The sequence below is a fragment of the Lathyrus oleraceus genome, chromosome 2, assembly GCF_024323335.1.
Source record: "Lathyrus oleraceus cultivar Zhongwan6 chromosome 2, CAAS_Psat_ZW6_1.0, whole genome shotgun sequence".
Lineage (NCBI taxonomy): Eukaryota > Viridiplantae > Streptophyta > Magnoliopsida > Fabales > Fabaceae > Lathyrus > Lathyrus oleraceus.
In genome coordinates, this window is record NC_066580.1 from 13,365,212 (window position 1) to 13,437,300 (window position 72,089).

The following is a 72,089-nucleotide window of genomic DNA, read 5'->3' on the forward strand; positions in this document are numbered from 1 at the left end:
ATTGAGAGTTGTTTGGCCCGTAAACCAAACATTTAATTCATTCTTTTTCGGCTAAGACGCCACTTTGCTCTTCGATTAAGAGTTTACTCCTTATCTTGGATCCAAGCTACTATCCTTATTTGATCTCGAATTGTCAATTCCCCAACAAGTGATACGATTCCTTATACTATCCAGTACTACAACCCTTCCTTGAAGAAGTGTTTGTCTTGTGAGTCCCTATTGCTTAGACAAATATCTCTTCTCTTTCTATTCTCGTAGTTCTGAACTACGATTGCTCTAACTTTCTCATTGCACAACGAGAATAAGTAGGCACGCGAATGTGAATTCTTGGTGATCATACTTCTAATTATTCCTCCGCCACCTTAGGGCACCATCCAGATCTTTCACTATTCATTATCTACCTTCGATCATAAATCGTTCATCCAGTGACATATTATTCCTTTGACATCGAAATACGGTTTCTTTGGAATTCCATATGCACCCTTGTAGGACGCCTAACAAATAGTCCGCATTTCTACCAAGAGTTGTTTGGCCCTTAACCCAAACATTTAATTCCTTCTTTTTAGCTAACACCCTGTAGCGGTTAAAAGTTGTTTCCCTCTATGGTAGAAATCTCATTTCTCTTATGGATTCCAATACAATTTCACATTTCGATTTCAAACAATACTTATTCAGTCACTTGTTACCAAGTTCTCCTATTCTGTGACTTTGGTCACTTCATTCCATTCATCCCATGATACATTCATATACTATCTTCGTTCACTCCATGTGATATACCTCATTCTTTGAGCCAAATACACTATCTCTTTGTGCTCCATCTTGTACCTCCTTTTGAACCAAGAGCTGTTTGGCCCTTAACCCAAACACCTAATTCCTCTCTTTTTCAGTTGTTCCAATACAATGATACAATGTTGTAGGCCCTCACTTGTTAGTTCATACCTGTTTACTCTTGGGTTCATGTTTTCACCCTGGTTGGAGTTTAAACAACATTATCCTTTGGTTTAGACCATATTCGATCACAACTTCTTTCCACCTCCCGCCTCTAGTTCCTTGAACTACGAAGCTCTGAATTCCTCATTGCACTATGAGGATACATAGGCATGAGGGCCCTAATCCTCACCGAGCACTCTATCTATTTCTTTCCTTTTCCCATTCTTTTGCGAGTAATCTTAGATATCACACCTATTCGAGCGAGAATAATTGAAACGGTTCCCATGGAGTACCATGGATGTTTGGGGTGCTAATACCTTCCCCTTGCATAACCGACTTCCTTACCCAGTATATCTCTTTCCCCTAGGTTTTATCGATATTTTCCTTTTCCTTTTGGAATAAATAAAGTTTGATGACGACTCTGTTGTATGTTCGAGCGTGTAATACGTTCAGGTATATTTCTGCTAGCTTCAGCTGGCGACTCTGCTGGGGAGTTTGCTTGTAGTTGGGGGTCTCTTCTTGATCATCCTTGGCTTCAGCTGGTGACTCTGCTGGGACACTTCGCTACTTGGAGTACTTTCTAGTCGCTAAAAGGAGTCGAGCCTAGTTTAGGTTGCTCTCTCGCTAGTTTTAGGTGCTTACCTTTATAGATTTACTCGCTTTTATTTATCGCGTTTCTTACCCGCTTTATATTATGGATATATCTGTTATATTATTGTTGGGATGAGTTAGACTACATGAGAAGAAAGCTCTGTAACCGAGCTTAGTATACACATAGGTTAGACTCGTGGATAGTCGTGTACGCCTGCATTGGGTTGTCACGAGAGCCACACCCAGACTAGATTCACTTGGAACTACTTTTGTCCTGTGAGTATTCACTACGGTAGGGTATTTCCATTTTGATTCGATGACTCTTGGAGACCTTCTAGGGACCACCTTGGAGCATAGTCCACACCTGTGAGGGGGATATGGGTTTTTATTGCAGGAAACCATAAACTCTACCTACCTTGATACTCATGTCACGTCGAACCTTTGAACTTACAACATGTGGCACATACAGATTGCTCAAAACATACCAGGGCTTTGAATCCATGTGACTTATATCATCTCATCATTACATTATCATTCACCATGACCAAATTTTTGCATATGCATGTCTTTTCTAGGAATCCAAGAGTCCAGTTTGTTTACCAAGTGTCCAAAGCGAAGCATGAATCCCGAGAGGAAGAACATCCATAATTACAAGTTCGTGGAACATCAGTTGGCCGTCTTGAGAGGACTTAGGGAACATTTAGATCTGGGACTCAAAGATGATTTCAAGGAGTCTTATGGTAACCTTTTGGGAATTCTGAACACCGAAGTCAACATCACTGATGTGAACACTCTGGTGCAATTCTACGACCCCCCACTGAGATGCTTTACTTTCCAAGATTACCAGTTAGCGCCTACATTGGAAGAGTATTCACATATTTTGGGTATTAATATCAAGAACCAAGTGCCTTACGTTCGCACTAAGGAACTTCACAAATATCAAGATCTTGCTGAAGCTCTACATATAGGAAAGAAGGAAGTAGAACTAAAATTGAAACCTAAGGGTGGAATTCATGGCTTTGCCTCCAAGTTTCTAGTGGACAAAGTTATTGCCTTCACCGAAGCTGGGAGTTGGACGGCCTTCAACGCCAATCTAGCTCTATTTATCTATCGGATCATATTGTTTCTGAATATGGAGGAATTCATAGACCTAGTTGCTATTCATATCTTCCTGACTCAGAATCCTATTCCTACTCTTCTTGTTGATACTTACTACTCCATCCATGTAAGGACTCAGAAGAAGAAAGGACTATCGTCTGTTGTACCCCTTTGCTGTATAGATGGTTTATTTCACATCTACCCAGCAAAGGCCCTTTTGTTGAGAATAAAGACAACTTGAAGTGGTCCCAGCAGATCATGTCCTTAAATGCCGAAGACATTTCTTGGTATTCTCGAGTTTACGAAGGTGTCAAGCTTATCCTCAACTATGGGGATTTTCCTAATGTACCTCTTCTTGGTACAAAAGGAGGAATCAACTACAACCTGAGGTTAGCACTACGACAACTGGGATACCCTATGGTGGACAAGCCTGATCTCAAGAGTATAAAAGGCTTTGTCTTATATGAAGGGTTCGAAGAGCCAGAACTAACCAAGAAGATTGTCAAGGCTTGGGGAGCAATTTGTCCTCAAGGAAGAGCAGAGATGGGTAAGAAGAATTGCATCGCCAAGGAAGCTTACACCAGTTGGGTCAAAGACAGAGTCAGTGAGATTTTGTTGCCGTTTCCGCCTGAACCGTCCATGAACGTTAAGCCTTTTGAGCCAGTGAACCATCAAAATTATGAAGTAGATGAATTGAAGAAGGTTATCAAGACCCTAGAGAAAGAGAACGCGGATCTCAAATCTAGACTTGGTAAGATCTCTTTGGAAAAAGAAACTTTGAAGTTCAATCTGAATTAGAAGAGAGATAGAGTTCGTCAAGCAGATGATGAGGTGCAAACAAAGGTATTCAAGAGACTCAGAGTGGGTGACACACTCAAAGGGACCTATGCCAGTTTGACATCCAAAAAGAAGCAGTTAGCCGAAACTCAATACCGAGCTAGCAAAGCGGAACTTGAACACATGGAACAAACCAAGAAACTCCAAAGTCTGCTAGAAGCTTGCAAGAAAGAGATGAAGGATGAGAAAAGCCGCACCAAGCAGCTAGAAGTCACCCTTCGTCAGAATCAGTACAAGCTGAACCAAAGACTAGAAGAGATTCGCGAGCTAAAAGGGAAATCACATAAGAACCTGGAAGACACCAACACACAAGTGAATAGGCGTCCTGAAGATCTCCTCAACCGAGAGAAGACAGTTGTGAGCAGCGTTCAAGCGAGCTAGATTACGACTTACCACCTGAAGGGAGTGTGATATTAGGAAAATGGGGCACATGCTTATCCCCAAAGTCTCAGGCTTATTACAAAGAGTTGTTATCAAGATGTTTCTAGTTTCTACTCTTTAAGTTTGACTTGTAATTCACTAGGTTGAGGTTTGATAGGACCAATGTTGATACTCTTGTAGCCCAGGGGGAAGTTTCTTGATATGACTTATATTCCGACAATTTTCTCGGCTATTGGCTTCATAAACTGTCTCTCTTTATGCTTTGTATTTGCTTGTGTTAAATAAACGAACTCACAAATTCCTTGGAATTGTTTTCCTTTACAAAAAAAAAGAATGAAAAATAAATGTATACATCAATCTTTTCGCATACATACATGCATCCACGCATTTATTTGTCAAAAGCCACCAGAAAATAAAATGCTTACTCTCGCCGTTTTCCCACAGCAACAACGAAGACTCGTCATCAATACTACACTCGCTCCAACAAGTCAAAGATCATGGCCGAATACGAAGCCGACAATGCTGCTGTCAGCGAGTCCCTTGCCCAGGTTCAAGGCGAAATGAACCTCTTCAGGGGAAACATGGAGACTATCCTAGAGATTCTCCAATCTCAGAGGACCCCTGCCTCTACTGCTGTCAATGTCACCCATGCTGTTGGGGAGATCAATCCAACTACTACTGCTGGCACTACCGTCGAGACTCCGGCAGAAATATGGTGCCGAACACTGAGAACCGTCAGATGGACCCTGCTGACTCTACTAGGCTTGTTGTTGCTTACCCGTGGGGAATGCCCCCACACTTTGCTACTCATCTCGCCAATGGGGGGGGGCTTTCTTCCCTCATCCGTCTCTCTCTGTTGCTGCTGCTGGAAACACTGGTTTCCCGTGGGGAGTCCCCACTGTCCAAACTACTCTGGTCAATGCTGCTAATCCGGAGAACAACCAAGGTCAGGTTCCTGACGACACCCTGTAACACCTCAAAATTTGCCCTCCTCCTCTTGGGACTAGCTTAACATATTGCATTTCATATTTAGGGCATTAGTCATTGCATATTGCATATCATGTGATGAAGCAAGTCATCCTCTAAAGGTCTTGTCAGAGATGGAGAAGTTGTGTGGTTCAAGTCTGAGGGTCTCATAAATTGATCACTAGCCATCTGAGGGTTTATGCTCCAATTAGGGTTTTATTGGTTCCTCGAGGAGGTGGAGTATTATCTTGATTGCAAGGATATATCACCATCATCATGGTTTTGTCATCCTCAAGGTTTCAGGATTCATGCTCATGTTCCTTGGGATTAGGGTTTTGACCTCTGGTCAACCCTAATCAGTTGCATCCTTCCAATCAGTGATTTTCAAAGAGATGAGGTATTCTATGGAGAGGGGGATCACATGATCATCCTATTGAGCTTATATGAGCCAAGGTTCATTTTGAAGCAAATTCCTCAAGTGTTAGAGGCTCAAAGCTGATCAGAGCATTGCCATGTCATCAGGGGCCCGTAAAGGTCAACAGAAAGTCAACTGAGGGCTAGGAGGTGGAGAAATGAGTTTCAACATCTCATTCATGTTCAAGAGAGGTTCATTTGTCATTACAAACACATATCTTGAAGAATTTGAGGTATGTGCAAAAGTTTCCAAAAATGGAAAGTGACCTGTAATCGAAAGTTTCCAAAAATGGAAAGATTTTGGTCCAAATTCAACTTGATCTTACATCATCAAAGAAGCTTCTAATGAAATTTTGTCCAACATGAAAGTTGAAGATCTCTCTCTCCCATTTCCAAAAAGTCCAAGATCATGAGCATCTAATGAATGGTTGAGGAGATATGATCAAATCATTGCCAAGTGTGCTTGAACCTTTAAAAGGCCATAACTTTTGAACCAAAACTCCAAATTGAGTGCCTCTTTTTGCACTTTGCTCCTCATGGCATGTACTTTCCAAATCATTCATGGCATGGCATGAAATTTCATCACATAATCATTTGCTTATTCATGACCATTTTGGAGGGAAATTCACAAATTTGAATTTGGTGCATCATGGGAACAAAATACCGTTGCCAACATGTGCATGCAGTGTTTTTAAGTGGATTTGATCATTGATATGTTACTGTTCACGTGTGCATTTGCATGGCACCACCAATTTTCCAAAATTTGTCATACACCTTATTTTTGCCTAATCCTAATTAATTCAAGGCTACTTGTAATTAGGATGTGATTAGTAGAGCATATATAAGGTAAATCATAACAAAATTGTTCATTATTCATATTTCTAGATCAAGTTCCCTCCAAATTTTTCTCTCCATTGAAATTTGAAATTCTTCCACATAACACCTTAATTTTCTTCCATATTCTTGTTCTCTGATAGTGATTTAGTGTAGATCAAGCATTGGATCATTGAATTCGAGCAGAAATCAAGCATACCAAGCTCATGAAGGTGTGGAAACTGTTATTTGAGCAAGATCTGAGCCTCTCCAAGCTTCAATTTCTTCACAAAGCTCCATAACAAGTACTCAGGAGTAGATCCACACACGTGCCAAGCCTTGAATCACCAGAATCCAGAAACTGCTCTTCAAGAGGTCATATTTTCGAGTAGCATAATTCTCTGTTTTATGTGTATAATCGTGTAGATCATTGCTTGCTGATTAATCTGATGGAAATTTCATGTGATTTGGTGGATTATTGGCTGAGTTATGCTTGATTGAAGTTTTGAATCCAATAATGTTTTGATTCGATTTACACTTATCATGATGAATTGATGTGAATTAATAGTGGATTCGTGACCTACGTAGCATAAGCTTTCGATTGATATCATTTTTACTGGATTCTGGAAAATTTTTCATGTGTGTGTACTGTTCACCACCGTCTTCATGAGGAAGACGGTGGTTTCCGCCCTGCCAGCCACCGTGCGCTACAGTGTTAGGGTTTTCTGGTTTGGCTCTGGTTCGTTCATGGAAATAGCACTGTAGAAGAGCCTTTCATCCAGGCAACGCGCGCTCGATCCTTCAACTTTGCATCTTTTATTTTAATTCATTTGCTGACTAGCGCTCACATGGCATATGCTGGCATTTCCATTGGTCCACATCCCTTGACCTTGTACACGTATGCCATGACCACTGATGTGGCTAGCCATATCAGATTAATGAAACGGAGCGTTTTGAGGCGCACGGTTCGATCCTGTATGGAAGCATTTGCCATTTTCATCAATTCATTTCATCTCTTTTCATGTGCTTGCAATGTTTATTTCATTTTATACATGATCTTTGAAAAATCACTAAAAATAGAATAATGATCCAATTAATTCCAGATTTTTTTCTACATGATCCTTGAGATGTCTTCTATTTTTTGATGTGGATTTCTGAAATTGTGCATGGCTGGAATTTTAATTGTGCTAGACTAATTGAACATGTGTGCATTTGTGACATGTTTCATTCAACCTATTGTGAAATGCTCAATAATGATCCAATTGCCATGAAATTTTGTGTGCTAATTCTCAACATGTTATGTGATATTTGAGGCTTGGTTGTGCATTTTTATCATTTTTCATTTTTGTTTTAGGCATGTGCCAATGTGGTGTGACAATGTGTGTCACACAATTTGATGACATACTTGTGCATTTTCATTTCTAGGTCAATTGGATTCTGTTGATTCTGATTTTTGGCATGATGATTATATTTGACATGTTGTATGCTCCTGAAAATTTCCAGAATTGTTTGAGTCATTTCTGTTTTAATATGGAATTTTGATTCTTGATGACCAATTGTATGCATCTTTTGCTTGCCTTGCCTTCTCTTGGTTGAATGATGACCTTGCTGAATGCTTTTGATTTGGTCATTTTTAGGACATCTTCTTACTTGTTTACACATGCTTCATGTTGAGTGTTAGTTTCTGTTTTGACTTTTTACTCCACCTTTGACCCTAGGCTTTGCCCTAGGGGTTTGAACTCACATTTGAGCTGTGTATTTCAGGATCAAGCATCTAATCTCCATGGTTGATGTTGCCTCATCACTTGAGCTTTGATATTTTCTTTGCTTGCTAACATTTTCTTGTGTTGTAGGTCCTTGGGTGGACTCACTTGATTTGCATTTGACTTGTTTGTTGTGTATATTGGAAGTCACTATTGTTTGTCTGCTGACTGTTTGTCTGAATACTATACTGATTGTTTGGTTGTTTACACAGGTACTTTAGCCGCTTTAACTCATTGTTTGAGTTGCTTTGCTTGTGGTTGGAATACCACCTAGGTAACTTCCTATTCTCCATGTAGTCTGGAAGACCTGTCATGTTCTTTTGGCAGGCACCTGTCTGAAGTCCTCCTTAAGAGGCAATGTTTGTGCTTGTTTAGCTTTGTGCCTTGTACATGTAAAGACCTCCTAAGTGAAGAGGCATTGGCAGATAGAAGGGATGTGCAATCCATCCCCTGCTATTCAGTTGAGTCTTTCATCTTGCTCGCACTACATGCTGATGCATTTGAATAAACACCCAAGATCTTTGTATATAGGGTCAGTCCAGTGGAGTAGAGTCCCACATTCTGGACTCCCACACTTTCATTGATTGAAGCTCACCCAGGCCCAGGTTAAGAGCTATGAGGTCTTACCCTCATTACCTTTTCATCTGCTTCACCCTAACTCTCAATGTTAGGGTTAAGAGCTCAAAACACCCATAACAGAACCGGCTTGTTTGTCGAGGTTGATATGACCCCTCGACTAAAGCCCATCCTTGTATGAGCCGCTTGTTTGCATATAGTGTGTGTGCTTGCTCTCTTGTGCTTGTGTTTGATTACTTGATGTTTAGGCTAGCTTGCTCCCTGTGCAAGTTAGGTGTTGATTAGAGACCTCAACATAGGGATCGTATGCATGACAACTTCTAGGCTCGAGTCGTAGTCTCCCTTTTAGTTGTTATTTCCCTAGTCTCTGGTTAGGATAGAAGTTTCTTCCCTGTTAAGGGGAACTACGTCGCCCTGATCCTCATACCAGATGAGGTACGTAGGCAGGAGATCGTGCGAGATCTCTCCGGGCAACCTTTAACCTTTTTGTGTGTCTTTGGAGTCTGATGTAAGTCCAGCGATTGGCATTCGGTTTCCTGTGTGCGTCTGTTTGGTGTGTTTGGAGGCTGATGTAAGTCCAGCGATTGGCATTCGGTTTCCTGTGTGCGTTTGTTTGTTTTGTGGAGTCTGATGTAAGCCCATCGATTGGCATTCGGTTTCCAGTTTGTTGTTTGTTTGCGGAGTAGGACGTAAGGCCAGCCATTGGCAGTCTGTTTCCATTTGTGTGTTTGCTCTGATGTCTCAGCGTCTTTGTGTGTTGTTTTGTTTCGGGGTGAGTTAGCTGAACTACGGTAGCTCTGATTATCATTCCAGATGAGATACGTAGGCATAGGATGCGATATCCTAGCGAGCCCGTTCCCCTCTTCTTCCATCTGTGTTTCATTCCAGTGTGTGTGCATTCTTTGAGCAATTATTCAGCAACCTTATTCTATTCTTTTGAGCGTGGATCCCGTCGAGTACGGCGGACGTGAGGGGTGCTAATACCTTCCCCTTGCGTAACCGACTCCCGATCCTTGCAATCTCTGGTCGTAAGACCATTTCCTTTCTTGGTTTACTTCGAGCGTTTCCTTTCTCTCCTTTGGGATAAATAATGCACGGTGGCGGCTCTGTTTGTTTATCTTTTCCCGCCGGTTGTTTTTCGCGATGCGACAGTTGGCGACTCTGCTGGGGACTAAGAAGTTGACCTCTTGCTGATCCATCTTCCCTAAGCGAGTCAATCCTAGCGCTCTCTAGGATAGTTTTGGTTGCTTGTGCTGCTTTATTTATTGCATTTATGATTATTATACTGTGATCGTATATATTTGCATATGTGTTTGCATGCATCATGTTATCATTATGCTGGATTCTGTACAGGTTGGTTCCTCTGATTTGGGGTGGGTGTTCTGAGTGGGGCTAAAACCCAGGCCCGAGTATACACCTAGGATTAGCGTGGTCTCACGTTCCTCACATGTTGGTTGGGCATGTTGTTGCGATGTGACATACCACAAGCCGGACGAGGTTCTTCTGAGATAGCTCTTCCATTATGGAGTATTCCACTTTGGTTGGGTTATCTCTTTTGAGCTATTGACTTCGGTGACCGTTCTTTCCCGGATCTTTGGTTTAGACGATCTTATGAGAGCTGCGGCGGCACACCCGAAAGGGCAAACCCGTTGAGTATCTTGTCCGATTGTCGAGACCATTATCCGCCTTAGGATGACCTTGTCAAAATTCACCTGTGAGGGGAGGGTTGATCTTACAGATGCATGTTCTGATGGTGACTTTGATGGTGACTAATGGTTCAGTTATTGATCAGGGTCCTATTTTTGAGTTGGATTTATGGATTTATTTCTGAGACGCCGGAGTTCTGTCCACGATATTTATCAGTGGGGATCCGTTTATTTCAGGATTCCCTGGGTTGATTCAGAGGATTTTGTTGTTATCAGATCAGTGGTTCTCCGGAGATGATGGTGGTATATCATCAGGTTCCGTTTATTTCGGAACTCCCAAGTCGGATTTGTGATTACTCAATACCTCAAATGGTTGTGATCCGTTCAGAGACCGCGGCCTCAGTGCAGTGGATGTTCAGACGACTTGGAGGATGGCACAGTGCATTGCATTCATGCATCAACATCATTCTCATTTCGTATTTATCCGCATCTAACTCATGTTTATCCATATGCAGGGGACATTCTTGATTGAGATCCTGGTTGAGAGACTTCTCTACTCAAATATGAGGCCTGGTTTGAAGGATGATGTTGTCTACAGTTTCTTTGATCTAGAGATCAGTGTGCTGAAAGAGATGATAACATTGATTACGCCTGACCATGTGGGGATGTTCTGTGAGACTTATGGTGGTATTCTGAAGATGGTTTTCAGTGATGGAGAATTGCCATCCAAGGCGCAGCGGAATTTAAAAATTTCTCCATTTAGTGATCCTTACGAATGGGCATGATCAGTGATAGAATCGTTACCTCTTGTGGCAATTTAAACCTTTGGTGCAGATCTCTGATAATGATCAAAACCTTTGATACAGATCCACGGGGCGATCACGAACGTTGAACGATGACAACGTCTCTACTCAGTCCACACGAACGGATTCCTTCAATCGCAGTGCTAGCTGTTATGAATGAAGGCTTTGAGTGAGAGAAAGAGGGAAACAAAATTCCAAGTCTCTACTTGAATTTCTGTCTGAGTGAATTGGAGTGACAATGCTTCTACCCAAGGGGTTCTATTTATAGAACCACTTGTGTGGGCTTCAAGCCAAAAAGCCCACTTAAGTGCATTTTGGCCCATATCTCATAATATGCCAAAATCACTTAAGTATTTGGTACCTTACCATATTTCGTCTCCCACTTAAGTGCACCGTACCTTACGGTGTTTCTTTATTCTATCTTTCATCAATCCGTCCTTTGTGTGTGACCCTATAGGTTTTCGCGACGTTGGCAATTATATTAAATCACGCATTTAACATAATAAACAGTGAGCGGTATCTAGCAACACATCACTGCTACCCAAGTCACGAAAATGTCATGTGATCTGACAAAACCTCCTGTGATAATAATTATGTGTATAATTACCCCTTTGCCCTTATGTCTATATTGAACACAAGGTATAGACCGTGTCACCCTTGTCCAGTTCAATATTGGGCCCATAGACATTTATCCTGTTACGCAGGATTGGCAAATTCCATCTAGGACACTCATGTCCCTCAGCATGCTTCGTGGAGTACCCATCAACTGTCTTTATGGTTATCCAGTTACGGACAACGTTGGATCAGCAATAAAGCACTCGACTCTACATCTAGGATCCATAGTGGTTTCAGGTTGAAGAGTGGTATACACTATTATCACCATGAGAATAACTTATGACACTTTGCATAACTTTCTATATAGTATTCTCATAGCGGGTCAATCCGGTATAAATATTACTCCTAATATTCATACCTATGTTTAAGACTTGATAACTCTTTATCCATGATCCATGAGATGTGATCATCCGTCTACAAACATAATAGTCTTAATGCTTTAATGTTATCCCACTTCACATTAAAGCTCGACTATGGATACTTTAAGAACAGTGCCCTTCTGTTTAATGTGTTCTCATGATTAAGTCACACTTAATACATTAAACGGACTATCTATTCTAGGGACTTTATTAATCAACCATAATAAAGAAAATGCCTTTTATTATTAATAAATAATTCGATACAAGTACCAAAAGTATTGGCCTCTAGGGCTTACACCAACATTCAGGATCACTGACAGGGATATGAGTGCCATCCATACTTTTCTCCAGTCTTATGATCCTGGTTTGAGATGCTTTGTTTTCCCGGATTACTTGTTGGGGCCTTTGATGGAGGACTATGCTGGTATCTTGGGTATTCAGATCAGAAATCAGGTTCCTTTTTATGCTACTAAGGAAGAACCTGATGTTTGTGGGATCTCCCGTGCTCTTTATTTGAGCCCCGAAGTGACTATAGGAGTTCTGAAGGAGAAGGGAAAGTTGCCTGGTTTTCATCTGAGTTTCCTGGAGGCTAAAGCCAAGGAGCATGCTGTTTTGGGTGATTGGCAGACTGCCTGTGCTTTGATTGCTGTGAGCATTTATGGAATCATCTTGTTCCCTAATCAGAAGAACTTTGTGGATATTAATGCCATTCGGGTGTTCGTTCAGAAGAATCTTATTCCTACCTTGGTTGGGGATGTCTATTACTCGGTCCATAATCGGAACGAGAAGCGGCGTGGGGGATTGATTAGGTGTTGTGCTCAGCTACTATACAAGTGGTTCATGGGATATCTGCCTTCCAGGGGTGCTTTTGTTCTTCTTGACCATTCTGTAAATTGGGCAACCAAGTTGATGGGTTTGCGAGCCAAAGACAGAGCTTGGACTCATAGTAGTGGGGCTGGACAGGATTTCATTTGTAGTTGTGGGAGTTTTCCCAATGTGCCTCTTATAGGAGTTCAGGGTTGCATTAATTATAACTCGACGCTTCTTAAGAGACAAATGGGATTCGCTATGGAGGTTCCTCCTCTCAAGAGTGAGATTCAGGAAACTTTCTACTTCCCGGTTGAGGGTAACCAGTCATTGTTGAGGCAAGTGTCTGATGCATGGCGCCGCATTCAAAGGAAAGACAAGTTTTCTTGGGGTAGAGCTAATAACAGGTCTTTTCCTCCGTTTGATGATTGGCTCAACAAGAGAGTGGAGCTCACGCATCTACCATTTCCTGTGGGTGATCCTTGGTATCCGTTGATTGAGGAATCCCATTCTTCTGTCAATATGGAAGAGTTCCTGGAGATGAAGAGGGAGAGAGATCAACTTCATGCAGAGAAGACTGAATTGGAGATGAGTGTTGCTAGAATCCAAAGGGCTAATCAGGAAATCAAAGGGAAAATAGAAGACCAGGATAAGAGACATGCTCTTGTGGTGAAGCGCTTTGAGATAGACACCGCTTATTATGGCAAGGTCAGCCAAGCTTTGGAGTCATCTACAAAGGAGCACGACATCACCAAGGAGAGGTTGGCTAGAGCTTCGAAGGTCATCGAAGATGAGAAGAGGAGACAAATCCTTGTGAGGGATCAGAGGGAAGACATAGTCAAAGTTCTTATCACAGAATGGGAAGCAAGGCTGAAGATTAAGGAAGCAGAGAACGTGAAGATCATTACTGAGAGAGATCATTATATTACCGAGAGAGATAATTATCTTGCTGAGAGGGATCATTACTTCTGACAGATGAAGATTCACCAGAAGGAGGTGGGGAGATTGCAGCAAGAGAACACCGAGCTCAGGTTTTCCGTGAAGTTTACCAAGATGGTTGATGATGTAGGGCCTTCTGTGGGACCTTTGTCAGTTTAGACCTTTCATATTTGTGTTGGATTACCGTCAGGCATGTTGACGGAATTCACTTGCTTGTATTTTCTTTCTGATTCTGGAGAATTGTATTTGATCTGTATCAGACTTGATGTATGACTTTCGCACGTATTGTGCACTCTTGATATACAATGGTTATTATCATTCAGTGATTGATCTTCAAGCTTTATTTACTTTCCTGTATGCACTCACACAGCACACACATGGTTGGGTGATATCTTTGCTAAATCATAATTCTCTGCTCTGTATGGCAAAATCAAATGATTGATATCAGAATATTGCTGCCGGATTATTATCTGTCTCGATGAAGCTAGGATCAAAAGACAGAGTGTTCCTCATATGGACAGTGCATTGCATTCATGCATGAATCATAATAACTTGTCTTCTATTTTGCAGGTGTCAGTTTCTAACGTGCTTGATTGTTTCAGGAATCATTGCTCGCGCACGTAGAATCATTCCCTTGCACGTAGCACGTCCACACAGATACCCTACCAGGCGCAACAAATCTAAGCTGATGGATCTACCCAACGCAGATATTCTCGAGTTGAAGGAGAAAATGGGTGAGCTGATAAACATCATGCAAGGGTTGGCATTGGGACAAAAAGCACTTGCTGATAAGGTGGAAAAGCTCGAGCGGGCTTCGGCTGCCAACAGTGGTAATAATCAGGAGGGTGTTTCCAACAATGGTCTCGGTGGATCAAGGGATGGAGGAGATCTCAGAAAGAAGACTATTGCTGGGGTGGTGATCAATAATGGTGGTGGTTTTGGTGCTGCTACAGGCGGTGGACCAAGTCCTGTAGTCAATAATCTGAAGGATAGTCTGTTTCCTCCTTTCTTTGGGGCTGAGGAGGATAGAGAGGAAGACAAAGAAGCGAATCAGTTCTCCATGCTGAATGAGCAATTCGGTCAATATGGTGTTCAACCACCAAACAAAGAAATTCAGGTGCTGGCGGAGAAAATCAGGGCTCTAGAAAGCTATGCTACTCCGGGGGTTGTCAACATGTCGAACATGGGGCTGGTAGAGGGGATTGTGATCCCGTAGAAGTTTAAAGCACCTGCGTTTGACAAGTATAATGGGAGTTCTTTCCCGGAAACTCATCTCCAGGCTTTCGTCCGAAAGATTTCTGCTTATACAATGGACCAGAAGCTTTGGATGTACTTCTTCCAGGACAGTCTGTCTGGTGGGTCTTTGGAATGGTACATTAAGTTGAGGTCATCTGATGTCAAGAGCTGGCAGGATCTCGGAGATGCGTTCTTTAAACAATATCAATTTAATGCTGACATGGCTCCTAGCCGTACCCAATTGCAGGGTATGTCTCAGAATCCAAATGAAGGGTTTAAAGAATACGCACAGAGGTGGAGGGAGTTGGCTGCCCGAGTCCAACCTCCGTTGGTAGATAGAGAGATGTCTGATCTGTTTATGGGTACCCTTCAGGGGACCTTTGCTGAAAGAATGGTAGGATGCCCAGTTACCAACTTTGCTGATATTGTAGTGGCTGGGGAAAAAATTGAGAGCTGGTTGAAGCTGGGAAAGATACAGGGTAACGCTTCGTCGTCTGGGACGAAGAAGCCCTTTGGTAATGGCCAGAGAAAGAAGGAGGGTGATACAAGTGCTGTGTATACCCAAAGAGGACAAGGTAGGGATCGTTACTACCAGCACACTGCTGCGGTAACAATTCCTGCTGATAATTCACCCGTACAACAACAACAACAACAACCGCAACAGCAACGACAATCATTTCAACAAAGACCGCAGAGGGCCGGGTATCAGGTAAGAGGACGAATGAATGATCGTCAATTTGATAGACCACCTGTGACATACTCATTCTTGTTGAAGAAGTTGAAAGACTTGGGGTTGGTTCAGCTGAGGACTTTGGCACCGTTGAGACCTGACCAGAGGCCGGCCAGTTTTGATGAGAATGCCAAATGTGAATTCCACTCTGGTGCCCCTGGACACAATGTGGAGAATTATAAAGCTTTTAAGCATGTTGTCCAGGACTTGGTGGATTCTAAAGCCATCAATTTTGCTCCATCTCCAAATGTGAATGCTAATCCCATGCCCGCGCATGGTCAAATGGGGGTGAATGCAATTTCTGAGGCTGAGGGCCGAATCTGGGTGACGGATGTGAACCGGTTAAAGACTCCATTGGCTGAGGTCAAGAGACAATTGTTGAGGAATGGGGTCTTCCCGAGGTGTGATGGTTGTTGCGCTGCGTGCACCGTGGCTCCTAATGGGTGTGCCTTGTTGAGGGAGGCTGTCCAAAGGATGATGGATGAGGGAAGCCTCAGATTTGAGAAAGTTGATTTGGGGAAAGAGGATGTCTCCATCATAACCATTTACTTTGATCCGGTCGATTTGTCCACACTGGTAGATGCGGCTCCAGTTACCATCACGGTACCTGGGCCTTTTCCTTATGACAATGATGAAGCGGTGCCGTGACACTACGGTGGGGAGGTTTACTATAATGGGGAGAAGCAAGAAGATCAGGCTGCAGGTGAAACCACCGTTTCAAAGGTGGATAATGCCGGACCCAGTGGTTTCACTCGCAGTGGAAGGTTGTTTGCACCAGACACTTTAAGGAGTGGGGAGGGAGAAAAAGAAAAGAAAGATAAGGCCGAGGCTTTAGCCAGGGCGAGAGGGAAGTAGGTGGCGAACGAGGGTACTCCAGTGGTGACACCGGCGCCTGGTGGGTCGGAGAAAGAACTTGATGATGAAGTCAGAGTACAAGCTTGTTGACCATCTGCAGCAAACGCCGTCTAAGATTTCAATACTGTCATTGTTGTTAAGCTCCGAGGGGCATAGAGAGGCTTTGTTGAAAATACTGAAAAGAGCCTATGTCCCGCAGGAGATAACAATTAATCAGTTGGAGACAGTGGTGTCCAATGTCAATGCCAGCCATGGGCTGGGTTTCACTGATCTTGATCTGACTGTGGATGGGCGGAATCACAATAGGGCATTACACATTACGATGGAGTGTAAAGGAGCAGTGCTTTCGCACGTGTTGGTGGATACCGGCTCATCACTCAATGTGTTGCCTAAGAAGGCCCTGGCGAAGCTGGACTGTGAAGGGTTGATCTTGAGGCCCACGGACCTGATAGTTAGAGCCTTTGATGGTTCGAAAAGGGCTGTGTTTGGGGAAGTGGAGCTCCCTGTAAAGATCAGGCCCGAGGTGTTTAAGTCCGTATTTCATGTCATGGATATTCAGTCGGCATACAGTTGCCTGTTGGGTCGACCATGGATACATGCTGCTGGGGCAGTGACTTCGACTTTGCACCAGAAACTGAAGTACATCTGGGACGGGCAGGTCGTCACGGTTTGTGGAGAGGAGGACATCTTCGTCAGCCACCTATCATCGTTCAAGTATGTTGAAATGGACTGTGAAATATGGGAAACGCCAAGTCAGGCATTTGAAACCGTCAAGGTGGAGAATGCCATTTTTGTTAAGGAGGAGAAAAAGTCGTCCATTTCTTCTTACAAACAGGCTGCCGAGGTGGTGAAGAAGGGAGAAGCTCCAGGTTGGGGAAGGATGATGGATATCACCACCAAGAAAGACAGATTTGGGGTTGGTTATCAGTCAGACCGAGGCTCGTTTGGACAGGGCAAAGGACGTCGTCAACCATTCACGTTCACCAGTGCTGGAATGTTAGATCCAGATCGCATCTGTGCGGTGGGTGAGGAGATCGACAGTGACTGCGAGTTTGATCAATGGATAAAACCGTGCGTACCAGGGATGGAGATCCAGAACTGGAAGGCCGAAAAGATCACCACTGTCACTCTACATGAAGAGTAATATTTCTTGTTTTTTTCAATTCTGTCTGCATGAAAGCCATACGTTTTGCCCGAAACGTAATGGTTCATTGTAAGGGCCACCTCATATGTTTCATTTTGCAAAATTTGCATCATTAATAAAAGGCTGTTTTTCATTAAAAGCGGTGTTCCCTGTCTTTCATTTATTTTTGCAGTCTAAAAATAAACAAAAATAAAAATGGCAATGTTTGTTTTCATTTTCATTTTTCTTGCTTCGCTCCGGTTCTAAAGCAATGCATGAATCAACATTCATGCAGATGCGATCTCTCTCCGGATCTCATTGATAACAACCCTGTTACACCCTCATATGACTTCAACAATCCGATCTATCATGCCGAAGAAGAGGGCGAAGATGATTGTGAACTGCCCGAGGAATTAGCCAGGTTGTTAAAACAAGAGGAGAAGGTGATTCAGCCGCACGAAGAGCAGGTTGAGATTGTGAATCTGGGTACCGAGGAGGTCAGGAAAGAAGTGAAGATTGGGGCTGCTTTGGAGGCAAATGTTAAAAGCAGAATGGTAGCGCTGTTGAAAGAGTATGTTGATATCTTCGCCTGGTCTTATCAGGATATGCCAGGGTTGGATACCGATATTGTTGTGCACAAGCTACCATTGAGAGCAGATTGTCCTCAAGTGAAGCAGAAGTTGCGCAAAACTCGACCTGAAATGGCCATGAAAATCAAAGAGGAGGTGCAGAAGCAGTTGGATGCTGGTTTCCTCGCTGTCACTAATTATCCGCCTTGGGTCGCGAATATTGTGCCGGTGCCGAAGAAAGACGGAAAGGTGAGAATGTGTGTGGACTACCGGGATTTGAATAGAGCTAGTCCGAAGGATGATTTTCCATTACCTCACATCGATGTGTTGGTAGATAATACAGCTCAATTCTCGGTGTTTTCCTTCATGGATGGCTTTTCTGGCTATAATCAAATTAAAATGTCGCCAGATGGTATGGAGAAAACAACGTTCATCACACCATGGGGCACTTTTTGCTATAAGGTGATGCCATTTGGTCTCAAGAATGCCGGTGCAACCTATCAGAGGGCCATGGTGACTTTGTTTCATGATATGATTCATCATGAAATCGAATGCTATGTTGATGACATGATAGCAAAGTCCCAGACAGAGGAGGGGCATTTGGTAGATCTGGCCAAGCTGTTTGACCGGTTGAGACAATTCAGGCTGAGGTTGAATCCGAATAAGTGCACTTTCGGAGTGCGGTCCGATAAGTTGTTGGGGTTTATTGTGAGTGAAAGAGGAATCGAGGTTGATCCTGCTAAAGTAAAAGCAATACGAGAAATGCCTGAACCGAGGACAGAAAAAGAGGTTCGTGGTTTCTTAGGTAGATTGAACTACATTTCACGGTTCATATCTCATCTAACAGCCACGTGTGAACCCATATTCAAGTTGTTGAGAAAAGATCAAACGGTCAGATGGAATAACGATTGCCAAGCGGCATTTGAAAAGATAAAAGAATATTTGCAGGAGCCTCCGATTCTGATGCCTCCTGTGGAGGGACGATCGTTAATTCTGTACTTGACGGTCCTCGAGGGGTCTATGGGATGTGTATTGGGGCAGCATGACGAGTCTGGTCGAAAAGAGCATGCCATATACTACCTTAGCAAAAAGTTTACCGACTGTGAAACAAGATACTCACTGCTCGAGAAAACTTGTTGTGCTTTGGTATGGGCTGCTCGCCGACTGAGACAGTATATGCTGGTTCATACCACTTTGTTGATTTCCAAGATGGATCCGATCAAGTATATTTTTGAGAAGCCAGCATTGACCGGACGGGTTGCGAGGTGGCAAATGATTTTAACTGAATATGATATACAGTATACCTCTCAGAAGGCGATAAAGGGGAGTGTATTGTCTGATTACCTCGCCCAGCAACCCATTGAGGATTATCAACCGATGAAGTTTGAATTCCCTGATGAGGACATCATGTTTCTCAAATCGAAAGATTGTGAGGAACCTATCCCGGAGGAGGGGCCTGACCCTGAATCCGAATGGATTCTGATGTTTGATGGGGCCGTTAACGTGAATGGTAGTGGAGTTGGTACTGTTTTGGTTACGCCGAAAGGATCTCATATTCCTTTTGCTGCCCGGCTAACATTTGAGTGCACCAACAATATGGCTGCATATGAAGCTTGTATCCTGGGGATTGAAGAGGCGATTGATTTGCGGATCAAAAACCTTGTTATATATGAAGATTCAGCTTTGGTTGTGAATCAGGTTAACGGAAAATGGTATACGCATCAATCTCATTTAATTCCATATCGGGATTATACGAGGAGATTGTTGACGTTTTTCACCAAGGTGGTATTGCATCATGTGCCTAGAGAAGAGAATCCTTTGGCAGATGCTTTGGCTACTCTGGCTGCCTTGATTAAGGTGCAGTGGTGGAATCAGTTCCCTAGTGTTGAGGTGGGACGTCTGGATAGACCGACTTATGTGTTTGCTGTTGACACAGTGCCTGATGACGAGAAGCCGTGGTACTATGATATCAAGCGCTATCTAGAAACCCAAGAGTATCCCGAGGGAGCATCCAAGAAGGACCGAAAGACTCTGCGGAGGTTGGCCATGGTGTTCTATCTGAATAAGGAGGGGTTCTGTACAAGCGGAATTTCGATTGGGTTTTGCTCAGATGTGTTGATGATAAAGAAGCAAGCCAATTGATGAAAGAGGTTCACGAGGGGTCGTTTGGTACCCATGCCAGTGGGAATGCAATTGTGAAGAAATTGTTAAGAGCTGGGTATTATTGGATGACAATGGAGGCCCAATGTTTCAACTTCGTGCGGAAGTGTCATAAATGCCAGATTTATGCTGACAAGGTGCACGTGCCTCCAAATCCGTTGAGTTTAATGTCGTCTCCGTGGCCGTTTGCTATGTGGGGCATTTATATGATTGGGAAGATTGAGCCTACGACTTCGAATGGGCACCAGTTCATATTAGTGGCTATTGATTACTTCACCAAGTGGGTGGAAGCAGCCTCTTATGCGAATGTGACGAAACAGGTTGTTGCCAGATTCCTGAAGAGAGACATCATTTGCAGATATGGGGTTCCGGAAAGAATCATTACTGATAATGGTTCTAATTTGAACAATAAGATGATGGCAGAACTGTGCCGGGAATTCAAGATTGAGCATCACAATTCTTCTCCATATCGTCCGAAGATGAATGGGGCGGTCGAGGCAGCTAATAAGAATATTAAGAAGATTGTGCAGAAGATGGTCGTGACCTATAAGGATTGGCACGAGATGTTGTCGTTTGCGCTGCATGGGTATCGTACCTCGGTGCGTACATCTACTGGGGCAACGCCTTTCTCGTTGTGTATGGAATGGAAGCCGTGCTACCGGTTGAGGTTCAGATTCCTTCGTTGAGAGTCCTGGTGGACGTGAAATTGCAAGAGGCTAAATGGGTAAGGACTCGGTACGAAGAGTTAAGCCTGATTGAGGAAAAGAGGCTAGCGGCCATTTGTCATGGGCAGTTGTACCAGCAGCGAATGAAGCGTGCTTTTGACCAAAAGGTGCGACCTCGTGTATATCATGTGGGAGATATGGTGCTGAAAAGGATCCTTCCTCCTCAAAACGATCGTAGGGGCAAGTGGACACCCAATTATGAGGGTTCATTCATGGTCAAGAAGGTTTTCTCTGGCGGAGCCTTGTTGTTAACGACCATGGATGGCGAAGATTTTCCATCCCCTGTGAATGCGGACGCAGTTAAAAAATACTTCGTATAAGAGACCCGCTGGACGAAAAGAATAAAATAGTCCAAGCAAAAATGGGCATCCTGGCGAACCGAAAAAATGAAAAAAAAGTTCGGGCAAAAATTAGGGATAAAAAGAAAAAAAACTGTGCACCCGGCAAGTCGAAGACCCCACAAGGGAGGCTTGGGCAAAAAAGGGTATCCCGATGGACTAAAAACCCGAAAAGGCGGTCTAGGCAAAAGAGGGATTGAAACGAACAACTGCGTCTAGCATGATCGTTTATGTTCTGGTTAAGACACATGGATAATCCCCAGCAGGGATCAGTCGGAAGCGTCTTGTTCAGAAGGCAGAAAGCGCGGAGAGTCTTGAGGACATATGGGGTGTAACCGAGTTGGAACTCGATGAGATCACGGGTTCACATTGCCATTAGGATAGATTTTTCCTTTTGTGCGCAATTACCTCTTTTCAGGAATTGCTTCCTGTGTATCTGCTCAGTTATGAGCCACACTTTTTCAATCAATAAAATGCATATTCAGTCAAATAATTTTGTTTTTGTTTTCCTTACCGCTTCGATTGCAAAAACATCCGTTTATTTTGATAAAGAATCTTTGCATTTTAAGACATACAGGTTCCTTCCAATGCATGTTCATAAGATTGAAAAACTTGAAATCTTATTCGGAAGGTTGAGTGACCCAGGTGTTGAAATCTTGGCACGCCTGGGGCACGTTTTTATCTAACGATCTCTTTTGCAGGTGTTGTTAGATATCTTCACTCACTTGCAGGTTGTGATGCGAAGCCTTTTGACAAAAGATCCCCGTGGAGTCCAGTCAGGGACAAGAGGATTGAAGAATGGTGAAAAGACAGCGAGAGACGTGCGACGATCCTGGAAGATTAATCAAGAAGACTCTTCAAAGTCTAAGGACTGGAAAGTTTGTATGAATCCAGGGAGTTCGATCTCCGTAGAGTACGGAGAAGTCGAGAATACAAGGTGATGAATCAGAAAAGTCCAGACGAGTCCGGGAGCTCTCAAAAGTGGAAAGCTGACACTGGAGTTAGATGGTGAATACCATGATTCGACGAGTCGACGGGTGTTCTGTGCTGGATATTCCTTGTTTCCCCTAGCAGGGTCGGGATTGTTATCTCCCCAGCGGGTTCAAGGTCGGTGTTTCCTTGGCATACAGGCCTGAAGGTGGCATTATCCCCAAGCAGTGTCGGGATTGGTATATCCCCAGCAAGTCGAAGATTGATGTCTTCCCCCACAGAGTGCGTTGGTGGTTTCTTCCCCAGCGAAGTCCCCAAGCGGATCGGGTTCAGGGGAGTTCATCCCTGGTGAGAGTGGTCCTTTCCCCAGCATCAGTGCTATTCCCCAGCAGGGTGGAGATTGGAGCGTTAGCGAGTTCCTCCGCAGAGTGCCTCGAGCTCCCCAGAAGAGTCCCTTGAGGGGATACTTTTTATGCATTCATCATTTAGATAAGCATAGCATATTGCATGCCTAATTGCGTAGCATTTCCATGATTATGGAGCATTACGCTAAAAAAAAAATCATGCATCATCATTGCAAGCATAAACTAGTCTCGAGCCGTGGTTACCATTTGAGAGTTGGTTTCGCTGGATGGTGAAGATATTACTCTGAGGAGTTCGGCATCGTGATTCCGAATCAACAGTATTCCCTAGTAGTGCGATATTGGAGGAAGAGTTTCTGTCGGGCGGAGATGGAAATAATAATAAAAAAAAGAGAAGTCAAAGAAGTTTTTCGGGGTCCAAAGAAGGAAAAAGAGAGGAGAGAAGGAGAATGATCCCCAGCTGAGCGTAATTTGATCGTTCACAATGGATTAAGCAGGGATGGCATGCTCATGACTTATTATCCCCAGCATAGGTCGTTGGCCCGCGTGCCGCCTCATTTATCACATGTTCTTATTTCTGTCGACGCTGCCAGGCATGAAGATGTTTCGGTATTCAGGCCGATATGGCATTCAGGCCAGTTTCTGATATTCAGATCGAAGAAGTTTCCGACGATCAGGTCGAAGCACTTGTGGCACTCAGGCGGGTTTCTGATATTCAGATCGAAGAAGTTTCCGACGATCAGGTCGAAGCACTTGTGGCATTCAGGCCAGTTTCCGATATTCAGATCGAAGAAGTTTCTGACGATCAGGTCGAAGCACTTGTGGAACTCAGGCCAGTTTTCCGGTATTCAGACCAAAGTGGTATTCAGACCGAAGTGGTATTCAGACCGAAATGGCATTCAGGCCAGTTTTTCAGGCATTCAGGCCAATTTCTCGGTGTACAGACCGATATCAATACTCTCGTCTTCCGATGCTCAGTATTCAGATTGATGTGCGGCGTTCAGGCCATGGGTATTCCGGTGTTACCATTTATTTTGGTATCCAGGTCAACATTCTTTTCGGTACTCAGGCCGACTTTCACCGTACCAGACAGATTCTTCTTTTGAGATTGCCTCGTTGCCGATTCTGACAGGCATTGTTAATTATTTCCCAGCAGAGTGCAAATTGTTCGTCTGTTCTTGGTATTCAATCACTCTTCACTCTGATCATCTGAAAGTCGAGGCTGTTCAAATCGACAGGTTCACAGTGGATTGAATAGGGGCAGCTGTAACACCTCAAAATTTGCCCTCCTCCTCTTGGGACTAGCTTAACATATTGCATTTCATATTTAGGGCATTAGTCATTGCATATTGCATATCATGTGATGAAGCAAGTCATCCTCTAAAGGTCTTGTCAGAGATGGAGAAGTTGTGTGGTTCAAGTCTGAGGGTCTCATAAATTAATCACTAGCCATCTGAGGGTTTGTGCTCCAATTAGGGTTTTATTGGTTCCTCGAGGAGGTGGATTATTATCTTGATTGCAAGGATATATCACCATCATCATGGTTTTGTCATCCTCAAGGTTTCAGGATTCATGCTCATGTTCCTTGGGATTAGGGTTTTGACCTCTGGTCAACCCTAATCAGTTGCATCCTTCCAATCAGTGATTTTCAAAGAGATGAGGTATTATATGGAGAGGGGGATCACATGATCATCCTATTGAGCTTATATGAGCCAAGGTTCATTTTGAAGCAAATTCCTCAAGTGTTAGAGGCTCAAAGCTGATCAAAGCATTGCCATGTCATCAGGGGCCCGTAAAGGTCAACAGAAAGTGAACTGAGGGCTAGGAGGTGGAGAAATGAGTTTCAACATCTCATTCATGTTCAAGAGAGGTTCATTTGTCATTACAAACACATATCTTGAAGAATTTGAGGTCTGTGCAAAAGTTTCCAAAAATGGAAAGTGACCTGTAATTGAAAGTTTCCAAAAATGGAAAGATTTTGGTCCAAATTCAACTTGATCTTACATCATCAAAGAAGCTTCTAATGAAATTTTGTCCAACATGAAAGTTGAAGATCTTTCTCTCCCATTTCCAAAAAGTCCAAGATCATGAGCATCTGATGAATGGTTGAGGAGATATGATCAAATCATTGCCAAGTGTGCTTGAAACTTCAAAAGGCCATAACTTTTGAACCAAAACTCCAAATTGAGTGCCTCTTTTTGCACTTTGCTCCTCATGGCATGTACTTTCCAAATCATTCATGGCATGGCATGAAATTTCATCATATAATCATTTTCTTATTCATGACCATTTTGGAGGGAGATTCACAAATTTGAATTTGGTGCATCACGGGAACAAAATACCATTGCCAACATGTGCATGCAGTGTTTTTAAGTGGATTTGATCATTGATATGTTACTGTTCACGTGTGCATTTGCATGGCACCACCAATTTTCCAAAATTTGTCATACACCTTATTTTTGCCTAATCCTAATTAATTCAAGGCTAATTGTAATTAGGATGTGATTAGTAGAGCATATATAACGTAAATCATAACAGAATTGTTCATTATTCATATTTCTAGATCCAAATTCAAGTTCCCTCCAAATTTTTCTCTCCATTGAAATTTGAAATTCTTCCACATAACACCTTAATTTTCTTCCATATTCTTGTTCTCTGATAGTGATTTAGTGTAGATCAAGCATTGGATCATTGAATTCGAGCAGAAATCAAGCATACCAAGCTCATGAAGGTGAAGATGGAAACCGTTATTTGAGCAAGATCTGAGCCTCTCCAAGCTTCAATTTCTTCATAAAGCTTCATAACAAGTGCTCAGGAGTAGATCCACATACGTGCCAAGCCTTGAATCACCAGAATCCAGAAACTGCACTTCAAGAGGTCATATTTTCGAGTATCAAAATTCTCTGTTTTATGTGTATAATCGTGTAGATCATTGCTTGCTGATTAATCTGATGGAAATTTCATGTGATTTGGTGGATTATTGGCTGAGTTATGCTTGATTGAAGTTTTGAATCCAATAATGTTTTGATTCGATTTGCACTTATCATGATGAATTGATGTGAATTAATAGTGGATTCGTGACCTACGTAGCATAAGCTTTCGATTGATGTCATTTTTACTGGATTCTGGAAAAAATTTCATGTGTGTGTACTGTTCACCACCGTCTTCATGAGGAAGACGGTGGTTTCCTCCCTGCCAGCCACCGTGCGCTACAGTGTTAGGGTTTTCTGGTTTGGCTCTGGTTCGTTCATGGAAATGGCACTGTAGAAGAGCCTTTCATCCAGGCAACGCGCGCTCGATCCTTCAGCTTTGCATCTTTTATTTTAATTCATTTGCTGACTAGCGCTCACATGGCATATGCTGGCATTTCCATTGGTCCACATCCCTTGACCTTGTACACGCATGCCATGACCACTGATGTGGCTAGCCACATCAGATTAATGAAACTGAGCGTTTTGAGGCGCACGGTTCGATCCTGTATGGAAGCATTTGCCATTTTCATCAATTCATTTCATCTCTTTTCATGTGCTTGCAATGTTTATTTCATTTTATACATGATCTTTGAAAAATCACTAAAAATAGAATAATGATCCAATTAATTCCAGATTTTTTTCTACATGATCCTTGAGATGTCTTCTATTTTTTGATGTGGATTTCTGAAATTGTGCATGGCTAGAATTTTAATTATGCTAGACTAATTGAACATATGTGCATTTGTGACATGTTTCATTCAACCTATTGTGAAATGCTCAATATTGATCCAATTGCCATGAAATTTTGTGTGATGATTCTCAACACTTTGTGTGATTTTTGAGGCTTAGTTGTGCATTTTTATCATTTTTCATTTCTGTTTTAGGCATGTGCTAATGTGGTGTGACAATGTGTGTCACACAATTTGATGACATACTTGTGCATTTTCATTTCTAGGTCAATTGGATTCTGTGATTCTGATTTTTGGCATGATGATTATATTTGACATGTTGTATGCTCTTGAAAATTTCCAGAATTGTTTGAGTCATTTCTGTTTTAATATGGAATTTTGATTCTTGATGACCAATTGTATGCACCTTTTGCTTACCTTGCCTTCTCTTGGTTGAATGATGACCTTGCTTAATGCTTTTGATTTGGTCCTTTTTAGGACATCTTCTTACTTGTTTACACATGCTTCATATTGAGTGTTAGTTTCTGTTTTGACTTTTTACTCCACCTTTGACCCTAGGCTTTGCCCTAGGGGTTTGAACTCACATTTGAGCTGTGTATTTCAGGATCAAGCATCTAATCTCCATGGGTGATGTTGCCTCATCACTTGAGCTTTGATATTTGATTTGCTTGCTAACATTTGCTTGTGTTGTAGGTCCTTGGGTGGACTCACTTGATTTGCATTTGACTTGTTTGTTGTGTATATTGGAAGTCATTATTGTTTGTCTGCTGACTGTTTGTCTGAATACTATACTGATTGTTTGGTTGTTTACACAGGTACTTTAGCCGCTTTAACTCATTGTTTGAGTTTCTTTGCTTGTGGTTGGCATACCACCTAGGTAACTTCCTATTCTCCATTTAGTCTTGAAGACCTGTCATGTTCTTTTGGCAGGCACCTGTCTGAAGTCCTCCTTAAGAGGCAATGTTTGTGCTTGTTTAGCTTTGTGCCTTGTACATGTAAAGACCTCCTAAGTGAAGAGGCATTGGCAGATAGAAGGGATGTGCAATCCATCCCCTGCTATTCAGTTGAGTCTTTCATCTTGCTCGCACTACGTGCTGATGCATTTGAATAAACACCCAAGATCTTTGTATATAGGGTCAGTCCAGTGGAGTAGAGTCCCACATTCTGGACTCCCACACTTTCATTGATTGAAGCTCACCCTGGCCCGGGTTAAGAGCTATGAGGTCTTACCCTCATTACCTTTTCATCTGCTTCACCCTAACTCTCAATGTTAGGGTTAAGAGCTCAAAACACCCATAACAGAACCGACTTGTTTGTCGAGGTTGATATGACCCCTCGACTAAAGCCCAGCCTTGTATGAGCCGCTTGTTTGCATATAGTGTGTGTGCTTACTTGATGTTTAGGCTAGCTTGCTCCCTGTGCGAGTTAGGTGCTGATTAGAGACCTCAACATAGGGATCGTATGCATGACAACTTCTAGGCTCGAGTCGTAGTCTCCCTTTTAGTTGTTATTTCCCTAGTCTCTGGTTAGGATAGAAGTTTCTTCCCTGTTAAGGGGAACTACGTCGCCCTGACCCTCATACCAGATGAGGTACGTAGGCAGGAGATCATGCGAGATCTCTCCGGGCAACCTTTAACCTTTTTGTGTGTGTTTGGAGTCTGATGTAAGTCCAGCGATTGACATTCGGTTTCCTGTGTGCGTCTGTTTGGTGTGTTTGGAGGCTGATGTAAGTCCAGCGATTGGCATTCGGTTTCCTGTGTGCGTTTGTTTGTTTTGTGGAGTCTGATGTAAGCCTAACGATTAGCATTCGGTTTCCAGTTTGTTGTTTGTTTACGGAGTAGGACGTAAGGCCAGCCATTGGCAGTCTGTTTCCATTTGTGTGTTTGCTCTGATGTCTCAGCGTCTTTGTGTGTGTTTTGTTTCGGCGTGAGTTAGCCGAACTACGGTAGCTCTGATTCTCATTCCAGATGAGATACGTAGGCATAGGATGCGATATCCTAGCGAGCCCGTTCCCCTCTTCTTCCATCTGTGTTTCATTCCAGTGTGTGTGCATTCTTTGAGCAGTTATTCAGCAACCTTATTCTATTCTTTTGAGCGTGGATCCCGTCGAGTACGACGGACGTGAGGGGTGCTAATACCTTCCCCTTGCGTAACCGACTCCCGATCCTTGCAATCTCCGGTCGTAAGACCATTTCCTTTCCAGGTTTACTTCGAGCGTTTCCTTTCCCTCCTTTGGGATAAATAACGCACGGTGGTGGCTCTGTTTGTTTGTCTTTTACCGCCGGTTGTTTTTCACGATGCGACACACCCCTGACGCTAAAGATGACTACCGAGGCCCGCGCCTCCATTTTCAGATTCCCGCTCAGACCGCTCAAGATGCGAGCGCAGGTCAATTCCCGACCTTTCCGTCTAGTTATCCTGGGGCAACCTTCATGCCCATGCTGACATACCCTGCATTCTAGCATGTGCAGACATGGGCACCTCAGGCCCCCAATGCTTAGGCTGGAGGGTAGTATCCTCAGACGATTCATGCTGCTCAAACCGTGCCACCGGGTTTCTCTTACCCACCTCAGATGTGATTCACCCCAAACATGCCTGCACAGATCGCTCCAAAAACTTCCCGACCGGGCAGTTAGGTCGCTTCACCCGCTGCTGATCCGGCCAGACCCGCAGCTTATCAGCTATTGGACGACAGAGTAAGGGCCATCAAGGGTTTCTCCGCCTTCGGTATAGACGTTCAGGACCTCTGCTTGGTCCCGAACATGGTACTCCCGCAGAAATTCAAGGTGATTGAACTTCCGAAGTACAAGGGCCTTAGCTGTCCCCGCAGTCACATCACCATGTAATGTTGGAAAATGGCCTCATACATCGATAATGACAACCTCCTGATCCATTGCTTCCAGGATATCCTTTTTGGGGCTTCCCTGGATTGGTACATGGGCTTGGAGCACACAAAGATCCGGTCATGGAGGGATCTCTCCGGGGCATTCTTGAAACAATGTAAGTACAACCTTGACATGGCTCCAACAAGGCTTCAACTACAGAATCAGTCTCAAAGATCTAATGAAACCTTCAAGGAGTATGTTGGCGCGAAATGGCGTCTAGAGTCCGACCAACATTATCTGACAACGAATTGGTAGATATCTTTATGGGTACACTGCAAGGGTTGTATTTTGAGAAGATGATCGGCAGTTCGTCAACAAATTTTGCTGACATGGTAACCATTGGGGAGCGTGTTGAGAACGGGCTGAAATCGGGGAAAATCATAGACACGACGGCACCGCAGACAACCAACAAGAGGCCGCATGGGGGCTTCGCAAAAAAGAAGGAGGGGGAAGCAAATGTTGTGACAGCGAGGGCTCGCCCCCGATATTAATTTCTGATGGCCCCTATGTCGTATTATCCGTATTCGTACGTCGCCACAGCTCAATAGCAACCGCCATTCCAGTACTAACCGCAGAAAGGTAATCAACAATCAACACCCGCTCAGAAAAATCTGAACCAACAATATAATCGTGATAATAGAGGACAAAATCGAGGTCAGAACAATAGAGGAAATTTTGGTAATCATCCCAAATTTGATAAGATCCCGGTACCATATGCAGAATTAATGTCGTATCTGATTCACGTAGGGGTTATCGTACCAAGAGAACTTCCACCAGCCTCTCCTCCCTTTAATCGCAGTCACAATCCTAATGCCATATGCGCTTTCCACGCAGGGTATATAGGACATTCCACTGAGGAATTTTGGGATCTCAAAAAGAGGATCCAAGAGTTAATTGATCAAGAGATTCTACCTTTCTCCGAGGAAAAACCCAACGTGAAGACTAATCCCTTGACAAACCACGGTGGTGCAATAGTCAACACTGTGATCAAAGAAGAGGCTACTGAATCTATACTAAGGGCCAAAGAGGTGAAGACTCTGATGTCTGTTGTGTTATAGAGGCTTGAATAGTATGGGTTTCTAGAAGGTGTACATGATGATTGCGCAATATGCGAGTTTGATCCGGACAATTGCGACAAGCTGAGGGGTTGTGTGCAAGAACTGATGGATCAAGGGTTAATACAGTTCTCCAAGTCTCAAGCAGCAGAAGAGGTGGCAGTAATTGAGCCAATAAAAATTGTGTACAAAAAGAAGAAGGTTAAAGCTCCTCCCAAGAGGATTCAGCCGATTCATTTCTGTGTTCCTACTCCGTTCCCGTATCAGAATACCAAGCTAGTACCTTGGAATTATGAAACTACAACGTATTTGGGAGGAAAATAAATCCGCATTCCTGACACAGAAATCGTCAACATTGCTGGAATGGGAGGCATGATTCGGAGTGGCCGTGTATTCGCTCCAAAATACACTCCTAGGGTGTCTCCAGCATCCACAGTTATCCCACCTAAAGAGAAGGTCATTCCTACTCCGACTCTGTAGGCAGGGGCAACTGTACCTGCCACTTCGAACGTGATGACTGCTCCAGTGTTGATGAAAGTTATTGACAATAAGACCGCAGAATATGAAACGTCTAAGGGTAAAGGGCCGATGGTTGAGAAAGAACAGGTTGAAGATCACAAGAAGAGTATCACTTTTGAGAAAAGCCAAGAATTCCTCAAATTGATCAAGAAAAGTGATTTCAAGATTGTTGACCAGTTGAATCAGACTCCCTCCAAAATATCAAATTTGTCTTTGCTGTTGAGTTCTGAGGCTCATCGTAAAGCATTGCTGAAAGTTCTAAATGTCGCTCATGTGATGCAAGATATCACGGCTGATCAATTTGACGACTGATACGTCTCGTGCTGTATATAAAATATAGTCTATCGGGTACTTGACTGCAAGTGCACAATCTAGTCGTTTTAGTTTTAAAAGATATCGAACCCACAGGGACCGATGGTCAAACTAATGTTATCGATGTTACTATGTTTAGCTAAGGCGATGATTTTTAGAGGTTTGGTTGAATAAAAAATAAATCTAAAGAAAATTAAGTTTTAAAGATAATTTTAATGAAGGGATATCAGTATGCAACGCATTAATCGTCAGGGATTCGATAAATCACCGATGTATATTTTAATTACCAAATACCTTTCAGTAGAAAATATTCATTTAAAAGGCTTTATCTCACGCTCTCGTGATTGTTGACTCAGACTATACTTTTAAGTCAGAATGTAGTTTTTACTATCCAGTTCGACCCTCACGCTCTCGCAATTGTCGGTTCTAACCTTAGTTAGCTTCCCACTCTCATGGCAAAACCGTATTAAATAGCCTCTCACTCTCTTAACAAAGTTAATTAAATTCAAATTAAAAACCACATCCAGAAATATTATTTGAGAAAAGAAGTTTACACTGATTATTATTAAATCGTGTCTAATTAAATTATTTACATACCGATATCGGTAGTTTAGTCGAACATGTTAATTAATGCAAACACAGACGAACATAAACAAATTAACAATAAAGCAAACATGATTATTTAGTAATAAAGCAATAATAATAATAATTGAATAAAAACCTGGAACTTTGATTAACCGAATATGTCAAATCTTGAAGTACTTAAGCAGTCCTCCACAGGTCGGTAGGATTCTGCTTCTTCGAAACAATTGCTTAAACTAAATTAAATAATTTGCAGTAATTCCCCAATGTAGGAAACTACTACTTTTGGCTAAATGAAAAACGTAAAGGAAAGGGAAAAATCAAAGCTCTGAACGGAACGGTAAACAAATTGCGGTAAAAGAAAACAATGTTTGCTGAAGAAAAATAATGGAAAACAAAATTGTAGTGGAAGAATAAATGCAGAGAAGTAGCTTAAGAGTTGGCTTCAGAGAGGAAAAACAAGCGTCCCCGTAGTTTTCCAACTTCCATCCTTTTATAGTATCCATTTGGTCTTCGTAGTTGAGAGAAATAAGGGTGACTTGGTTGAGTGAGACATTCACAGGAAAGTGGGTTGAGGAGCGAAAAATAGGGCGTGTGGATCACTTCTGTTGAAAAATTCATTACGTTGCCTTTGGCTTTGTGACGGTTGTGGTGGGCCTGTGGTGTTCGTCACACCCAGGGCGTGACGATCGTGACGGGGCGTGTGACGGTCGTCACCTGCACAAGATTTATACTTTCTGGTTTTTCTGTTGTTTCTCTTCTGTTTCTTCTTCTTTTCCTTCCTTTTCTATACTTTGCTCATTTAAGCATGGGAATTGAAATACCTGCAAAAATAACTCGAACACTTGCGGAATAATCGGAATATAAATGAAAATGGTACGATTTTTGAATGTAAATCAAGGCAAATAAACGATATATTTTCGCGTCATCAAACTCCCCTATACTTGAATCTTTGCTTGTCCTCAAGCAAAAAATCAGTATAAAATTCAAAACACTAGTTAAACACGAATACATGACACATTTCCAATTCGTACGTGGTTGTTAGGTATTTCGTTAGAATGACAGATACTCAAGTAAAACACTAAAGATACAGTGACGACACAAGCAACAAGCATTAACATAGATCTCTCTTTTATACAAACCAGTTCGAATCATGCTATTATAGCTCAACCTAATGCTTCTTGTTCCTATTTCACCCGGTTTCATTCTAGCGCAATCACATTAAGCCCTTTTCCTTTACACGCACTTAGTGAAGTAGGCGATTAGTGGCTTTGATCCTTTTTTAGCACGGGGTCTGGTACATTAGTGTGGTAACCCTTTATATATCCCATTTGAAGGTTGTGGGGGATCGAACCGTAGTTCTCCCTACCGACTCCAGTACCAGGTACCTCTGAACCAACCGACAACAGGTTTTTCTTTCCTTTTGTATACCTTGCAACCGTTTGTATGGTGCATTTTAAATTTCTCAATAGTAAAAGGATCTTCTAAATTCGTAGGCATCAATCACTTATATTCATCGGCTCTTCATATGGTTTGTGTTTAAGACGATGCTGACTGCTAGTATAAACTACTATGGGTTAATCTAGAACGGAAACTTAAGGTATCGGTATAATGGGTATTCAAACTGATCTCGCAAAAGTGAGAGATCTAAGGTGTCAGGACAATATCAATCTTGTTACATTTTTCTCAGCTTCCTAATAGAACCTATGTAAGACAACCTATATACTCGTAGGGTATGCATTTAACATAAAAAAAAAAATTGTTATGACAAATTAGATAGAAATAAATGAACGATTAGATAAACTCAAATAATCGAAAGACAAATTTTTTGTTATGGCTAAAAATAGAAACAAATAAACGAAAGACAAGGATTCTCTCCCACACTTAAACAAAGCATTATCCTCAATGCGACAAAATAAAATGGGAAAAGGGGAGAAACAGGAGGATCGCTACTCTTCGCCACGATGTTGGGCTCTGCGTGCTCTAACTCTTGCTCGTGCATGTTCACTTCTACCACGCTGGGTAGGGTCCAACCCCACATGCTGAGTGTATTTCTGGATGGCATCAACATGATGTATCAAGACACTCATCTCTTCAGATAGTTCCGCCATCCCTTGGTCATGCCAGTTTGCATAGTCGTGCTGATCTCTCTGTATTTTCTGGTTCGCTTGCATCATTTTCGTTTGGCGTTCTTCCATACTTTGGTTATGTCGCAACATCTCAGCATAGATATCTTCCATGGTGGCGGGTCGACGCTCATTTCTTTGTTGGTTTCGGGAAGATGTCTCTGCAGTATGCTCATGAGGTGGTTGTGTCACCTATCGGTCCAACTCTTCTTCAATTACATCGGCTCCATTATCAATAGGATCTTCTTTATTGGGCTCAGGAGCATTCGGATCGAAAATCCAATTTGCCATATTCTGCGATTCTATATGATTCCTATTAGGCATAATGATGCATTGAACTATCTTGTTCCGGACCACAGGGTGGTATCTCCCATCGTCCCTGACTTTGATAAGGTGCAAGGAGCGGCAATAGTCGATATTGAGGAACTCGGTTGGCAAGACAGGTAAGTTAGCAAGCCTATCCTCCAGATTCAGGCCCAATGCTATGAAGGTGATGATTCCTCCAAAACAGAATGTTGTGTTGCCTCTCATGCAGGCAGCCTAGATGTTGGCCAACAAGAACGGGGTGGTATTGAACCCCACCGGAGTGAACACGCGGTGAAGGAAGAAAATCTCCTTAGAGTTCACCTTATGGTTGTTGACTCTTTCGAAGACCGTGTATCCTAAGACTCGGTGGAAATATCTGATAGTCGGGTTGTGAATGTATGTTGTGTTGAGCGCATCCCAACTTGTGACGTTTACGTTGGTAAGACTACGCCATACTCCAAATGCTATTTCCGAACATCCATCAGGGATACAACAGTGAACTCCATCTCCATTTCGGAAACCAAGTATTTGTGTTATTTGATTTTGGTTCAAGGAATCCTCGGTGCCGAACATTCTAAATGTGGCGAGTCCGGTGAGAAATTGAGTTGCACCGGGAGGTGTTATATAGGAGAACGAACTCAAGAATTCCAGGTTCAGCGCCTCATAAGTTGGTTGTGGGTTGGTGCAGAGCTGCATCAAACCAGAGGTGTTCAACATCCATCCCACACCATCTGATAGCCCCAACTCCGTCAGACAGTCATTACCAACGTACCTCGTAGGTTGGACTGAAGGTTGATAGAACCTGAGGTAGTTGTCTCTTTGTTGTTCACCGACTTCTCCCTCTCTGAATATGATATTTGAAAGGTCGGGAGCAGGTCTCTCTTGACGGGCCATTGAGTATGCAAAATGAGGTTTTGGTGGAAGAGATGGATTTTGTGAGTTATAGGAAACTCGCTTGTTTCTTGCTTAAAATAGGAAGTGATGGAAGGGTTAATGGAGAAATAAGTGGGTGTGAGTGGGATGGTTAAGGAAAAAGGAGTAAATGATGGTGAAGAAGAAGAAGTGCGTCTGTTTTAATAAGGAAACAAAATGCGCGTTCTGGATACGTGACGAACGTCACGTAGCTGTTACGGTCGTCCATAATGGTCATGTGTAACGGCCGTGTGTAACGGTCGTGACGCTTCATATGACGATCGTCACATGCAACGGTCCCATTTTTTTCAGAAACGCCAAAAAAATGAAAAATTTACTACATGCTTAATTTCTAACTGTTTGCATGTTATGAGTGAATTATACTGTCAGTACCATACTAGGAAAGGGAGCAAAATAAAAGTAATAATCAAAGAAGACAAACACTTAAAATGCAAAACATAAAATTAAAAAAATCAATAACATATTAAAAAGAGGCGGGTTGTCTCCCACCGAGCACTTTGTTTAATGTCGTAAGTTCGATAGTAACGTTGCGATATATCAATTTTAGGGTTGAGCGGGCAGCTCTATAAGTCTTAGACTATTTGAATAGTTTCTATTGTCAATATTATGATAATGTTTTAATCGCTGCCCGTTTACAATGAACGGTTCACTATTTCTACCCTTGATCTCTATCGCACCGCTTTTAAAGACTTTTGTAATTTCGAAAGGACCTGACCACCTAGATTTAAGTTTTCTCGGAAAAAGCTTAAGTATTGAATTAAATAGTAGCACTACGTCGCCGACATTAAACTCTTTCCTAGATATATGTTTATCGTGCCATTTTTTGGTTCGTTCTTTGTATATCTTGGAATTCTCATAGGCGTCTAGTCTAAGTTCTTCCAATTCGTGAATGTCTAAAATTCGCTTCTCGCCTGCGGAAGTATAATTTAGATTTAGGGTCTTAATTGCCCAATAAGCTTTGTGTTCTAACTCCATAGGGAGATGGCATGATTTACCATAGACTAATTTAAAGGGTGTGGTCCCTATTGGGGGTCTTGTAGGCTGTCCTATATGCCCACAGAGCTTCATTTTATTTAGATGACCAGTCTTTTCTAGATATTCCGACAGTCTTTTCTAGAATTTGTTTGATCTTTCTATTCGAAACTTCGACTTGCCCACTGGTTTGTGGGTGATAAGGGGTTGCTACACGGTGTCGGACTCCATACTTCAGAAGAAGTTTTCCAAAGATATTTGATATGAAATGGGAGCCACCATCACTAACTACTAGTTTTGGCACACCGAATCTAGGAAGCTTGGAAGGTCATCATCCATTCCAAAACATTATAGGTCATTTTGACTGAAACCCTAATTTTGGGTCAACTTCCCAAGGACATAACTCCTTCATTTTTCATGATTTTGAGGTGATAACAAATGCACTGGAAAGCTTAAGATGTCTACTTCAAATGTTATGTTGAAAAAAATTTAAAAATCTCAAAAGAAATACATGTGATAATGCAAAACATTATAGGTCACTTTGGACCAAATGCATTGAAATGTGAAAAAGTCCAACTTCAAGTGCCCATAACTTCTTCATAAAAAATCCAAATGATGCAAAATTTAGGTCCGAATTGATTGCCCTGAAAATATCTACAACTTTCATGTTGAAGATTTTGTCATTTGGAACTTGCATCATTGAGACAGAAGGGCTTGAACTTTGGCCAATTTTGAAAATCTCACATATGCATGTTTTGCACCTTACACTTCATGTCCAATTTTCATCAATTTCCAAGGCCCAAATGGAGTTTTAATCAACATAACAAATGATCCTTATGAAATAAGCTTTCCATCCATTACTCATGAGATGGTGTTTCCATTTTTGGAATAGCATTTTCGAAGGCTTGAACCATATAGTGCAATTTTGGAAAATCATTTAATTTGCCTTGCATGAGCTACTACCATCCAATCTGCACGTCCATTTTGCTTTCATCATGCATCAGCTTTCAATTCCAGTTAGAATTGAGCCCTCCATGCGCCTGTACAGGCCCATGCATGGAGGCCCTTTCCATTCATACAAATTTGAAATCATGCATTCAGCATTGCATTGCCTATAAATACCATGCCATAGCTTCATAATTCTTCAACCTAAAGGCGCCCCAATTACTGCTAAACTGAAACCACAACCCTCACTAAAGGAACTAGTTCATTTTGCTCTCAATTTTTCAGATATGAACTTTGGTTTCATTGATCAATTTTCAGATCTTAAAGTTCCTAAACCTTCTTCTCCTTGATCTATAGTGTCAACTGTAAGCAATAGCATCCAAGAATTGTGACTCAAAGCCTTGCAAATCAAAGGTTTACCTCAACTGTTTTTTTCTTCGAATCTACTTGCATAGTGCTTAATTCTCATTGTTGTTGTGTGATCTGAAGTCCTCTGCATAGAGACAATATTATTGTGCTTTCAATTTTCAAAAATCATGAAGTTCATATGAACACCACAGATCTTCCACTTCTGATTTCTCTCAATATAGAGATCTAGAATGGATTTGAGTGGTACAGGGGTGATGTACATCACCCCAGCTCTCGATTGATGCCTGGATCGTGCCTTTTGGTTACCATTTTTTCTCTACAACTTTTGAACTTGGCCGGAGCTTGGCCGGAGAAGACGGTGGCGCTGGCCACCGTCTGGTCTCCAGATTTGATCTGGATCGTTCATTCATTTTTCCAGATGCAATCACGTGTGTCCATTGTTATGACTTTTTTATTGGCAAGATGCGCTTCAGTTGACCAAGGCACATGGTAGGCGCGCGCTTCATGACCTCATATCTGCCAGCTCAATTAATGAGCTCAGATCAAACGGTCCACGCATTTTCTTATTTTCTAATTTCTGATTTTTATTCTTTTATTTCTTTTAATTCCATTTCTCTTTAAAAATTCATATCTCTCTCATTATTGGTCCAAAAATTATGGGACCAATTTCATTCTTCTCCTTTTAATTTCTACTTTCTAAAAATGATTTTTAATATTTTTTATTTTAGCATTTGATATTTTTTAGTAATTTTCTCTTTTTTGGTTATTTTTAATTCATTTAAAATAGTTTTTGATATTCAAAAAATACAAAAAATATTTTTCCAACCTCTTTGAATGATGATAGATCTATAAAAAATATTCTCATCAATTTATTAATTGATTTGAGATTTATTTGAGATTTTAGTTCAATTAGGTTATTTTTATGCATTTTTAATTGATTTAAATAGTTTCTGACTTCTAAAAATGCTGAAATTTTTTGTCAAACTTTGTTTGACCTTGTTGAACTTGGGATAATTCACTTGGACTATTCAAAGTTGATTTGAAGTGAGTTTGAAGTTTGACCTTTCTTTATTATTTTAATTCAAGTTTTATTTTAATATTAAAAAATGCCAAAAATATTTTATTTGTTTCTTGACTTCTAATCTTCACTTTGCTTCTGTTTTCTATTGTTTGACCTTGATCTTCTCTATCTTTAGTCAATACTTGTTGATTATCTCATTCCATTTCAATTAATGCACTTTAATTCTTCATCTTCTTCTTCTTCTTCTTCTCTTTTTTTCTTTCTTTTTGATCAATGAGTTAAGGATTGGTGGTTAGCATTGATACATGGAGGTTTAATCTTCCTTGATTCAAATATAATTCATCTTGATCATGAATCAAGTGAATGACTTTGCATTAAGGATAGGTTGCTTCCTAAATCATGCAAAGAACCTAAATCAATACAAGATCATTTCTCATCTTCTTTTTGGCATGGCAAGTTGTTGGAGTTTGATTCACTAATCAAAACCTCTAACTTGTGTTGTTGCCTACATTATTATTGACCGACGTCAGATAGTTGTGACTTCTACATAAGTCCAATTACGATTGCTTAACATAGCGCTAAATTGCCTTATGTCACACTAACTCTAACACTAACCATTAACCATTAACATTTAATTCTTGCTCTTTACATTTATGCAATTTACTATTCTTGTACATATTATTCATTTGCTTTTCCCTTTGCTCATTTGAGCACATGTTTATGTTAATGCAATTTGCCTTTTACTCACTTGAGCACATAATTGTGTATATATTATTGTGCTTGTGTTTTGATTGTTGTGGACCAAATGCAAAAATGGACAAATGGACTTAGTTTCTAGGACATTCCCTATGCAAAATTGGAGTAAAAGGACCTTAATGTTGAAGATGGATTAGAAGGACCAAATCTCTAACCTCACCCTTGTCCATTTTTGATTTTACTTCATGGAACCTTTTGATGTGTGTGTTTTTGTGTTAGGGAATCCTATTTGAGCCAAATTGAAGAACCATTGCCATGTTCATCCAAAGTGAAAGATACAAGAGACATTGGGGATTTTCTAAGAGCTTGTTTGATTATGTTGATTGCTTGAGCTTACACTTATTTTGCTTGCATATTCCAAAGGATGGGAGCTACTTGGATCATCAATATGATCTCAAGAGAGGAACTCCATTTGTGGTCTTGTTTCTTATCCTTCATCTCTTGTATGATTAGGACTTTAGCCATTCTTCTTCTTCCCTCCACTCTAACCCAAGCCAAAACTTTTGTGCAAACATTTAACACTTCTTTTCAAACATTAGAAACCTAAGCCTTATGCTTTTGATTTTCAAACTTTCTTTTCATAACACTTATTTTGAATTGAATCTTTAAGTCAACTTTGACCATATTTTGTAAATACTTTTCATTGGTAAATATGACTCATTCAAATACTTTTGTGGTTTCAATGGCCACTTTCTTAATCAAAACTTTTTCATAACCTTTAGCTATTAGGTTTGAGTTATCCTTGAGGTAGACGTAATACTCACTTATATCCTTAGTGATGGACAATGAGTCTTCCATGCTTATTATAGGGTTAACCCCTCACTAGCATGTTGAAGCTATCCTCACATGGTGGATTTGTGGTTTTAGGTTGAGTTTTCTCCCTTGGATAACAAAAGACCTTAAGGCTTTTGGACCAATTAATTCACCAACTTGTTTTGAGATTTTTACCCCGAACTACGAGGTTTTGGTCCTAATCTTTTTTAAGATGGTACGTAGGCAATGGGTTTATCCATCCAAACACAAAATGTAAATAACTTGTATATTCTTCTCTCATCTCTTCAATCATGTTTGCATAAAACAAATTTTCACAAAATACCAACCTTGCAACAAGTGTGAAAAGGGCTCCCTATGAGTACCTATGATGTTTTGGGTGCTTAAAACCTTCCCATTGCATAACCAACCCCTTTACCCCGATCTCTGATATTTTTACTAGTTTTTGATTCGATAAAACTTTTAGGTTTTTGTTCGCTTTCTAACCATTCCTTTGGATAAATAGAAGTGCGGTGGAGACTCGACTTGTATGGTTTACCTTGGATTTAGTCAATATCTCTAATGGTAACGAATACCCCGCTACAGAAAAGTGGCGACTCTGCTGGGGAGACATTTGCCTAGTGGGTTTTGCCTACTTTTCATATTTGTTGTATTGTATTGTATATTATTTTGTGACATATTTTTGTGCAAGTTGGGATTACTGTATTGTATATAATGATTGAATTGCTTGAATATTAATTCCTTGTATGCTTGGTGATCTTTGTGAGATGAGTTCTATACCCGAACTCGAGTGCACTTAGGATAGGAGAATGGCATAGTCTTGTTGACTTGTGTGGAGTTAGTCCTTAGCAAGTTGACTTGCAAGCCCATTCACTTGATGGAGGTCATGTTGGGATCAATAATGTCACACAAGTAGTTGTGGTTAGATATTACTCTTTCCAATATAGACCTTAGAAGCCAAGGACCTTAGATAATATTCATATTTTCTTTCTCTCCTTTCTTTAGATGCCTATGAAAGTGTGAAAGAAGATAGTTAGATTCAAATGAGGTTTCTTTGGAGACGTGTGAAAGAGATTTCTAAAATTCCCTAGGTTAGGTGGTATGAAGCTTATAAGCCCAAAAAGTGAGGAGGCTTAGGTGTTAGACATCTCTAAATTGTTAACCTAACCCTTCTTACCGAATGGTGATGGAGACTATTGACATAATGTTTTTGGTCTTTGGTTTGACATTCTTGTTTCTCGTTATGGTCCCTTTATTGTCTCCTTATGGTGTGCTGGTAGGTCCTCTAGGTGTTGTAATGTCTCTTCTTGGTGGAAATAAGTGTCTCTTCTTGGTTCCAAGAAATATGATCCTTTGAATTCCTTTGAGATAGGGTTGGTTAAGAAGGTGAGGTATGGTATTTCGACTTCATTTTGTGAAGGACCTTAGCCAGGTAGTGTTCCTCTCAATATTAGATTTTAGAGACTTATCTGTATCTCTCAAATTCCTAAAGGGATGTAGGTGAGGTTGGGAGGTATGTTTAGGGCTTGATGTCTTGGGGCCTTAGATGGAAAAGGTCATTATTCGTTAATTTATAACCTCTAGTTGTTAAGTTCTTTTTGGCTTTCCAAGAGGTCCATCTCAATGCGGAAAATGACAAAAGGTTTTGGAGATTCACTAGATATGACTTCTTCTTTGTGGCGTCTGCTTATTATGGCTAATTAGGAGTTGGTCACATCTTTGAGGAGCTTATAGAGAGTTTTTTTTCAACTCTCCCCTTGATTTGGGAAAATTGGGGGCCTTTTAAGGTGGTGATTTTTTTCTTGGTAACTTCTGCGTGATAGATTTCTGTCTAAGGAAAACTTATTAAAGCGAAATGTTATTATTGATCTGGATGGAACCTTGTGCGCTCTTAGTGAGAATCGACTTGAGTCATACCATTTGTTTGTGACTTATAATTTGGTTTCTAGTGTCTAATATGGGATTTTTAGGTGTTTAGGGGTTCGATCGACTCTTCACAGGGACCTTAGATTAATTTTTTAGTTTTTCATTTATCTAAGTCCTAAGGCAAAGTTTAGGGTTAGAATTATTACGATTTGGCATGTAGTGGGATGGACAGTCTAGTCTGCCTACAATGATAAGCTTTTTATTGGTTCGTCAACAAATGTGAAAGAAGTGGAGAATAAGAGTGTATTTTTGGCCTAAAGTTGGTTTCTTATCAGATCCCCTTGGACCTTTCTCTCCTTTAAAGATTGAACTCAAAACCATATCAGGTGTCTGAATAAACAGCGGGTCGAGTATCTGGAATGCTTGGCTTGCAATGGTTTGTTGGTGTTTTATGTGGTTGTCGTCCTTCGTGGGCAAGTTCGTTATCCGAGTTTTAGCTTGGAGGTTGGTGGCTTAATATGTCACACGGATGGCAATGTTTTTGATGGATTTTCCCTTTTTCTCTACTTCTTTTTTATGGTAAGTTGGAATAGTTTCTTCTCTTTATCTTTTAGTTTCTAATTTTCTGTTTTCTTTTGTTTTATAAACCTAAAACAGCTTAAATTACAAGAAATTTGTTTTTCATTCTTCTTTTTTATTTTTCATAGCATTTGGTTCCAACATGACCTTTATTTTTCAAGGAAAATCTAGTTTATAGAAGAAAAAAATTATTGAATTTATTATTTTAAAAATATTTTATTTGTTCTAGAAAGCAAAATGAGAAGATGTGAACACAAAGAAATAATCAATCAAAATAAGTTAGCCCAACGCGTTTTGTACTGAGTAAGCATTTGACTATACTATAAACAAAAATTTCAGTCAAAAAATATGTTTAGAAAAAATTTGACTATATGTACAAAAATAAAATAAGAAACATCAATCGACTAATATATATATATATATATATATATATATATATATATATATATATATATATATATATATATATATATATATATATATATATATATATATATATATATATATATATATATATATATATATATATATATATATATATATATATATATATATATATATATATATATATATATATATATATATATATATATATATACCAACGTGTGGCCAAGAATTGCCAAACAAAAGAAAGTGATGAAATACCAACACACGATTCTTAATATATTTAAAAAGTTAATATTTTAACGGTTTTAGATATATGAAATGTTAATTAGACTCGTCCCACCTTTAGCATTTTTAGCAACTATAATATTGATCATTGTTCTATTACACTAATAAGCCTCATACTATTTGAAAATATAGATTAAGAATCTATTTTATCTGATTCATTTTTATAGGATTTAATTTAAATCAATTTTTATATAAAATTTAATTAATATACACCTAATAATATAAAAATATTTTACACAATCAATAATCAATAAATCATAAAATTTATACATAATAATTAATCTCCTTTAGATATTCCTAATACTGAAATTTAAGTCGGTTGGAACAGTAACACGTTATTATTATAGTATTTAACATTTCCAACAGCTAACCAAAATTGACCCTACAACACACCACCCAATTTCAACAACCATAACTATGTCTATACATATAAATACAAATACCATGTGAGAGTCGCATATATTTTCAACATGGCTTTATATTTATCAAACATCTTCGGATGTTTCTCTGAATCCTCTTCATCAACACAATCTAAAAGATACATATGCAACGGTGATGTTTGTGTTCTCAGAAAATACTCTAACAAAAATCTTCACAAAAAATCATCCACCAATAATAAGCAAAAGCATAGCCTTCCACTTTCTTTTTCTCGTTTTTCTATCAAATCTTCTTCTCCAAAGGGATTCTGATTGTTTTTTAATAAACAGTTTGATTATTGTTATGAAATTTGCTTCTTAGATGTATGCATATGTATAGGGCTGTGATGGTTTAAAGATCAATAGAGGCTACAAACAGTGTAGTATTATATTTTTATATTTTTAATAGGTTAATTAGTTTATTTATATCATGCCTTTTTAATCTTAGTTTTTTAATGTGATTTGAAATTTGAAATTTTGAGATGGATTGCATGATTCTGTTAAATCATTGAGGTATTAATATGAACTGATGGTTCTTTGTTTTGTCTTATTTTTATTATTTCATGTGGACAATTTAGTTTGAAAATTCATGTCTATGTGTTTGATGAATTTGAAATTCACCTCTAATCGTAAATTCACCTCTAATTGTAAATTCATATATTATACTTAGGATAACAACGTCTGAGGTGCATTTTGTACGCATGAGGCAAGTTCATGCTATTTTCTTGTGTGCGAGGCATGTGTAAAACTCAATCATAAAATAAAATGATGAACGGAGGAATAATGGAGAGTGACAGAATTAGAGAGAATTATATGTTAGTGTGTAGTGAGGAGAAAGAAAGAGAATGATGAATAAGGATTATTAATATTGAATATCATGATTGTACAAATTAAATTATAATATATGTATATTTATATATAATTAACTTGTATATTAAGTAACAAATCCTAAACTCTAATTAATTTTGGGTTTAGACTACACAATTTAGATTATATCAGAATATTATGGTGAAAATTATCGTCTATCATTAACAATCTAACATGGGGTATATATACAACAATACATAAATGTACAGCTAACCAATTAAAAAAACTTTTCAATCATGAAATCGGTTACATAAAACCTGTAACCGGTTACACGAAGCAATTAACTTCAAAAATATTTATAAAAAAAACTAGGGGCGGTGGTAACTAGTTACACCAAACTTGTAACCGGTTACAGGTTGTTATTGTTTGATATTTTTGTTGTTGGAAAGGGTGGTAACCGATTACACCGGAGTTGTAACCGATTGCATCAACTTTAATTATTACTTTTTCACAATATATCACCTTAATTCAAGTCTTCTAAATCTTCTTTACTCGTGTGCTTCTTCAACCTCTTGAACACTTCAATTGTCACTCCTTTGGTTAGCAAATCGATCACTTTATCTTCACTTTTTTAATACCTCAAATTCAAATTTTCTTCACTAACAAGTTCTCTCAAGTAGTGAAATCTCATCTATATATGTTTGTTTCTCCCATGTGCAATGGGATTCTTGGCAAGGTTTGTAGAGGAAACATTGTTTATCATTAATGTCACAACTTCATAATCTTTTCTGCACAGTTCCTTCATCAAATCCATCAATCATAAAACTTGGCACGCACACATAGATGCTGAAATATGCTCAGTCTCGCATGAAAAGTGCGCCATAACCGGTTCCTTCTTAGAACACCAAGAGATTGGTGTTTCTCCATACATAAATATGTATCCAGCAGTGGAATTTCTGTCATCTTTATCTCCATGTCAGTTTAAGTCGGTATAATCGAGCAATTTGTAACTTCTACCTTTAAACATTGCGGAAAATATAACTATGAAGTCAATTGAAGATGTATCTCGCAATTCTTTTGATTGTTGCCAAGTGTGATGCCTTTGCCTTCCCCATAAATCTTCTCATTATGCTCACCCTATATGCCAAGTTCGGTCTCGTATTGCACAAGTACCACAACGATCCAATCAGCCTCATATACTACATGAGATTAATATTCTAGTCATCTTCATTCTTTGATAACTACAACATTGGTTCTACATTGGTAATGGCCACATTACAATGCTCCATTTCAAATTGCTTCAATATTTCAAGCGCATACCTCATTTGGTTTATGAGAAGTCCCTTTTCGGACTTGTGAAACTCAATGCTAAGGAAATATTTTCATGAGACCAAGGTCGGTCATCTCAAACTCCTTCATTGAAATCACCCTTGAATTTGGTAATGTAGCATTCATTGTAACCCGTAATCAGTAAGTCGTCTACATATAGACACAGGATGATCACTCATTTACTTGTATCCTTCTTCACATACACATCATGTTTGAACACGCATTTATCAAATTCTATCTCCTTGAGAAACCCATCAATTCTCTTGTTCCAAGCTCTTGGTGCTTGCTTTGGCCCATACAATGCCCTCCTAAATCTATAGAACTTTGATTCCTGATTTTTCATAATAAAACAAGTGGTTGTGCCATATACACTTCCTCTTCTAAAGGACCATTCAAAAATGCATATTTGACATCCATTTGGTATGTGGATCAATTGTTGTTATTTGTAATACCAACACCTAGCCTAATGGTTTCACTTCTAGCCACCGGTGCAAATACTTCTTCAAAGTATATGCCTTCTTTTTGCAAAAATCCATTTTCCACTAATCGAGCCTTGTGCTTGATTATTTCACCTTTGGGATTTGCCTTCACTCTGTACATTAATGTTACACTAATTGGCTAGATCAACTAGTTCTCATGTCTTATTTTTTTCAATCGATTTTAGCTCCTCCTTCATTGCACATATCCATTTTGGATCACTCAATGCCTCCTCTATTTTCACCAGTTCAAATTCGGCCATGAGCACAAAATAGATAACATCACCATTGTTGACTTCATTATCCAGGAACAACTCACAATCTTGTAATATTGCAGGCATGTCTCTTTGCATTATTCATCTTCTCACATTTTCTTTAACTTAGACCGGCTGCAGTTTCTCCCCAGGAACAGTTTCAGCATTGTTATAACCAGTTAGAGCTGGCACGTAATCGGTTACAGCATGCTACCGGTCCCTTAATTCATCAAAAATCACGTCTTTCCCTACTAATTATTATTATTCTCTTGTTAGTTACGTCATATAGATTGTAGCCACTGGTTTAATGATACCCAACGAGTATCATTTGTTCTCCTTTGTCATCTAGCTTCTTTCTAAGTTGATTTGGAACATGTCTATACGCAACTGGACCAAATACCTTTAAGTGGCTCATATTTGGCTTGAATCTAGACCATGATTCTTTGGGTATAACATTTTTCAGCTTCTTTATTGGACACCTATTCAACAAATATGTAGTTGTGGACACCACTTCCCTCCATAAATCTTTTGGAAAGTGCTTTCCTTTTAAGATACTTCTCACCATGCTCATGATCGATCAATTTTTCCTCTCTGCGACTATATTTTGTTGAGGCGTATAGGGTGGCACTACCTCATGTACAATGTCTTATTGATCACAAAATTTCCAAAACTCATTTGAGACATATTCACCTTCACCATCTATTTTTAGAGTTTTGATTTTGTGATCACTTTGTCTGTCCACCATGGATTTGAACTTCTTGAATACTTCTAGCACCTAATATTTTCTTTTGATCAATTAAGTCCATAATTTTCTACTAAAATCATCAATAAAAGTGACAAAGCTCTTATTGCCTCCAATTGAGCCAACTTGCATAGGTCCACAAACATCCAAATACATCACCTCAAGATGACATTTGGTTCTGCATCTTGCATCATTACTAAAGTTTCCTCGGTATTATTAGGCTTGCACACACTATTCATATACCTCAGTTTGCATGTTGATCAATGGAAGCCTCATAACTATGTTATTTTTCTGCATAGCATTGAGATCCTTGAAATTTAAACTCCCAAGCCTATAGCTCTATATCCATTATTTCCAACTAGCAATCGTTCCAAGACATCTATGCTTTATTACTTTTAATTAAACTTTGAAATTTTTATTTTGAGACATAGGGGCCTTTAGGATCAAACTCTCATTTGCATCCATAACTTTCATCACTTTGTTTTTCATGTGAATCTTATAATTCCTTTCAAGCAATTGACCAATGCTTAAAAGACTACAATTTATTTCAATAATATACAACACATCTTTAATCAAAAAATGATCACCATTCTTTCACTTGATTGAAACATCACCAATCCCCTCTGTTGCGAGTTTGTTGTCATCTACTAATTTCACCTTGTTTTTTGTTAATTGATTGATTTTTACAAACCAATAATTCCTTCCCATTATGTGATTTAAACACCCGGAGTTAAGGTACCATTGGTCGTTGCATTCTGCATATTCTCGTGTAGTCACTGTCATATTTTCAACTAATGGTAATTGGTTATGCTCTGCTTGAAACCGGTTATAGATGCCTTTTCTATGCTATTTTCTCCTTCAGCAAACACCATCAACAATGTGCTCTCATCATCTTTTTTCCTTGCAAACTTTGCTTCAAGTTCTTGTGGATCATTATTATTGGCATTATATTCACGAGAAAATTTTCCAAGCTTTTGAGAATTGTAACATTTGACATTGCTCTTATCACATTTCCTTTTTCTTCATCTTCCTTTATTGTTTCCACCTTTGTAACTTATTGATACACCACCCCTGTTACAGTTGCTTTCACCTTGATTAAAAGCCTTGGTTTCACGGCATCAAATTTTATCTCAAAAACCAATATTACCCAGTAAGTATTTCAAATGGGGACGAGAAAAAATTGAGAAGGTTGGCATCCAATTTCTTTCTAAATGTCATGTGTTTTACAAGAGAAAACATGATATTGTTCTTCTCATATGTGTGGATAAACCTGAAGTGGACTTGCTCATCAAAGAAATCCACGAATGATCTTTTGGGACTCACGCCAACGGACACGCAATCGCTAGGAAAATCCTAAGGGTCGGCTATTATTGGTTGACTATGAAATCTGATTGTTTCAATTATGTCAAGAAGTGCCACAAATGCCAAATATATGTTGATAAAGTGCATGCATCGCCAACCCCTTGAATGTGTTGATGGTGCCCTGGCCATTCTCTATGTGGGAAAATGACATGATTTGGTTTATCGAACCAAAATCTTCGAATGGGCATCGTACGCGTTAGTCATCATCGACTACTTCACCAAATGGGTTGAAGTTGCTTCCTACACCAAAGTAACGAGATAAATGGTTGTTCGATTCATCAAAAGATAGATAATCTGCCGCTATAGACTACCCAATAAAATCATCAGTGGAAATTCCATCAACTTGAACAATAAAATGATGAAGGATTTATGTGAGATATTCAATATTAAACACCATAACTCGTCATCATACCAGCCAAAGATGAATGGATTCGTAGAAGCAGCAAATAAGAACATCAAAAAGATTTTTCAAAAGATGGTGAAAACCTATAAAGACTGACACGAAATGATTCCTTTTGCATTTCATGGCTATAGGACATTTGTTCGCACCTAAATAGTGGCAACCCCTGTCTTACTAGTATACGGTATGGAAGCATTAATTTCGGTTGAAATTGAGATCCCTTCAATCAGAGTCTTGATGAAGACTAAGTTAGAAGAAGTAAAATGGGTCCAAGCAAGGTTTGACCAATTGAACTTCATAGAAGAGAAAAGAATGATAGCCTTATGTCATGGTCAATTATGTCATAAAAGGCTTAAAATGGAATTCTACAAAAAGCTCTATCTCCAAGAATTCAAATAAGGCGACTTAGTACTAAAAAAGATATTGCCCATACCAAGGATTCATACAGGAAGTATAGCCTAAACTATGAAGGCCCATACATTATGAAAAAGGCTTTTTAGGAGGCCCTTACGATGATGGATGGAGAAGAGTTTCCACTCCCAGTGAACTCTGATGCAGTCAAAAAATATTATGTCTAAAAAGAGTAAAAAGTCCGCTAAGTCAAAAACCTTAAAGGGCGGCTTAGACAAAAAGGGGCATCCAGGTGGACTAAAAAATTGAAAGAGCGGTCTTGGCAAAAATTAGAGATATAAAAACATAATTGAATAAAATGCCACTAAGTTGAAGACCTGAAAGGGAAACTTAGGAAAAAATTAGGGCATCCCATTGGACTGAAAACTCGTAAGAGTAATCCAAGAAAGAATTAGGGATTTAAAAAAAAAGGCAAAGAAAATGCATCAGACAAGCCTACTCAAAGCAAAAACTAAAGATAGGGAAAATCAATCCAATCGGTCTCCTCGGAAGCAAAGTATTATGGATTTAGGGTTATAGGGAAAATAGCATGTGTTGTAATCCAATAGAAACCCAAATATTTTTCCATTGTCATTTTATTGTCTTCTTTATGTCTAGATCTTGTGTATCATTAAATTCCCCCATATAGAGTTACACCTTCGTGTACTACCATTCCATGTAAGGGTCATATTTCTTATTGAATAAAAACCCTCCTTTGTGCCTTCTTTGTCGGTTTTTCTTTCGTAAAATGTTGTTTATCTTTTATAATAAAGCATTGAAACACTAGAATAACAAAAATTATTTAAAAGCATAAATATTTTGATATTTGAAATGTATAAGGAAGGTCGTTGAATTCCAATAATACGTCAAGCTCACAAAGTATAAAACAATCTAAGATCGTCACAAATTGATCATCACAAAGAAAAATCTGCTATTTTTCAACAACAAAAAAACAACCAAAAAAAAAATAAGCATTAAGCATACAAGTAACCCAAGTAGACTTGGGGCGTGGAAAATTATTTACAATCGCTCGTACAACCTTGGAGTTTTTGAGATCCCGAGTGTCGAGGAATCAAAAAATTTGACATATTAAATGGATTGATCAGTCATTATACTACATGCATCAACCATAATGCATAACATGAACCATGTGCAATATTCACTCGCACCCAAAGCCCAAATTTCATTGGCACAACTCTTTAAATTACCAAAGTCCAATCATCATTGGCAGCAATCTTTAAATTACCAAAGTCCAATCATCATTGGCACCACTCACTTAACCATTTCCTTCCTAGTGAATCTCCTAAATTCCTTTCTCAATCTACGCACCAACCTTCGTGTTGATGATGATCTTTTTTTCTCGATATATGCATCAACCCTCGTGTTGGCGATGATCTTTATGCCTCAATCTATGCATTAACTCTCGCGTTGATGATGATCTTTCTTATTTGATCTACGCACCAACCCTTGTATTAACGACGATCTTTCTTTCTCAGTTTATGCATCAACCCTCAAGTTGATGATGATCTTTCTTCCTCGATCTACGCATTAAACCTCGTGTCTACGACGATATTTCTTTGTCGATCTATGCATCAACCCTCATGTTGATGGCAATCTTTCTTCCTAGATATACGCATCAACCCTTGTATTGACAATGATCTTTCTTTATCGATTTACGCATCAACCCTCATGTTGACGACGGTATTTCTTCCTCGATCTATACATCAACCTTGATGTTAACGTTGATCTTTCTTTGTCGATCTACGCATCAACCCTCATGTTGACAACGATCTTTCTTTCTCGATCTAAGCATCAACCATCATGTTGATGACGATCTTTCTTTGTCGATTTACGCATCAACTCTTGTGTTGGAGACGATCTCTCTTTGTCGATCTATGCATTAACCCTTGCGGTGACGATCTATCAATTTATTATTGATTTAAGCAACAATGTTTTTGTTGAAGACTATCCTTTACTTTCTTGTTATTTCACGCGCTAGTATGCAATCTAGAGGTGGTCATTGGATTTTTCTCGTCATTTCATTTCTTTCCGCTCATTAAAGGAAAAAATTCGGGTCATTTATATTTAGTTATCTCTCACAAAGAGTATATGAAGACTTTTGTCATTCATATTCTCTTGTTAGAAATAATTAAATAAATGCAGTTGCAGTACCCTAATTTTGTCCGGATAAATTTCTCTTTAAAAAAGATATTTAGATGTGCTTTAATTTTCATTGTTGTGTGTTTACCAACACACAAAAAAAAGAATCTCTCAAAAAAAAATTAAAAAAAACAATTAATCAAAAGATAAACTGAGTTTTATTCATTTTTGTCCATTAGTTAAGAAAATTCCAAAAAAAAAATATATCCAACATTAAGTTTTGATTGATTTTATCATTTTTTTTCAATTTTTATTTTTGAATATCCAAATATTTTTAATTTTTTAAAATTAAAAGAAAAGCACGAAAATATATCATTTTTGTTTACTAGCATTACTAGTATTATACTAGTTTTTTTTTTAAAAATTGTAACAAAAAAAGAAAAATCCAAGTTAAAGATGTCATTTTCCCTTTTTGCAATAAATCTCACTCTCTTTTCTCTTAAATTTTGAAAAATATTACTCTAAATATGAAATGACACTACATCACAAGAAGATACTTTCTGCATTTTTTCAGCATGGCATCATATATGAGCTCATTTTCTCTAAGCTTGAAACCTAACGAAAAACCCTAATCCTGAGAGTATAAAAGATAACATTGTTAACTCATGAGGGAAATTTTTTCTTATTGCATAACAATATTTAGGGACTGAAAAATAGATATAAAAACAAAGAGAATAGAGAGTATAAAACCACCATAATTCATCATCTTCAATCCCATAACAAACCACCACTTTCATAATGCACAAAACATTCACCCTTGCCTTCTTCAAAAACAACAACATCACCATTTTCAACTTCTTATCATTCATCTTTGGACTTTGTAAGTTGTTATTGTTTACTAAAAGTGTTTATAATATTGTTGTAAGTTTATCATTATGTAAAAAAATATTTATGTATGATGTTATTGTAGTTCTAGGTTTGTATAAAAATATTCATGTATGATATTGTTGCAGTTTTAGGATTGTGTTTTCATGTATAATATTTTGTTTCTTGTGTGTGATGTTTAAAAACATTCATGTATGTTACTGTTATGTTGAATGAGAGAGAGGAAAAGAGAGTTAATTGTTGTAAAAACGAAAAGAAAAAAAACACAAGGTTGGACGTGTTGATGGTCGTCAGCATCGCGTGGCATCCATCACCTTGGTGCATGTCCATGACGGTTTGTCCCTCCGGATGGATGACGATCGTCACCCATCTCCCTAGCCTAATAATATTTGTCATGCACCCATGACGATCATCATTGGGTTGACGTCATGACGTTCTGCCCATCACCCACGGTGACGACCGTCACTTAGGGAAGATCTTGCCCATTTCTATTTTTTCCCTTAAAAATCAAAATAAATGTTTCTTTTTTTTAATTAGTTGTTTATTTTTAGTATTTTTACACTTAATTTATGATTTTTACATGATTATTAAATCCTAAGAATGATCAAATAGATACGCGAACTTTCATTTTGTCAAAATAAAAAAGGAATAAATTGATGTACATCCATTTATTCCCGACTAAACAAACGCAAGATGTACATCTTGTTTAAGGTCGAATACTTTTCTTACGCTTTAAAATAATGACAAATAAATTTTTCCCTCAAATTAAAAAGAGATAGCGGGATCTACATCATTTTATCCCCGAGTAAATGAACGCAAGATTTACATTTTGTTTAAGGTCAAATACTCGTCTTCCTCCTAAAAATAACAACCAACAAACTATATTTTTTCCGCCACAGCATGAACAAACCTTTTTCAATCAAATTGTTTCCACCTCATCACGATCGAACTTTTTAGTTAAAACCATCAAACACAAAAAAAAAAAATCTACCAACAACTATGTAGCTTTGAATTATCCATCGCACTTGGGGATACGTAGGAGTAAGATTCGCATCTAGTCAAGGACCCTAATAAAAATATTTTTTTTCCATTTCTTATAAATATGTCATAATAATTAGGAGAAATCGAACACCTTAGGCTAACACTTTTATTCGCAAAGTTAATTAAAGGTAATCGTTATTTTTAACGGATGTCGTGGGTTGCTAATACCTTCCCCACGCATAATCAACTCCCAAACCTAAATTTGATTGTGATGGACATATTTTTATTCCTTAATAGTTTTATCAAAGTTTTCCCTTAAAAAAATAAACTTCAACGGCGACTTCATTGCTCTCGAGTGTTTTCTCGCTCAAGTATTTTTCACAACGCGAAAGATTGGCCTAAGAGATAAGGTCAGACTGAAACATTATAGGAAAAGGGAAGTGATTCTCATGGGATACAACATCTTTGGAAATGAACATTTTCTCAAATTTTCTAAGACACTTGAAACCATTGTGTTGGGATGAGACTTCTAGATACACACGCTATTGACTTCTATATTCTAGCTTGTGTTTGTTACAGGGCCTTGTAAAGGGAAAGCATACACGACCAAACACTTTGATAGATTGGTAGTTAAGTAACTTGTGATACAAGGCATGAAAAGGTGAGTGAAACTTGGTCAAGCCAGTAGAGGGGAGCATGTTAATGATGTGTACTGAGGTAGCAAGCCTATGGTCAAAAAACTTGAGGGAAATAAGAGGGTTGGACAATAATGTAAGCCCCATTTTCATAATGTGTTTATGTTTTCTCTCAAGTGTTCTATTTTGATGGGATGTGTGAGCGCAGATCAACATGTGTGAGATGCCTAGTTCAAATAGGTACTTAGTAAAATGTTTAAATTATGTCCCATAATTTGATTGCATTGTCTTGATAGTAGTGTTAAAATGAGTTTTGACAAAGCTAAGGAATAGTTTGCAGGAATGTAAGGCTTCTAACTTCTAACGCAAAAAATATATCCAAGTGTATTAGGTTTAGGCATCTATAAAGGCAATGTAGTAGTGAAAACTTGAATTGGATGCATAAGGTGCATGGCCTCAAAGATAAGTGTTTGCAACTTCAAAGGGAGCAGTATACATAATGGAAGATAATGGAGCATGTATTCTATGTGATTTACCCAGGAAACAAGATTTACAAAACAAATTGGTTCCTTTATTAGAGGCATTGACATTACAATGTTTTAAAGAAAGTCTAATAGCAGGAAATTGAGCATAACATAGAATATAATGCCACAATGAGCTAGTATTAGGCTTATTTATATCAGAAATAACATGACATGAAATTAAGTTAACAATTTTGTGCAATGGAAAATAACCAATATGACTAAGAGGAAATTTCCTCAAAGGATCCCCTAGCAATTGTGGAAATCAATACAAGCCACTTGAGTCAAGGTGGCCTTCAAGAATAGTAAGCTTAGAAACCTAATGTTTAATATAACATTTATCAACAATAAATTTAAAAACAACTCTATTATCTTTTGAGAATTTGGAGAGTGAAATCAAGTTTTGTTATGCAAAGAACATATAGTAGATCATTAAGAATAAGAGGAATGGTACAATTGGGTTTGGGAATCACACATGAAGGCCCTACACAGTTAATGGATAAGGACTGGCCATTTTCTACACAAACATGACTATGACATGCATAGAGTTTCTTGGTGTGCAAGAAACAATCATGGGGAGTAAGAAGATGATAGGCACCTAAGTCAGCAAACCATGCTTGATTCTCAAGCTCCTCAGGTAGATAATATTCATGAGCAGTTGTCGCCATAGCTATGGCCTGAGAATAAAAGGTTGATGCTTCATGTTTGTCATTGGATGTGCTTGGAAATTCTGTCAAGTTGGACTGAGCTCATGAAGGTGTGAAGGTTTCATCAAACTTGTGCTAACATTCAGCAACATCGTGGTTACATTTCCCACACAATTACAAGTAGGTTGATTACTTGATGAAGAACTAACTCTACTACGAGTCATGTGTATCCTACCTTAATTTCATGCAAAACTTTCACGCACACCACATATTTGTTGACTTGTGTGAGCCACATTTGCAAAGATACTAGACACGACTAGTTCCATACAGAACTTGTCAGGTTGTGCTTCCTGGACATAGATGAGAGCTTCAAAATAAAAGAGTGTTAGAGGATCAGGATTTCTATACATTTGCATGGAAAATAGGTTATACTCCTCTGGTAACGAATTCTCAAGCTCCTCGGGTAGAGAATATTAATGGATATGGATTGACCATTTGCTACACAAATAGGACTATGGCATGCATAGATTTTCTTGGTATGCAAGAAACAAGCATGGGGAGTAAGAAGATGATAGACGCCTAAGTCAGCAACCCATGCTTGATTCTCAATCTCCTCGGGTAGAGAATATTCATGAGCAGTTGTCATCATAGCTATAGCCTGAGAATAAAAGGTTGATGCTTCATGTTTGTCATCGGATGTGCTTGGAAATTCTGTCAAGTTGGACTGAGCTCATGTAGGTGTGAAGGTTTTATCAAATTGTGCCAACATTCAGCAATATCGTGGTCACATTTCCCGCACAATTACAAGTAGGTTGATTACTTGATGAAGAACTAACTATACCACGGTTCATGTGTATCCTACCTCAATTTCCTACAAAACTTTCACGCACACCACATATTTGTTGACTTGTGTGAGCCACATTTGCAAAGATACTAGACACGACTAATTCCGTACTGAACTTGTCAAGTTGTGCTTCCTGGACATAGATGAGAGCTTCAAAATCAATGAGTGTTAGAGGCTCAGGATTTCCATACATATGCATGACAAATGGGTTATACTCCTCTGGTAACGAATTTGCAATGTGATCTTGCTTTGAGATTGAATCTTCAACAGCGAGTAACGAATTTACAATGGCTTTAACTTAAAGCACATATTAAATCATAGATCTATTGCCTTTATTCATGGACTTCAACTCAACACGAAGTTTCCTAACTCGTGTTTTCATATGAGCATTAAAATACATGTGAATCTTTTCCCATGCTTCAAATGCATGCTTGCAAGATAGCACTCGATAAAATGCTAATTCATATATGGTAGATAGAAGCCAGATAAACACAGTTTGTTCCTACGCAATCAAAGCTTTGTATTCTTTGTACATTTTACCTTCAATACGATCTTGTTCTAACTTGAACTTTTGTGAAATTTAAGGATTCGTCATGATACTGAACACTCTTTGAGTGAGGATGACTCTTTCAACTTGCTAATTCCTTATTAGTTAATTATTATGTTGAAGTTTGATCGAGAGCTTTGGACCAAAATAATGCGATGAAGATGAATCATAAGTATTTTTTGTGATTGCTTGAAAGTTTTATGCCAAACTTCCAACAGTTACTGTAGAAGACGATTCGGCCATGACAGCTAGTACAAGGAATAAGATGAATTTTCAGTTTTCAGAACTTGTGAAGATTGTAACAGAAAGTTAGTTACAACCTAATGAGAGTTAGTTAGAGAGAGGAATGGATCGAACTAGGTGAATGATACCATAATAAAATGTGTTTGAACTTCATTTATCATTATGCATTAGTTAGTAAACGTGTACAAGGCACGACACTCTCATATTTATAGAGATTCATGCATGGAATGCTCATGCAAGGAGAATTCATGTCACTGTACAACATTCCACTACTTATATTCATGGTGACTTGTGTTTACATTATTAAACATACAAGTGCATGATGTAATACATCTCATTCTAAAGCATAATGAGATAATCATGTGCTACTCTCCTAATACAAAATATGAAGACACGTAGAAAGAAATTATAATTCTTAAAGATTAAATTGTCTTCAATTTTTAGAAATACATTGATTTTTTTGTAACAATCAAATTTTTATATATACAATATTATTATTCTATTATTTAAGCGTTTATATCTTTTTTACGAGTATTTATAATATTCGACCATAATTGTTCTGTAGATGTTTGATTGGCTGCATTTTGTGTTAAAACATCTAACTATACTATGATGTCTTAACTGATGTCATGACATACTTGAGTAGTATGCTGCAGGTTTAGCTAATACAGGATTTACTGAATGTCAAACTAGATGTTATGACGTTCATCCCTGACAGCAGATACTGAGGTTTAGAATAGTTGGTTGTCTGTTATAACTCAGTATTTATCTCAGTCTGTTGATTCAGGAGAATAACAGACCTGGCATAAGGCCTACTGTCTGAATGTCAAACTGGATGTTATGACATTCATCAGTGACAGCATATACTGAATAATAGGCAGGTTGGTTTTTCTACTTCAGTTCAGTATGTATCTCAGTTTGTTTATCAAGGGAATAACAGACCTGGCATAAGGCCATTGTGAAAATGTCAAACTGGATGTCTTGACATTTATTACTGTAAGATGATACTGAAGTATAGACTGGTTGGTCTTTTACAGTACAGCATTTAGCATAGTCTGTTTTCAGGAAAATAACAGACTTAGCATATGGTATATGTTCTGGACGTCAAACTGAATGTTGTGACATTCATTCCTGACAGCATATGCTAAAGTGTAGGATGGTTAGCTTTTCTGTTTCAGTATTTTTCTCAGGCTATTCTTCAGGAGTCCAGCAGCTGAGCTAAAATCCAGGAAACTAACAACTGAGCTACAATTAATGAACCTAACAAATAGCCTATTTGTTAGTACCCTAATATGTGGAAATTAGGTTAACTTGTTTAACCTTAATTTTAGGAAATACAAGTACAAGGCCCAAGTGTTGTGTAAGACCCCAATTTTGACCCTAAGATCCCTCATGGCATCATAACATTGCATTTGCATAGCCTCAAGGATCATGAGCATCTTGGTTCCCTTTGCCTTTGGGTGGGACTCCTTGTGATTGGTTTGAGATCACCAAGCATGCTTGAATTATACATCATTGTTTCTCTTACTCTTGTTTACTTAAAAAAAAAAAAAAAAAAAAATAAAAAAAAAACGAAAAATAAATAAATAAAATATAACAAAAAAAAAAATTGGACTTGGGCCTCTCTCATTTGAGCCCACAGGTCCACAAAAATCAGGTTATAAATTCAGAGTTTCAGTGAAACTAAAGGACATTCCATTCCTATTACCCTGGCAGGAAAAAGAAAGTAAGAGAAGAGCTAACAGAGTTCAGAGCAACCTCTAGAGGCTGAAGGGAACTCATCGGCAAAGAACCAATTCCCTCTCATATAAACCCTCAGATTGCTCTACAAATCCAACGGTGCAATTCAATTTCATTCGATCTCTCCAATCAGGTTTGCCCTATATCCATCATCTTTATGCCTTCAATTTGAATTTTCTGAATATATGAGGTATTATGGGTGAATTTGATACCCTTTTGATGTATGTGTTTGACAAGAGGTTTAGGCCTCCTACCCTTGGTTGCTTTTTGTGAGCTTTTTGTGAATTGAAAAGGCATGATTCATGTGGTTACATTTTGATTTTGGGGCAACCCTTGATTACCCTATTTTTTTTCTCTAACCTATTTGTCGAGTTTTTTTTGTGAGGGCTCACATGACTCTTGCAGAGATGGTTTGCGCGGTTTCCCACTTTATTTGTGGGATATCCCCTGGAGGTTTATTCCGATTACCTGTGCTTAATGGCTTGAGATATTTGTTTGTGACAGCTTATTCCAAAGGATGGGAGCTACTTGGATCATCAATATGATCTCAAGAGGGGAACTCCTAATGTGGTTTTATTTTCTTTTCCCTTATCTCTTGTATGTTTAGGAATTTAACCCTTCTTTTTTTTCCCCCATTCTAACCCAAGCCAAAACTTTTTGTGCAAACAATAACTTTTGTTTTCAACATTAGAAACCTAAGCCTTATGCTTTTGATTTTCAAAACTTATTTTTCATAACACTTATTCTGAATTGAACCTTTTAATCCACTTTAACCATATTTTTGTAAATACTTTTAATTGGTAAATATAACCCATTCAAATACTTTTTGTGATTTCAATGGCCACCTTCTTAATCAAACCCTTTTTTTATAACCATTAGCTATTAGGTTTGAATTATCCTTGAGGTAGATATAATACTCACCTTTATCCTTAGTGATGGACAATGAGTCTTCCATGCTTATTATAGGGTTAACCCCTCACTAGCATGTTGAAGCTATCCTCACATGGTGGATTTGTGGTTTTAGGTTGAGTTTTCTCCCTTTGATAACAAAAGACCTTAAGGTTTTTGGACCAATCAATTCACCAACTTTTTTTTGAATTTTTTTACCCCGAACTACAAGGTTTTGATCCTAATCTTTTTTTAAGATGGTACGTAGGCAATGGGTTCATCCATTCAAACACAAAATGTAAATAAATTTGTATATTCTTTTCTCATCCCTTCAATCATGTTTGCACAAATAAATTTTCACAAAAAAAAAACAACAACCTTACAACAAATGTGAAAAGGGCTCCCTAGGAGTACCTAGGATGCTTTGGGTGCCTAACACCTTCCCATTGCATAACCAACCCCCTTACCCAGATCTCTGACATTTTTACTAGTTTTTGATTCGATAAAACTTTTAGGTTTTTGTTTGCTTTCTAACCATTCCTTCGGATAAATAGAAGTGCGGTGGCGACTCGACTTGTATGATTTACCTTGGATTTAGTCAATATCTCTAATGGTAACGAATACCCCGCTACAGAAAAGTGGCGACTCTGCTGGGGAATAAATAATTTGCCTAGTGGGTTTTGCCTACTTTTCATATTTGTTGTATTGTATTGTATTTTTTTTGTGACATATTTTTGTGCAATTTGGGATTACTGTATTGTATGTAATGATTGAATTGTTTGAATATTAATTCCTTAAGGGGGGTTTATTTGCAAAATTTTCAGACATGGAAAGACAAAGAAGGAATACAAAGAAGTAAAGTTTCAGACAACCAGACTTGAAAGAGTTAAGGAATTTGACATCCTATGTATTAGATCCCTTGGGTTTCAAAGCTCGTTTTGGGAAGCTTCTTCCTCTTCTGACCACTCAGGTGGATGAAGGATTGATGAGTGTATTGGTGCAGTTTTATGATCCCTTGTACCGTTGCTTCACGTTTCCGGATTTCCAGCTTTTGCCTACCCTTGAGGAGTATGCTTATCTTGTGGGTATACCTATTCTGGATCAGGTGCCGTTCAGTGGCTTGGAGAGTATTCCTACTTCACAAGAGATAGCAGACATGTTGCACATAGATGAATCTCTGGTTGGTGCTCATATGACTACCAAAGGTGGAATTCAAGGTTTCCCTTCTGAGTTCCTCATTGCTCAAGCTACTATGTATGGGAAGGCCTTGAGTGAGGATGCCTTTGAAGCCATATTTGTACTTCTCATCTATGGATTGGTATTATTCCCCAACATCGACAAGTTTGTGGATGTGAACGTTATTAGGATTTTCTCTACTCTTAATCCCGTTCCGACTCTGTTGGGCGATACCTATTTCTCTTTGCATATGAGGAATGCAAAGGGTGGTGGCACCATTGTGTGTTGTTTGCCTCTGTTGTATAAGTGGTTTATTTCTCACTTACCGCAGACGGTCGCCTTCAAGGAGAATAAGGGATGTCTACGGTGGTCCACGAGACTCATGTCTCTCACTAATGATGATATCTCTTAGTATAACCGTGTGTATGATGGTGTGCAGATTATTGACTCTTGTGGCGGATTCTCCAATGTACCTCTTCTTGGTACATGTGGTGGGATTAACTACAATCCTGTTTTGGCACGTCGCCAGCTTGGGTTCCCCCTAAAGGATAAACCCAATAACATTCTGTTAGAGGGTGTATTCTTTCAGGATGGTAAAGATCCCCAAGGCTTGAAAGCTAGGATGGTCCGCGCTTGGCGCAAGATTCATAGGAAAGGAAGGAAAAAGTTGGGTCCTAAGAATTGCATCGCTTTGGAGCCTTACACTGTTTGGGTTAGGAAGAGGGCGTCTGAGTATCTCATGCCTTACGAGTATCCGAGACCTACACCTATGATTATGGTTGGGCCTTCAACCCTCCCTAATCAAGGAGTAGAGGAGTTGAGAGACGAAGACCGTTCACGTGCCTGGATCCGTGAACGTGAAGAGTTGCTTCAGCAGATTAAGGAGAAGGATGCGTTGATTGAGTTTCTTGAGCATCAGGTTATTGATGACCCTGATGATGTATGGACTTCTCTACTTCCTCAGTCTTCTAAGTTCTGGAAGAGGAAGTGTGATCGACTCGCCAAAGAGAAGGCCGATATGGAGGCAGCCTACGAGAGGGAGGTGAAGAGGCTTCGCGCATCTTATCTTCCTGTGTCCCGAGCTTTAGATGATTGTTTCTAGGGATCCATAGGATGATTATTTTCCTTTTCTCTTGTATATGATTGACAACGTTGCACTTCTTTTCCCTGATATTATTTGATGAGATATTTCCATATGTGATAAAATGCTTAATATTTCCAGAATTTGCAAATAAAACTCTAAAGTTCCTTTGAAATAAAAAACAAATCATATGCACAAGCATTGCATGCATCATATGCATAAGCAGGTTTTGTTTCCGGTCCCTTGCCCTGTGGTCTAACTCTGTGTCCTTCATTTATTTTGAAGACAAGCTGACTCACCGGTACTACACTAGGGCCAATATTTTAAGACCATGGATTCACGAGGCAGGCGCCGTGACATCCACCCTACACCAGAAATTGAAATTCGTGAAAAACAAGAAGCTGGTGGTGGTAGGGGGAGAAAGGGCTCTCCTGGTTAGCCATTTGTCTTCCTTCTCTTATATAGATGCTGAGGTTGAAATTGGAACTCCTTTCCAAGCTTTATCTATAGCTGAGCCTATTGAGAAGAGAACTCCTTCATTTGCTTCCTACAAAGATGCAAAGTTGGCCATTGAGCGTGGTGCAACCACTGGTTTAGGAAAAATGATTGAGTTAGAAGACGAGTCCCGGGCTGGCATAGGTTTTTCTTCTGGTACTTTCAACAAGCAAGTTTTATTCAAGAGTGGAGGTTTTATCCACACTGGTCTAGATGAGGAGGTTGCTGCCGTCTTAGAAGAAGATACAGAGGATTCTGGCAATTTCATCATCCCTGGTGGGGTCTGCAATAATCGGGTCGTTGTGGATATTCCAACAGTTGTCCATAAGTCAACGTAATGATCACTTTGTCTAAAAACCCTTCTCCCATGCCAAAAGGAGGAGTGATAACATTGTTGGCGCATAAAAACAATGATATTTTCATTCAATAAATTCATGTTAAATGTTTGTTTTTCCAATTATTTTCCCTTTTTACTTTTTGCATGAAATTGGTGATCACATAAAACCCTAAAAAATGGAATAAAATCGATCTTTTCATATGCATAATGATTTGCCTTGTTTGATTTCTAAAAAGCTTTTCATATCCAAAAATCATTATGCAGGTTGATTTCTAATGACCCAACATCATCTCCCAATTTTGAATTCCCTGTATTTGAGGCAGAGGAAGATGATGTTGAAGAGATTCCTGATGAGATCACCCGGCTACTTGAGCATGAAGAGAAGATCATTCAGCCGCATCTTGAGAATCTGGAAACAGTCAACTTGGGGTCTGAAGATTGTGTGCGAGAGGTAAAGATTGGGGCACTTCTGGAAGAATCTGTTAAGAAGGGGTTGATTAAGTTGCTACGAGAATATGTTGACGTCTTTGCCTGGTCATATGAAGACATGCCTGGTCTAGATACTGATATTGTGCAACATTTCCTACCTTTAAAGCCTGAGTGCATGCCTGTAAAGCAGAAGCTCAGAAGAACTCATCCTGATATGGCAGTGAAGATCAAAGAGGAAGTTCAGAAGCAAATTGATGCGGGGTTTCTGGTGACTTCTATATATCCTCAATGGGTGGCCAATATTGTGCCCGTGCCTAAGAAATATGGAAAAGTCCGGATGTGTGTGGACTATAGAGACTTGAATAAAGCTAGTCCGAAAGATGATTTCCCTCTACCACACATTGATATGTTGGTAGATAATACAGCTAAATTCAATGTCTTCTCGTTTATGGATGGATTTTCCGGATATAATCAGATTAAAATGGCACCCGAGGATATGGAGAAGACAACATTCATCACACCTTGGGGAACATTTTGTTATCGAGTGATGTCCTTCGGTTTGAAGAACGCCGGAGCCACGTATCAACGAGCTATGACTACCTTGTTCCATGACATGATGCATAAGGAGATTGAGGTGTACGTTGACGATATGATCGCTAAGTCAAGATTGGAGGTTGTATTCCCTGTAGAGGTGGAGATCCCATCAATGAGAGTCTTGAGGGAGGCCAAGTTGACTGATGTTGAATGGGTTCAGAGTCGTTATGACCAGCTGAACTTGATAGAAGAAAAGAGATTGACTGCCATGTGCCACGGTCAGTTATATCAGCAGAGGATGAAGAAAGCTTTTGATAAGAAGGTCAAGCCTCGTGTGTTCCGAGAAGGTGACCTTGTGCTCAAGAAAGTTTTGTCTTTCGCGCCCGATTCCAGGGGCAAGTGGACTCCGAACTATTAGGGTCCGTATGTTGTTAAGAGAGCCTTTTCAGGCGGTGCTTTGATACTTACAACTATGGATGGGGAGGATTTCACTCGTCCTGTGAATTCAGATGCAGTCAAGAAATACTTTGCCTAAAAAAAACTGAATAGCTCGCTAAGTTGAAAACCCGAAAGGGCGGCTTAGGCAAAAATGAGCGTCTCGGTGGATTGAAAACCCGAAAGGGCGGTCCAGGCAAAAGTTAGAGACACAAAAAATATATAATAATTATATATGTATCCCGCTAGATTGAGTACCTCATCCTGGGGCAATCTAGGCAAAAATTAGGGATTTGGCAAGTAACTGCATCCTGACAAGACCTTGTTCTGCAACTGTCGTCCGTAAGAGATTCTTGCTCATTATCAACCAAAGCTTCAAATACATCGGATTCAGAATTGGTGGAGAAATGGTCATTATGTTCAATGTAGCCCTTTTCCAATATATATCACCAATTTCAAATTTGTAAAGATCTATGGAGTCTTGCCATTCGCATACTACCATTCTATCAAATAAATTTGAGCCTTTTATCCAATTATTGGCACTCTTATCTGTTTCTATTCAACAAATGTTTTGCATGTTTTGATTAAGAAAATATCATTGTTTTAAACGATCAAATTTTTTATAATTTGTTTTTAAACAAAGTGAATATTCACAATGACGAAAGGATACTTAGGAGATCCTCAGTGCTCTCCCAAGGGTGGTACGATCCCCAACAGGGTAAGATTTTTGTCCATATTCCTGGCATGACTGTATCTCCTCCCTCCGGAACCCCTTGTGGTTTATCCTACCAAGTGGATTGCTTATTGAGAGTCACCTCTCTTCCCTTCAGCAGAGTAGCAATCTTTCTTCCTCAGCAGCTTGGATCTCTTTGGGCAAGAGCGGTATTTGGTGGTTGATCCCGATAAATCCTTTATCTCCTCAGATAGATTCTCCAGTAGAGTTGTTGATGTGGTGGACCTTGTTTGTGATAACTCTTGTCCCCAGCTGGAATGATTGATGATTCATCCCTTGCAGAGTTCTTTGCTTCCTGGTATCTTTGATCCCCAGCAGATTGGATACTCTCCGGTGAACTTGGCTTTCTCTCTTGAGATGTAGTACCGGGTGGTTAATTCCTGGACCTGGTTGTGTTAGATATGTCTGTCTGTCAGCATACATCATACATAAACCACGCATATTCATGCATAATTATAACATTCAGGTATTCATGTTGCATTCTTTGCCATATATCGTTGCTTGTTATCTCCTGTTATTTGGTGACATACTTCCCCAAGCAGATGTGTGTGTCTGATCTCTCCATATAGAGTCAGCTCCATAAGCAGAAAACGTTTATCCTTTCTTCCATATTACCCACGGGTTATATCCTCGTGGATGTTGATTGTGTTTTGTTCCTTCCCAACACATATACTGGGATGGTTTTCCCCATTAAGTTATATCCTCACCGGGACAAGTCTTGATTTGGTGTGCCTATCTAGTTTGATCCTAGATCGGTCTCTTGAGACTCTTTTTCTGTTTCCCCGTGGTAAATGAATAATCGCTCAATAATTAGTAATTATTATCCCGGCGGAGTCTGTGGTTCTCTACCCTCATACCGGTAGTTGTAAGTCATATTTCTGTGGTCTACTACCCAGTAACCGGTAGTTGTAAACCCCATTTTCTCCCCGTGCAGAGTTAAACCTTGATTGTTGTTCATCCTAACCGATGACGGGTACTCTCTTTTGTGGTTCTCTACCCTCATACCGGTAGATGTAATTCCCTCCTTGTTGGTTATCTTTATACAAAATTCGATATTGACATTCCTTAATTTTTTAGTATACCACCCAGTAACCGGTGATATATCTCTTGAATAATTGCTCTAATTATGCAATTTATCCCCAGCAGGTCATCTCTCATCTATCTTGTTGTTGTTAGTAACGATTGTTCCTCCCTTGAATTGGTCATCATTATATACCTAGTTTCGGTATCCCGATGCCTTTTCTTTTCGATCAATTTATCCTTTATTAACCCAGTAACCGGTTGTGGATAATCATCCATGCGAGTATATTATCTACGTTCTGACGGTAATAGATAGTATATCTCATGCACTCTTTGGTCGAAGCCTTTTGTTCTTCCCCAGTTGAGTAAGATTCGTACCCCCTTTTCAGAGTCGAACGTCCATCCCATAATCGAGTTTGCTTTTTGCCCTCTTTTTGGATGATGAGTGTTTTGGGAATATTCCCCAATTCACGCCTTGATTGGTCATCATTATATACCTAGTTTCGGTATCCCGATGCCTTTTCTTTTCGGTCGATTTATCCTTTATTAACCCAGTAACCGGTTGTGGATAATCGTCCATGCGAGTATATTATCTACGTTCTGACGGTAATAGATAGTATATCTCATGCACTCTTTGGTCGAAGCTTTTGTTCTTCCCCAGTCGAGTAAGATTCGTACCCCCTTTACGGAGTCGAAAATCCATCCTATCATCGAGTTTGCTTTTAGCCCTCTTTTGGATGATGAGTGTTTTGGGAATATTCCCCAATTCACGCCTTAGTTGGTCACCTATTATATGCCCAGTAACCGGTATCCCTGGTGTTCCCTCCTCTCTGCTCCCTATTATGACTTTTTGTCCTTTGTGGAGTCAGATTTTCCTGAGTTGAGATATACCTTTTTAGGTCTTCCTCAGATGATTTGGTTGATTGATATCTCTCACCCTTATACCGGTCTTAGATATTCATTCTTCCCGAGCATGTTGTATCTCACCCTCATACCGGTGATCAGATCACATGTCTCCTTGAGCTTATTACCCAGTAACCGGTAATACCTCGTCCTGCTGCTTCCCCAGGAGTGTCCTTTTAGGCATCCCCAGCGAAGTCCCTTAGTGGATTGTTTTCATCCGGATTTTTATCCGAAGTATCCGTTATGGATAGTTTTTGCTGTATTGGCATATTCCCCAATACATGCACCTTTGAGTCAGCTCGGGTCTTTCCATTGGATATTTTCCCTTTGGAATTCTGTTCCCCAAGCGTTGAGTCGTGACCTGCTCACGCATTTTATTCCCTCTCCTATCCCCATAAGAGTCCCCAGAGTCTCTGTCCCATTGAGTGTATTTCTCATATGGATTGTCAGTTTCTCCGGATGTCTTTTCTTCTTTGTGGACACATACCCCACAAAGTTCGTACTATTTGCATACATACATTTACATCATGAGGTCTCTTAGGGACCAAAATTTGTCTCTTCGTTATTATTTAAGCTCATTCTACCTCGTCGAGACGAAGATTTTAACCTTCACTTCTCCAGCTAGAATGACCTTAAATAGGGGCATCTGTAAGACCCCAATTTTGACCCTAAGATCCCTCATGGCATCATAACATTGCATTTGCATAGCCTCAAGGATCATGAGCATCTTGGTTCCCTTTGCCTTTGGGTGGGACTCCTTGTGATTGGTTTGAGATCACCAAGCATGCTTGAATTATCATCATTGTTTCTCTTACTTTTGTTTACTAAAAAAAACGAAAAATAAATAAATAAATAAATAAAATATAACAAAAAAAAAATTGGACTTGGGCCTCTCTCATTTGAGCCCACAGGTCCACAAAAACCAGGTTATAAATTCAGAGTTTCAGTGAAACAAAAGGACATTCCATTCCTATTACCCTGGCAGGAAAAAGAAAGTGAGAGAAGAGCTAACAGAGTTCAGAGCAACCTCCAGAGGCTGAAGGGAACTCATCGGCAAAGAACCAATTCCCTCTCATATAAACCCTCAGATTGCTCTGCAAACCCAACGGTGCAATTCAATTTCATTCGATCTCTCCAATCAGGTTTGCCCTATATCCATCATCTTTATGCCTTCAATTTGAATTTTCTGAATATATGAGGTATTATGGGTGAATTTGATACCCTTTTGATGTATGTGTTTGACAAGAGGTTTATGCCTCCTACCCTTGGTTGCTTTTTGTGAGCTTTTTGTGAATTGAAAGGGCATGATTCATGTGGTTACATTTTGATTTGGGGGCAACCCTTGATTACCCTATTTTTTTTTCTCTAACCTATTTGTCGAGTTTTTTTTGTGAGGGCTCACATGACTCTTGCAGAGATGGTTTGCACGGTTTCCCACTTTATTTGTGGGATACCCCTTGGAGGTTTATTCCGATTACCTGTGTTTAATGGCTTGAGATATTTGTTTGTGACTGCTTATTCCAAAGGATGGGAGCTACTTGGATCATCAATATGATCTCAAGAGGGGAACTCCTAATGTGGTTTTATTTTCTTTTCCCTTATCTCTTGTATGTTTAGGAATTTAACCCTTCTTTTTTTTCCCCATTCTAACCCAAGCCAAAACTTTTTGTGCAAACAATAACTTTTGTTTTCAACATTAGAAACCTAAGCCTTATGCTTTTGATTTTCAAAACTTATTTTTCATAACACTTATTCTGAATTGAACCTTTTAATCCACTTTAACCATATTTTTGTAAATACTTTTAATTGGTAAATATAACCCATTCAAATACTTTTTGTGGTTTCAATGGTCACCTTCTTAATCAAACCCTTTTTTTTATAACCATTAGCTATTAGGTTTGAATTATCCTTGAGGTAGATATAATACTCACCATTATCCTTAGTGATGGACAATGAGTCTTCCATGCTTATTATAGGGTTAACCCCTCACTAGCATGTTGAAGTTATCCTCACATGGTGGATTTGTGGTTTTAGGTTGAGTTTTCTCCCTTTGATAACAAAAGACCTTAAGGTTTTATAACCAATCAATTCACCAACTTTTTTTTGAATTTTTTTACCCCGAACTACGAGGTTTTGATCCTAATCTTTTTTTAAGATGGTACGTAGGCAATGGGTTCATCCATTCAAACACAAAATGTAAATAAATTTGTATATTCTTTTCTCATCCCTTCAATCATGTTTGCACAAATAAATTTTCACAAAAAAAAAACAACAACCTTACAACAAATGTGAAAAGGGCTCCCTAGGAGTACCTAGGATGCTTTGGGTGCCTAACACCTTCCCATTGCATAACCAACCCCCTTACCCAGATCTCTGACATTTTTACTAGTTTTTGATTCGATAAAACTTTTAGATTTTTGTTTGCTTTCTAACCATTCCTTTGGATAAATAGAAGTGCGGTGGCGACTCGACTTGTATGATTTACCTTGGATTTAGTCAATATCTCTAATGGTAACGAATACCCCGCTACATGCTGCAATATAAAAGGATGACAATCCTTCTTTCAGAACTCGTGGGTTTTAGGCGTGAAGATTTTATTGGTCCATCATACCTCACTGCTGTATTTTTGTGTGTGTCTTGTAATAGGTGTATCTTGTGAGCCAAGCAATTATCACCTAGATGATTGCATTGGACTAGGGTGTTCATTGAGTTGTAAGTGTTGTGTCACTCTAAGCTTTTAAGCGTGAGTGCTGTGTATCTTGATTAAAGCTGTTAAGCACAATCAAGAGTTGTTTGAAGTGTGACTTCACCATTAAATTTAATCTAATTAAAGGTTGTAATCACTGAGGTGATTGAGGGGGAGTGAGTAGGAACTCTGATCTTAGTGTAAGATTGAAATTGCATTAGGTAGGTATTAAGTGATAGGATTAAACAGTTGGTTTAAGGTCTGAATTAATACTACTAATAGTGGATTTCCTCCCTGGCTTGGTAGCCCCCAGAAGTAGGTGTGTGTGACACCGAACTGGGTAAACAATTCCTTGTGTTATTTACTGCACTTACTTTTTAAGTTCTGCATAATTCTTGTCTGCGCAGAATTGGATATCATAACATCCCGTGTGACATCGAAAGTATGTTAACTAAAATTTCAATTGGCATCAGAGCAGGCACCCTGCCTGTTAATTTCTGGGTGAGATCTAGGGAAGTTAAGTTCTAGTACCATGGATAAGGATGTAGGATACTCAAATAGACCACCCATGCTGGATGGTTCTAACTATGATGACTGGAAGCCTCGTATGATAGCCTTCTTGAGGTCTCTAGATAGCAAAGTCTGGAGAGTTGTCAACAAAGGATGGGAACATCCAACAAAGACAGGTAAAGATGGAATCAGTATGCAAATTCCTGAAGAAGAGTGGGACAAGGAGCAAGAGGCATTAGCCCTTGGAAATTCTAAGGCCTTGAATGCATTGTTCAATAGAATAAGTAGGAACATCTTCAGACTGGTGCATCACTGTGAGCTGGCTAAGGAAGTTTGGGATACCCTCAAGATAACTCATGAAGGTACCTCCAAGGTGAGGATGTTTAAACTTCATATGCTGACCACCAAGTTTGAAAATCTGAGGATGAAAGAGGATGAGACTATTCATGACTTCCACATGAATATTCTTGAAATTGCCAACACTTCTGGTGGCTTAGGTGAGAAAATGGCTGAAGAGAAACTTGTAAGAAAGATTCTCAAATCATTGCCAAAGAGGTTTGCCATGAAGGTCACAGCCATAGAAGAGGCTCAAGATATCCGCAATATGAAGGTTGATGAGCTTATTGGTTCTCTCCAAACTTTTGAAATGGGCTTGTGTGAGAATGTTGAAAAGAAGAACAAAAGCGTAGCTTTTGTATCAAATACTGAAGAGGAGTCAGAAGAAGGAAGTACTGGAGGTGATGAAAGCATATCAGAAGCCATAGCCATGCTTGGGAGACAGTTCAACAAGTTCATAAAGAAGATTGATCAAAAAGGTAGACCAAATGTCAAGAACATCTCGTCTGACATCAGGAAAAGATCAACTTCTGAAGAAAAGTTCAACCAAGGCAAGGGAATCCAGTGTCATGGATGTGAAGGTTTTGGACACGTTAGAGCTGAATGTCCTACTTACCTCAAGATGCAAAAGAAGGGGCTATCTGTCACCTGGTCTGAAGGAGATTCTGAGAGTAAATCTGAAGGAGAATCTACTAAACATGTCACTGCACTAACTAGTGTCTGTGCATCTGATGATGACTCAAGTGGATATGAACTGACTTTTGATGAACTTGTTGTATCATATAAAGAGCTATGTGTCAAAAGCGCAGAAGTGTGTGTCCAAGGAGAAAACCAGAAGAACCTCATCAAGGAGCTGGAGGATGAGAAAGAGAAGCATCTGGCAGTCATAGATGGTCTAAATGGTGAGATAACCTTGCTGACCTCCAAGCTAGATCAAATGACAAAATCCATCAGAATGCTAAATAAAGGAATGGACACATTGGAAGAGATCCTAAAGGTGGGACAGAAGTCAGGAGCCATGTTTGGTTTAGGATTTGTGAAGAAATCCTCAACTGAACTCAAACGCTCAAAGGTTGAAGTTCAGAAATTCAAGCAGAAGTCACAACCAATGTCTCAACATCAGGGAACCAGGATGAGTAACCATCAGAAGAAGAAATTTCAGAGATGGAGATGTCACTACTGTGGTAGATTTAGTCATATAAAAGCCTTCTGCTACAGGTTGCATGGTTATCCTAACCAAACCCCTTATGTCAGACCTAAGCATAAGGCATATAAGCACAATGCCCCCATCAAGAAACGTCAATGGGTTGCTAGGTTAGCTCACACAGCTCTAAGGGCATCTACCAGAGAAGACTGGTACTTTGATAGTGGCTGCTCAAGACATATGACTGGTATGGAGAATTTATTGGTGGACATACAACCTCACACTACCAGTTATGTGACCTTTGGTGATGGTGCTAAAGGAAAAATCAAAGGTGTGGGTAAACTGGACAACTCTGGAGTTCCAGAACTGAATAATGTGTTGTTAGTAAAAGGACTAACCGCTAATCTCATCAGTATAAGCCAGCTGTGTGATCAAGGGTTCTATGTTCAGTTCACTAAGGAGCTATGTGTTGTGACGAATGGAGATAATCAGGAAGTTATGAGAGGATCCAGATCCAAAGATAACTGCTATCTATGGGAACCCAAAGTCTCAAACTACTCCACAATTTGCTCCTCGGCCAAGGAAGAACAAGAGGTGAAGTTGTGGCATAGACGTCTTGGTCATCTTCATTTAAGGGGAATGAAAAAGATCATATCCAAGGAAGCAGTTAGAGGAATCCCAAAGCTGCTTATTGATGAAGGAAGAGTCTGTGGAGAATGCCAGGTTGGCAAGCAAACCAAGATGTCACATCCTAAGCTGGGATATCCTACAACATCCAAAACTCTGGAACTTTTGCACATGGACTTAATGGGACCTGTAACACCCCAAAATTTGCCCTCCTCATTCATGCATTCATTTAGCATTTCATATTGCATTTCATCATGTCAATCAGAATTAGATCCGGAAAAAAAAAACGAAAAAAAAAAATAATTTTTTACAAAAAAAATAAATAAATAAAAATAATAATAAAAAAATAAATAAAATATAATAAAAAATTTTGGACTTGGGTCTCTCTCATTTGAGCCCACAAAACCATGAAATTCAGTCTATAAATACCAAGGCTTCACTTGAGAAAAAGGAAGAGAAGCAAAATACTCTGAGGTTTCCTTGGAACAAAACCCTGGACAAAACCTGACAGAGAACTCAGAGCAGCCTCCAAACCCTGAA